The sequence below is a fragment of the Hemitrygon akajei genome, unplaced genomic scaffold, assembly GCF_048418815.1.
Source record: "Hemitrygon akajei unplaced genomic scaffold, sHemAka1.3 Scf000177, whole genome shotgun sequence".
NCBI lineage: Eukaryota > Metazoa > Chordata > Chondrichthyes > Myliobatiformes > Dasyatidae > Hemitrygon > Hemitrygon akajei.
The window spans coordinates 356,097-428,185 of NW_027332063.1; the positions used below are offsets into that span (position 1 = coordinate 356,097).

The 72,089-nt window shown below is 43.4% G+C and overlaps 2 protein-coding genes across 2 annotated transcripts; one reads left to right on the forward strand and one right to left on the reverse strand.

Moving 5' to 3' along the window:
- Positions 1-43,567: 43,567 nt before the first annotated feature.
- Positions 43,568-46,195, reverse strand: LOC140724244 (probable G-protein coupled receptor 139). Its single transcript, XM_073038723.1, has 2 exons — positions 46,141-46,195; positions 43,568-44,475 (listed from the first exon to the last, which is right to left on the reverse strand). Exons 1-2 carry the CDS (start codon positions 46,193-46,195, stop codon positions 43,568-43,570), a joined length of 963 nt encoding a protein of 320 aa, XP_072894824.1.
- A 10,182-nt stretch (positions 46,196-56,377) lies between these two features.
- LOC140724245 (probable G-protein coupled receptor 139) lies at positions 56,378-57,277 on the forward strand. Its single transcript, XM_073038724.1, has one exon. The coding sequence runs from the start codon at positions 56,378-56,380 to the stop codon at positions 57,275-57,277; it is 900 nt and encodes a 299-aa protein (XP_072894825.1).
- Positions 57,278-72,089: the final 14,812 nt, after the last annotated feature.

Genomic DNA, 72,089 nt, shown 5'->3' on the forward strand with positions numbered 1-72,089 from the left:
ACTCGGTATGTTTCAACTATCTGGAAGAACGCGACTTCGAAGATAACCACCATTAGATCGGCCACGGTCATCGCCACCAGATACCGAGTGTTACCTTTGGAGAGACCACACTTTCCTCGGCTGAGTATCACGATCGCCGCCAGCTTAACTGTCGAAAAGAAAAGTAGAGTTACGACAACTGCAACATCCAATCAATCTGCGTTTTCAAAGGTCATTCTTGCACTACAGTACTTCTTGATTAACGCGTGACTAGAGCCACGGAATGTAAGATGTCCATCGGTTGTCCCCGTACCAGTTAGCAAGAAATCATGGAAGTCTGGGTGAAGGCAAAAACATTTGTCGCTTATTTAAAACCGAAAGACGTTCCAAATCAGGCGATACTGCAGATGCTTGAAATCCGGGTTAGTACAAAAAAAAACTGCATTTCAGGCAGCACCTACGGGGGACAATAAAATGTCGAAGTTTTTGGACGAGGAAATCCATCTACCGTCCTCTCCTGCGTTATGCAGGATTCCACAAGCACCAACAGGGTTGAGCCTGTATTGGTTCTTCAGTTTGTGGATACTTGGGGTTTGAAAATAAACAAAAAAATATTGTATCAGCTTGAAATTCCAACCGACCCCTCGGTTAATTGGTCGGGGACCACGACATAAAAATGATCTGTGGTCCGCTTACATAAACCTCCACAACTCCCACCAAGAGTTTGAACTCGTTGCTTGGAACATCCGACTCCAGTTAGCTTTGGTATCAGTCATTACCCCAGAGGTTCGCTTGCTGACTTTTTAAACATCGACTCTGTTGCTCAAATGGAGTGCTCAATATTGGCGTGGGGAAGTATAAGTGTTTGTCTTCTATTAGATTAGGTAGAATGTGCTTGTCTAATATTTTGGCTGACAGGATAAGATCATATTTTATGAGCAACAGCCGAAGGAAATCAGGAAGCTGCCAAGGGTCAAAACTTTTCCCGTCAACTGTATATTTCGCCTTCGACTATCTGAGATGTATTGACCTGCAGGCATTTAAAGGAATACAATCCATAAGTAACCTAATCTGTCTAACTATCAGTGTGAAATAGATGACAAATAGAACAAATCATATGAAAAATGGAAATAAATAATGTTGACGCCCAATGTCCTGGAATATAGATAGATAGATAGATAGATAGATAGATAGATAGATAGATAGATAGATAGATAGATAGATAGATAGATAGATAGATAGATAGATAGATAGATAGATAGATACTTTATTCATGCCCATGGGGAAATTCAACTTTTTTCCAATGTCCCATACACTTGTTGTAGCAAAACTAATTACATACAATACTTAACTCAGTAAAAAATATGATATGCATCTAAGTCACTATCTCAAAAAGCATTAATAATAGCTTTTAAAAAGTTCTTAAGTCCTGGCGGTAGAATTGTAAAGCCTAATGGCATTGGGGAGTATTGACTTCTTCATCCTGTCTGAGGAGCATTGCATCGATAGTAACCTGTCCCTGAAACTGCTTCTCTGTCTCTGGATGGTGCTATGTAGAGGATGTTCAGAGTTATCCATAATTGACCGCAGCCTACTCAACGCCCTTCGCTCAGCTACCGATGTTAAACTCTCCAGTACTTTGCCCACAAGTAATCTGTCTACCTATCGATCTATCTATCTATCTATCTATCTATCTATCTATCTATCTATCTATCTATCTATCTATCTATCTATCTATCTATCTATCTATCTATCTATCTATCTATCCATCTATCTATCTCTCTATCCATCTATCTATCTATCTATCTATCTATCTATCTATCTATCTATCTATCTATCTATCTATCTATCTATCTATCTATCTATCTATCCATCTATCTATCTATCTATCCATCTATCTATCTCTCTATCCATCTATCTATCTCTCTATCTATCTATCCATCTATCTATCTCTCTATCCATCTATCTATCTATCTATCTATCTATCTATCTATCTATCTATCTATCTATCTATCTATCTATCTATCTATCTATCTATCTATATATGTTTGTCTATCTATCTCACTATCTTTTCATCTATCGTTCAATTTCTTTATCAATTAATTTATTTATCAGTTTATTTACTTATTTAGGTACAGCACGTCAGAAGCCCTCCTCGCCCTTCGAGCAGCACCGCAAGGAAAATGGCCGATTTCCTTTTCGTCTTATCACTGGAAAGTTGCTCTGACAGATGAACCTCCTCACCAGGACATCATTGGACAGTGCGAGGAAACGGATTCATGCAGAGGCAAGTTCCACGTGCACGGCGAGAACTACAAACACCTTTCAGAAATAGCGGGAAATAAACATCGATACTGGTATCGTCAATCGCATACTTCTTAAGGTTTTTTAATGAGGATTTTCCATCTTGCCATATGATTTGTCGATTGATCACGTTGATCCCAAAGTATTTTGGTATTTTTCCACCCACCAAACCGAAAGAAGCTGGTCTTTGCAATGTTATTTTATTGAATTTAAAAGAGAAGAAGGAGCCGAAAATAAAAAGTCATAAGAAGATTCACTCTATATATCTGTAGGTTGTTTGTATCACGAAGAAAATACTGCAGTGGTAATTTATTTACTGGATAACAGCATATTGCATTTCATTTCAGTTAGCGAACACGTAACTGGAGGAGAAGTTATTTCTCATCGTTGTGTATCTGGTCACGCAGCTATCCCCAAAAGACAATAGTCCAGGTAGTGGAGACAATGGTCCATTCGTAACAAATGTCATGGGTTTGTGAATAGCTGACACAGCGTTTTGAACATAGAGTATCACACCACGGTACAGACCCCTCAATTGTTCGATCATCCACGTATCTATGTAAGAGTTCTCTTGAATTACCCTAATGTACCAGACTCCACCACCAACCTGACAGGTGGAACACCCCTACCACTACGTGGCTCCAATGTGCAGGTTTGCTGTTAAATCTTGGAGAGAACAACATCCAGCAGTCAGGAGAAATCTACCTATGTATATAAACTCACAGCGAACTTTGTCGCCGCGGCCATTGGGTTTTATAATCAGCCATTAAACTGGTTCGAAGGTGAGCAGTGATTCAAGTGGATAACCGCCACCAAACAGAACCAGATTCAAGTCGTGACTCCCTCCTGGAGCAGATGGAGTTTTTAAGAGGAGCGTAATCATCGTCCCTGTGACGTGAAGTAGTAATTTAGGAGTGGAAACACGTCAGGAATATTTTCTGGATGAGTTCCTGCACAGATCAATGCAAACGATAAGGGGCAGGATGAGGAGGTATGTGCGAATGATGTTCACGTCCTCCGTTCTGAGGGTGTCGTGATTTCAATATTGTTCAGAAAGTGATCACTTATCGTTGGGGAAAATGACATTGAGGTTCTTGAGTTCGGCAGAATCGGCCTCGGGAGCTCAGCACAAGGTAGCTCCTGAAACTACACTGGGCAAGCTTATTGCATTTCAAACAGTACACTTATCACGGCGTTATTTTCAGTTAGACATGAACACGTAGGAGCGGAAACGGTCCATTCGGCCCATCAACACTGATCCGCCACTCCATTAACCTCAATCTTTAAAACACTCAAACAACTGGCCACCACAGCTGCCTGTGGAAACAAATTCCACAAGTTCACCACACACTGGCTAAAGAAATGCCTCCGCATCTCTGTGTTAAATGAACGATACTGTATCCCGAGCTGTAGCCTCTTGTCCTAGACTGCTGCAGCATAGGGAACATCCTATCTGCATATACTCACTGTAGGCCTTTCAGCATTCCAAAGGTTTCAATGAGATCCCTCATCATTTTTTCTGAATTCCATCGAGGACAGACCCGCAACCCTCAAACATTCGTCGTATAACAACAGTTTAATATCCGGAATCATCGTTGTAAACAGGCTCTTGGACTTTTCCGATGCCAATACATCTTTTTATAGATGAGCACCCCAAAAATGTTCTCGACAGTCAATGTGAGGCCCCACCAGTGCCTTCCAAATCCTCAGCATCACCTCCCTGCTCTTCTATTCAAGACCGCTTTAAATAATTGCAAACATTGCATTTGCCTTCATCCCCACTGACTGAATCTGCAGGTTAACCTTTAGTGTGTTCTGCACAAGAACTCCCGAGCCCCTCTTCATCTCAGATCTTGGGCTTTCTCCCCTCAGGAATTCAAACAGGTTCGTCAGGCATATTTTTCTCTGGAGGAAACCATGCTAACTTCGTTCTTTCTTGTTCTGTGTCACTACCTACAGCATAAACTTATCATTAACAATTATCTCCAACATATTCCCAGCCTCTGAGGCCAGGTTAACTGGTCTGTATTTCTATCTTTACTGCTTGTGTTGCCCGTAAGGCATTTATTTAGCTTTATTACATTTTCGCTTTAGTATTTCGTTTTTTCTAGTTAAAGTTAAGGTTGACGGCTACGTTGCAGCTGTTGGAGGTAAATTCGTTATCTGTGATGCATCACGGCATGCGTTGACGTCACACTCGGTTTTGCCGCATGTTGTGGGAAAATACCGGTTTGGAGAAACGGGCAGGCGGGAGCTTGTGTGTGCAGGATCAGCGCGAGAATAGTTTCACTCTACGCACTAAGAAACATCATAGAAGCATCGCCGGAAGTTCATATGACAATCGACGTGTTGAAGTAAAAATGTTAACGCTGATTCTGTTAAAAGTAATGACGGTTGATAAATTTTATTTCTTGAGCTATTGAAAGCGTTTGCTGGATAGTTTGTGTTGACGTGCATTTGAAGTTGTTGATGGCGTAGGTAGATTCTGAATGTATGTTGTACTTTAATGTAATGTAGTTTATTGTAGTTTTAATTTTACAAGTATTTATGATGTAACTGTGATGCCAAGAAGGAAACAAATACTGTATATATTTTGTATTGTTTTATCAACAGCTTTCACCATACGTTAATGTGGAAGATTGAACAGTGAACGGTTAATCTTTCTGTGATCCTTGTCTTCATTGATTACAGTTTAACTCAGTGTTTAGTTCAGAGTTTCTACACCTGCACGAGAAAACTACACAGCTGCTTCCATCCTTTCTTAAAGAGCGGAGTGACATTTGCAATTTTCCAGTCGCCTGGCACCATGTCAATGTTTTTTGAAGGATCGTTGCTCACGCCTCCAGAATCTCTCGCGCGACGTTTATCAGAACCCGAGGGTGCAGTTCATCTGGTCCGATTGGATTTTGTACCATTTAATATTTCAGATTTTGTGCAGATTCTCGTTGTAATCGTAACTGCACTCCCTTCTTCTCCTTCACACACTACATCACCTGGCACACTGCTAGTAATCTGCACAGAGATGCAACATTCTCATTTCCTTCATATGCCGTTTCGCGGTTCCCCATTATCATTCCTTCCTCTCCTTCATTTTCTAGATGTCTTCTATCCACTTTCATCATTCTTTCATTTTATATGCTTGAAAAAACCGTTCTGTAGGTTTTTAAATGCCTCATAATCCACTGACTTCCCGCTGTGATTTTTTTTGTTATATGACTTCTCCTTTGTTTGTCCAATAGCTCTGATATCTCTTGTCATCCACGGTTGTACTAAATTGATATTTGACTATTCCTTCACTGTTGGAACACATATACCCTGCAGCTTCCTCATTTAACCAGCAACTCATGGCATTGCAGCTCTGCTGTCATCCCCGTTAGCATTTCTTCCCAATTCACTTTGTCCAAACTCTCTCTCACACAACTGTGATTTCCATTATTCCACTGTAATACCACTGCGTCAGACTGTACTTTCTCCCTAACAAATATCAAGTTGAACTGAATCATATTTTGATCACTGTCTCCTGAGGGCTCATTGCTCTTAAGCTCCCAAATCGCCATAACACCCAGTTCAGTATAGCTGATCTCTTAGTAGGCTCGACGATACACTTCTCTCAGAAAGCCAGCTCGGAGGCTTTCAATAAACGCAATCCCTTGAGATACATTACCAACCGAACTTTCCCAGTCGAGTTGAATATTAAAATTTCCCATGTCTATCATAACATTACCGTTTTGACACGCGTTTTCTATTTCCTGTTGCAATTTGTGTCCCACATCTCAGCTACTATCGGGAGGACTGTATATAACTGCCAATACATTCCTTTTACCCGTGCATTTTCTAAACGCAAACCGCAAGGATTCAACATCTTCCGATTCTATACACAAATTTCTACAGATTTGATGCCATTCTTTACCAGCCGAGCCACGCGATCCCCCTCTGTCTACCTTCCTATCCTTCCAATAAAACGTGTAATATTGGACATTCTGTTCCAAAATAAAGCCATAATTCGGTGATAGCCACAACATCATACCTGACAATTTGTAACAGCGCAACAAGATCATCCACCTTAATTGTTATATTCCATGCATTTGAAAGAACACTTTGAGTGCTGCGTTTCCTACCCTTTTTGATTCTGCATTCTGAATGTGGTGATACTCAACTCACCGTGAAGGCTACAATTTTCTCCTATCAACAGCCTGCCCGTCCTGACACCTGAAAGCACGCAATCTTTATTTTATTTTTACATCCGTCCTGTCCTGAATCCCTTCATCCCGCTATCCAGACCGATGCCAAAATCGTTTAAGCACACCCTAACCGCTGTAAATAACGTTCCGCGGCAATAGTGGTCCCTCTAAGGTGCAGGCGCAACTCTATCCCTATTCCACAGATCATTCCGGTACCGAGACCGATGCCAAAATCGTTTAAGCGCTCCCCCAAAGCTATCACTAACGTTCCGCGATAATGTTGCTACCGCTCGGGTTCAAGTGCAACTCATCTCTTTTGCAGGAGTCATAATTCCACCGGAAGAAATCCTAATGAAGCCAGACCCTGAATATCTGTCCCATGTATCAGCTTCTCAGCCACGCATTGATCTGTCAAGTCAACCTGTTTCTACTCTCCTTAGTACGTGGTACAGGTAGCAATCCGAAACTTGCTACCCTGGAGATCCTGCTCTTGGACTTCTGCCCAGCTCTCTAAATTCGCTGTTCAGGACCTCATTGCTTTTCCTTCCTATGCCATTGGTACCGATATGTACCAAACCAGCTGTCTGCTCTCCGTCCCTCTCTGAAATGCTCCGGATATGATTGGAGATGTCCCTGACCCCGGAACCTGGAAGGCAGCATGCCATCGGGCTATCCGTTCACACTCACTGATTCCCCTGTCTGGTGCCCTGACGATCGTTTAACAACCGGATATGAACGTGGCCCCGGACGGTGCCTTCATCAGCACACAGGAAGTTGAGACTGAATGCTTTGCGCAGACCTGTTTCACTTGGAGGCTCTTGGCATCAAAGTCAAGAGAATAAACAGCACAAAAGAGAAAAAGAAAGAATTTGACTCGTCAAGGTTTATGTATTATGGGCGATACTAAATTAAAAGCGGAAACAAAACAACCGATAAAAAGAAATAATTTGATATCCAAAGTTGATTTTCAGTTTCACGCTGATGAGAAAGTTGACGACTATTGCAATCATGACAGTCAGGGCAAACTTCACTCAGCATAGAGCTGCAATCGTTAACCGGATTTTCACCTTCCGAATGTTATATTCATCGGTCTGCTTTACAATATCTCCCGTCTGTAATAATTCAGTCGGGACATTGTTTCCGGTTTTAATTTTAAATGTCATCAAACCCATATTGCCTTAACTACAATTTAAAGCTGTACATTTCCGATTTGGAAAAAGGTACATATCAATGCAAACAATTAGCGTTCTTTACTCCAACGGCGTTCATTTCTCATGCAGGATAGAGTCCATACGTTCAGCTCTGTACCTCTACCGTGGATATCTTTATTTCTCGGGTAATAAACGAGTTATATAATCAGACGTTTTATATAGTCAAACTGCCACTGATCTCATATACGGTCGCAACTCGTTTTGTTTCTTATGAACCCAGAGCGAAGGTTTACGAGAACAGATGCCGTCCTGAAGGAAGAACATCTGGAGCTCGGTTCGAAGCCGAGCAGTAGCTCCTGTGCCTGGTAAACCGATTCAAAGCGAAGGTTGATCGATTCTTGATTAGTAAGGACGTCAAAGAATACAGGGAGAAGAAATGTGATTGGGAATGTGAGGGGTAATAAATCAGACAAGATGAATGGGAATCAATGGCCCTAATACGGCTCTTGTGACCCCGGGTCTAAACGCTGGGGCCAACTGAGTCCTGTTTTTAGTCAATGACATTACAGTTTTTCCGTCTTCCATCACTCCGCCACCCGCCGCTCTGCAGTTTTCAATTGCGAAATAAACAAGGAATATGTTAAAAAAAATGTAATCAAACAAAAGCATCTTCTCACTCCGCAGTTCATAGAGTTCGGTACGCAGCGCCGATCGACGCGCCAGCGCAACGTAATTAATGTCAGCAGACACGGGGCTAACAAAGGCGAGGAGTCGTAGCAATTTGTTACAACAAACCAGCGATCATTCAGTGAGCCGGAACAGTTTCTGAATTAGGGAATATGGTCCTCGAGGCATCAAATGATGAAGTTGTATTGCCGTCAATGACTGTCAGTTGGAACTGATACTGAAAGAGGATGTGTTCATTTACCGACTGACCAAGCAACGGGACAGAGGAGTCAGAGCCAGGAGGCTCCGTAGAAGGTTGGGTACACCGCAAAATATAACTTTCAGTGATATTGCTCGGATAATCCACGGTCGGTTAACAATTACATGGATTTGTTCAAAAGGTTTCAGACATTATTGTTAGGATAAGGAAGAGAAAATACATGAGCAGGAATGTCTCATATACTTCGGCTCATCCCACTTTCACCAGAATCGACGTGTGGCCAAGGCACGCGCATCAGCGCGAGGCATCCCGGCCTCTTTCTTGGTTGTGTTGAGCAGTCCACGATCATAATCCCGAACTCATATTTCTAAGCCGATAATTGGCGTATGTGTCTTGGTCCGTTACCGGACGGGATCAGTAAACCCCTTTGTTTAATGTAACATGTGTTTGTCCGATACGTCGGTGCATACCGAGTTGGGCTGACTCTCGGACTCCCATGCAACATCCCCAAGGACTGTTAAATTCCTCAGTGCCCAACTTCTAGCGCCCATGCAAGGAAATTGTATGCCAACTCACCGCAATCCTGGCCTACGGAGGGAATTAAATTAAGATTCATCCTTGGAGTATTGTGTACAGTTTTGGTCACCGAATTACAGGAAGGATAGTAATAAGGTTGAAAGAGTGCAGTGAAGATTTACGAGGATGTTGCCGGGACTTGAGAAACTTCGTTTTAGGGAAGAGTTAAATAGGTTAGGACTTTACTCCCTGGAGCATAGAAGAATGTGGGGAGACTTGATAGAGATATATAAAAATATGATGGGTATAGATAGAGTCAATGCAAGCAGGCTTTTTCCACTGAGGCTAGGGGAGAAAAAGAAAACAGAGGACATATGTTAAGGGTGAAGGGGGAAAGCTTAAGGGGAGCATGAGGGGTGGCCTCTTCACACAGAGAGTGGTGGGAGTGAGGAATGAGATCAGGAACACACAAACCTGGCCACTGAAACAATGGGACGACACTCGAAGAAGATTATACCCGCAAAGTATCTTTAAATACTTTGCAGAACTGCAGAAAGAATTATGTTTTCGAAGATCCTTGAGATGACATAGAATGCCATTTTTTTAATAATTGGTTAAGAATCATTTTTTTGATCTGCATTTAGCACGCATGTACCACAGTGAAGGTTTACTGATGCTTCGAATTTGGCGAGCAGCTTTTGCCCATTATCTATCAAAGGGTGCACTGGCATTGGAGTCTGTTGGTGTGACGTTAAATGACGAGTTGGGGATGGGGCGTTGATGGTCTCGTTACACGCTGTCCAATGGTAGAAGTCTCAGTCTCCGGGGTCGTGTAGAACCCATTTACAGAATTGTGTGATTCAAGGTCTAAAGACATAGATTCTGAAAAGAAGGGCCTTCCTTCAGAATAAAGGGGAAGTGGAATAATGTGGCATCTGAGAGCATATTGCATCATGAAGTAACTTAACCAATCAATATACTTTGTACTGTCGTTATTTTGTCGTTATTTTGCTCCAGAAATGAAGGTCAGGAAGTACAGATTATGTACCGAGCACAACAGACATATTAAGGAATGCCAATTATAAACTTGCTTCCACGACTGCTGACGAGTCATTTTGGAAACATCATTTCATTCAACACAATTATCTGTGCACTAAGCACTGCCTCACCATCTTAACAAGCAAATTAATAGGGCTGAGCGCGGCAATCTTTAGCTGCTCCCTGAATTTGGTCTGGGTCACACTGTATATGAAGGTGTTTGTGCAGCAGCTGAAAAGCTGAATCATTGTCCCCGCTAGCTGCGTGATCCAAAGTCGGATAGACGTTTCCAGGTCCGTGTAGAGGCACCTCATGAAAATGAAGACCAGGGTGGTTGTCGCCCAGCACAGGAGGAAACTCGCCGACAAGGTAAAGAGCAGAACGATGGACTGTCTCCGGCTCCTCATTTCCGGGTCCTGGTCCTTCTCGCTTTTTTTCTGTCCCCTAAGCCCCCTACGGACTCGGCTGGACGCCAGGATCTGTCTGACTGTCAGAATGTTGAGGGACAAAATGAGGAAGAACGGGAGCAGCGGATTCAAAAGACGGTCTAACCAGTAAAACCACTCAAACTCCGGATCTATGTGAAGAGCCAATTTCTGACCGCATTGATTCCAATAAATAACTGCACGTTCCTTGTGCAGGAAGTAATAAGGGACGTTCTTTAAACAGAACAAAACACATATTGTGCCAATAATCCGTCCCGCAATTCTTGGCGTACAGTACTTGTTCTGAATCTTAGACCAGCAAATGGCCACAAAGCGATCGAAAGTGAACGCTACAGTCAGCCACACGGAACAATCTAAAGACACGTAACACAAGACGTAGTGGACTAAACAGAACGGAAGTGATGGATGAAACCAGTATGCTTTGTACGTTTCAACAATCTGGTAGAACGCGACTTCGATGATAACCACCATTAGATCGGCCACAGCCATCGCCACCAGATACCGAGTGATACCTTTGGAGAGCCCACACTTTCCTCGGCTGAGTATCACGATCGCCGCTAGGTTAACTGTCGAAAAGTAAAGTAGAATTACGACAACAGCAACATCCAATCAAACTGCGTTTCTAAATGTAATTCCTGCACTATAGTACTCCTTGATTAACGCGTGACTAGGTAAGGAAATGCACATCGGTTGTCCTCGTACCCGTTAGCAAGATATCATGGAAGTGTGGGTGAAGAAAAAGATATTTGTCGCTTATTTAATACCGGAAGGAGTTCCAGACCAGGCGATACTGCAGATGCTAGAAATCCAGATTAATACAGACAAAATGCATGTCTGGCAGCACCTACGGGGAGGGGTCAAAGAACAATTGGACGGTTTTGGACGAGCAAATCTATCAAACTTCCCCTCATTCCTTATGCAGGACTCCACAAACACGAACAAGGTTGAGTCTGAACTGGTCCTGCAGTTTAGGAAGATCTCAGGATTGTAAACAAATGAAAATAAAATAATTCTGTGCAATGTTTCAAATTGAAGTTCCCTCCACACCCTCCCTCGGTTATTTGGGTTGTGTTCCATGGTGTAAAAACTCGTCTGTGATCCCCTTGCATGAACGTAAATATCACCAATTGTGAGAGAGATCATGCAGGAAGCAGTTCCAAAAATGGCAAGCAACAACGAGAGAGATAGATGTTTAATATTATTCCGTGAATCTCAAAAGCGTAGAACCATCATGGAATGACTTAAAATAATTATCATAAGATTCCGTCACGGCACACACGCGATACTGGAAAGAGGTCAACAGGGACAAAATACAGAACGAACACGGAGAGGCAGCTTCTCTGAAAACGGTAGAGAGTTGACGTTTTCAGCCCAGACCCGTCATCATTGCTTCTCGGCTCACACTCTCCTGTTATAGCTTCGACCCCCATCCATTCTGGTACTAATGACCTGTCCGCGCACGAAACACCGGCTGTTCACTTCTCTCCATAGATCAGGGATTCTCAACCCGGGATTGCACGGCTTCTGGGTTAATGGTTGGTGTGTTCTCCATAAAGAAAAACGGTCGCCCTGCCACAGTTGCTGCCTGACCTGCGGTGTTACTCAGTCAGTTTTTTAAGTGTGATTCCGGAATACAAGCGTTTGCAGAATCTCTTATGTTAAAAGGGGAAACGAACATAAATGCCCATGGCAATAGTAACGCTGTTCGCGAATGTTTAATTCTGGAAAGACGTTGCGGTAAATCAATTTAACTGCGACCTGACAATGTTCGCCTTCAGCGGATTGTTAAAATGATTTAATGCTATTTATTGCAAAAGTCCAAAAATTACAGTACATTTTACACGCGAGACGAGGAAGTACCATCTATTGATAGATTAAATTGAAGGACCAATGTCGAGCGAGATGCAGAAATAGTAGCTCACAATCTGATCACCGGTAACAGCTTGAAACCGCTAAGCAGTGAAGTCTTACCAGGGATTCCGATGACTACAATGGCTGGGTACCATATTTTCATTGCTGTGTCGAAGGGATTCATGTCTTCGACGGCTGGAAAACTTAGCACTATGTAGAGGTGCAGGAGATATCCGGCTGTAATTCCGCGAACTATTCACAATAATTCGAAACGATTTAGGTGGACGCACACCAGAAATAATACACAATGAATCGCTTGTGGGGAATACCAGCGAAATAAAACGTGCTGCCTTTAATAGAAAGACATTTAAGCTTTCAGTGCGCCCTCATAATTCTTTGTCAAATAAAACAAAGCGATTGAAAGGTCCATGTTTTATAACTCATTCGGTTAGCCGATGATGAAAGCAACTTGCACAACATCTTGTGTAATGATCGTTACATCACTATCAATTCAACATTCTTTGCTTTTGATCCCCAGTGGAGAAGCAAAATTTTCTCGGCCAGAAACGCTGCATTGATAGTAATGATGCCGTTTCGGTTTCATTGCTTCAGAACTTAGAACTTCTTGCAGAAGTCTCGACAAGCCTATTCTGTCATGACTTCAGAATAAATGTCTGAGCAGTGCTAGTTCAATTCTCACTTTGTTACTATCTTCGCCCCAGCTCCAGGTGTCTCAATCCGACAAACACGTTCCAGCTGATTTGATTTTCAGTTGCAATGCCACGTTAATGTGGTCCTCCGTCTGTCATTCTGACACAACATCCCCTTGTGAAGTGCGTGGGGCGCTGATGTTACCAGTAAAACGGGTCACCGAGACCGTAGAAGCTTACGGTCATTGAATACTACAGCTCAGAGACAGACCGTCCGGAACATCAAGGCCGTAGGAACCTATTATGTTGCCTCGGCCCATCCTCCCACAATCACAGAACAGCCTCCAAACTCCACGTATCCATGAGTCAATCCAAGTTTCTCTTACCTTTTAAAATAGAACCTGAAAGGAGCACCTCTACTCTCAGCTGGTTGCTAACTTTTAACACCCTATGTGTGAATATTTCCCCATGTTCCATTTTAATACATCACCCTTCACACTTAATACGTGGCCGCTCGTTCTACGCTCACTCAACGTCAGTGGAAAATGACTGCTTCCTTTTAGCCCACCTGTGCACTTCATAATTCTGAATCAAATCTCCCCTCTTTAGGAATAAGGTCCTACCCTGTCCAGCACTTGCCTAAAAAGCAAGTTATCAAGTCTCGGATTCATCCTTGGACTCTTTCTATACACACTTTCGATTCTATTGAAATCCTTCCTGGGCAACGGGAGCAGAACTGTACCAATACCTAAATCTAGATCTTAACAACGTCCAACCTTTCGGCAGAGTGGGTCTGACTGTTTCGTGTTTGTCGTCGATGAACCGTTCATTCATTATGTTAGCTTCCGGTGCTGTGGGTTCTTCGCGGCGACCGTGCAGAACATGGATTGACATTGATAACAGAGAGAAGGTTATTGACATTCATTTCGAGAGGGCGAGAGGATTAAAGCAAGGATACAATTCTGTGGATTTATAAGGCACTGGTCTGAGCCCAGACAGATTATTGGATATTGTGTAACTTGGGAGCCTTAACGAAAAAACGTATGTTGCGGCAGATGAACCCGTCCACAGGAGGTTCAAGTGAATCATCGAAGGAATGAAAATGAGTGGGCAGGTATTGTTGGCTCTCAGTCTGTACTCGTTAGAACATAAAACAATAAAGTGGGAAAAAATATGATCTGGAATGTTTGCTTCCTTTACACGTGGGGTCTGACCAGTGCACAAATCCAGAGACTTAGTTTGAGACCAGTAGTAAGTCGGCCATGATGGACTGGGAGAACAAACTCAGCAATCACAAAAGGCCTAATTAGGCTCCCTCAGCTTACGTACTTCTGGCATCAGAGAGAAACGGATGTTGTCCAATGTGCGAACGAAGTCGGGTTTCAGTCTTCACAGGAAACAGGTGGCGGGTGTGTGGCTGTGGCTGTTGGAGGATGGGATGAAGATCGTTGGTAAAATGTGAAATTTAAAGGTCTAACGCCGTATGTAAACTGAAGATCGTGTGTAGTTCAGAAAAATGCCGTTGTCCATCATCTGAGCGGAGACGCCAGCAAAGCATGCAGTGTCCCTGTGTTCACTAACGGTGAACGGCGAAAGCGTGGACAGGATGTATGTGGATATCGTATCGTCACGCCATATTAAGTCAGCTGTTACAGGCATTGAAAGATATCAGTGCTCACCAACGGTGCAGAGTGTGAAAAGGGCCACGGATACTCTCCTGGTGCATTACTATGCCCGGCAACATTTCGTTAATCAGTTGCAACATGTAAGGGATTTGGCTGGTCACGAATAAGCACGTGGAAATTAAAAACAGGTAACAGAACTGTTCAGTTCAGTTCCGCACGGCCGCAATTGAATGTGTCTGCAGGTCATCAATAGTCTGCAGGGAGGACTTGACGAAATAGTTGAACTGTCGAGCGATTTAAACAACAGCTTGAATTAGTTGCGCAAGCGTGGACTCAGCTTCTAGCACTCATCGGAAGATGATCTGCGAATCCATCCGTCCATCTATCCATCTTTCTATCTATCCGCCTATCCATCTATCTATAAGACCATAGGACCATAAGACATTGGAGCACAATTAGGTCATTCAGCTTATCGAGTCTGCTCCACTATTCCAGCATGGCTGATCACACTCAAGCCCTTACCACTGCCTTCTCGCCATGTCCTTTGATGCACTGAATCGATCAAGAAACGGTCAACCTCCCCCCTAACTACATATATGGACTCACGTAATCCGCACACCAATCTGTGGCAAAGTATTCCGCAATTTACTATTCTGTGGCTAAAAGGAATGTCACCACTTACCTCTCTGCTGAAGGGACGCCACTCATTTTTCAGTCTGTGCCTTCCAGGTCTTGATACTTCCGCCATAGGAAGCATCCTCTCCATATCCACCCTAACCAGTCCTTCAGCAATCTATAGATTTCATTAAGATTCCCCCGCAATTAGCACAGGCCCAAAGCTGCCAAACGCTGCTCATATATTAACCAGTCATTCCAAAGATCATCCTCGTGAAACCCCTCTGGAATTTCACCAATTCCAATACATCTTTTCTCAGAGAGCGTGTCCCAAATCTGTTGAGAATACTCTGGCTGCTATGACCTGGTTATTGTCAAGTAAACACACAACAGTACCTTCTTCCTTTTTAATATTCTATTCCCGTTGAAATAAATGCCAACATTGTATTTGCATTCTTTACCACAGACTCGACCTGTAAATTAAGCTCCTTGGAGACCTGCCCGAGGACTTCTATGGACCAGTACAGCTCGTTTAGATAATTGTCTGAAATAAAGTTTCGATTACCAAAACTCATTACGATAGGTTTCGCAAAACTGCATTCCATCTGTCACTGTTTTCGCTATTCCAATTTGTCTTAACCTGTGTTTTATTCGTCTCACCGAGCCTCAGTGGAAATAAAGCCTATCGATACATCCCTTGATTGTGTAAACCTCTAACAAATATCACCTCATTCCCCGATGCACTGGGAAGTAAGGTCGCCACCTACTCCCGCTTTCCCTTTAACTCTAGTGTTCAAGTCCTAAAGATTAGGTTTTACTTTCTAATCAAACTTATGTTGACCACCATGTTAGGACGTGACAACTTTTTAATGGATCCACGACGTTTTTTGTTCGGTGTGATTTTTACAGGACCCTCACTGCTGTGGAGAGCAGCAACAGTACTGAATTTCCTCTATTTGGAGACAATTTTTTTTACTGTGGACTGATCAACACTCAGGCCTTTGGAAATTCCACTTCCTTTTCTAACGTCACATGGTCGTGATTTGATACAAGTATGTTGTACATATACGTATCTTCTGGGGGATAAAACAAACAAAAAACAGCAGGATAGTTCAGACAGAGGTACTTTATTTATCCCGAGGTAAATTGGGTTTCGTTACAGTTGCACCAGCCAAGAATAGTGAAGAAATATAGCAATGTAAAAACATAAATAATTAAATATTAATAATTAAATTATGCCAAGTGGAAATAAGTTCAGGTCCAGCCTATTGGCTCAGGGTGTCTGACACTCCGAGGGAGGAGTTTTAAAGTTTGATGGCCACAGGCAGGAATGACTTCCTATGACGCTCAGTGTTGCATCTCGGTGGAATGAGTCTCTGGCTGAATGTACTCCTGTGCCTAACCAGTACATTATGGAGTGGATGGGAGACATTATCCAATATGGCATGCAACCTGGACTGTTCTCTTTTCAGACACCACCGTCAGAGAATCCAATTCCACCCCGACAACATCAGTGGCCTTACGAATGAGTTTGTTTATTCTGTTGCTGTCTGCTTACCTCAGCCTGCTGCCCCAGCACACAACGGCAAACATGATAGCACTGGCCACCACAGACTCGTAGAACATCCTCAGCATCGTCCGGCAGATGTTAAAGGACCTCAGGCTCCTCAGGATGTAGAGACGGCTCTGACCCTTCTTAGAGGCAGCCTCAGTGTTCTTTGACCAGTCCGGTTTATTGTCAATTCGTATCCCCAGGTATTTGCAATCTTCCGCCAGGTCCGCACTGACCCCTTGGACGGAAACAGCGGTCACCGGTGCCTTAGCCGTCCTCAGGACCACCACCAGTTCCTTAGTCTTTTTCACATTAAGCTGCAGATGATTCTGCGCACACCATGTCACAAAGTTTCCCACCATAGTCCTGTACTCCGCCTCTTCTCCATTGCTGATGCATCCCACTATGGCAGAGTCATCAGAAAATTTCTGAAGATGGCAAGACTCTGTGCAGTAGTTGAAGTCCGAGGTGTAGATGGTGAAGAGAAAGGGAGACAGGACAGTCACCTGTGGAGCCCCAGTTTTGCTGACCACTCTGTCTGACACACAGTGTTGCAAGCGCACGTACTGTTGTCTGCCAGTCAGGTAATCAATAATCCATGACACCAGGGAAGCATCCACCAGCATCACTGTCAGCTTCTCACCCAGCAGAGCAGGGCGGGTGGTTTTAAACACACTGTAGAAGTTAAAATCATGACCCTTACAGTGCTCGCCGGCTTGTCCAGATGGGCGTAGACACGGTTCAGCAGGTAGACAATTGCATCCTCAACTCCTAGTCGGGGCTGGTAGGCGAATTGGAGGGGGTCTAAGTGTGGCCTAACCATAGGCCGGAGCTGCTCTAGAACAAGGCTCTCCAGGGTCTTCATGATCTGGGAGGTCGATGCCACCGGTCTGTAGTCATTGGAGCCACTGGGGCGCGGCGTCTTCAGTACAGGAACGAGGCAGGACGTCTTCCACAACAAAGCAACCCTCTGGAGACCCAGGCCCAGGTTGAAGACATGGTGAAGTACTCCACATAGCAGGGGGGGGGAGTGGGCGCAGGCTTTGAGCATCCTGGGGCTGACACCATTCGGGCCTGCAGCCTTGCTTGGGTGGAGACGTTTCATCTGTCTTCTCACCTGTTCAGCTGTGAAGCCCACCGTGGTGGTTTCAGGTGGCGGAGGCGTGTAGTCACCAAAAAGCAGGATGGGGGCTGTCAGGAGGGTTAGGAGGGGAGAGTGGAGTATGTATTGGTTGGGGGCCGTCAACAGATGAATCATGTGCGGGGTGGGCTGGGGCCACAGTATCAAATCTGTTGAAGAACAGCTTAAGTTCAGTAAGCCAACACTATATTTTTTATAGGGCAATGCATCTTTATAACCCCCAAGGTCAATATAAACTCGTTAACTGGAACACATCATTACAATTAGCTTTTGTAGCAGTCATTAGCCAGAAATTCGAATACCTCCTTTTTAAACCGCGACTGTGTTCTTTGAATGGAGTGCGCAAAATGGGCGTGGAGAAGTATAGTTGTTTGTCTGCTATTACTTTAGTCAGAGTGTGCTTGTCTATTATTTAGGCTCTTAAGATGATAACTTCACATTTTATGAGTAATCGTTGCAGGAAGCCAGGAAGTTGCAAAGGGTTCAAAACATTTCCCTTCAACTGTATATTTCACCATCTACTATCTGAGCTGTATTGACCTGCAGGCATTTAAAGGAATACGATCTGTGAAAAACCTAATCTGTCTAACTATCAATGTGAAATAGATGACAAATAGAACATCAAACATGAAAAATAAATTAATAACTAATGCCTGACGTCCAACGCCATGAGATTTGAGAATACTTTGTTCAATTTTGACTGTCTATCTGTCTGTCTGTCTGTCTATCTATCTATCTATCTATCTATCTATCTATCTATCCATATATATAGATATTATGTCCGTATATCTATCTGTCTATCTATTCTTCCCTCTAATTATTTGTTTATCAAATTATTTATTTAACAGTTTATTTAGTTATTGAGATACAGCACGCGATAAGCCCTCCCAGCCCTTCGAGATGCACCACAAGAAAAATGTCCGATTTATTTCTCGTCTTATCACTGGACAATTTGCAATGACAGATGATCCTCCTCACGGGCACGTCATTGGACAGTGCGGGGAAACGGCATCACGCTGAGGAAAGCCACGCGGGCACGGGGAGAACGTGCAGACTCCTTACAAGCAGCAGTGAGAAATAAACACTGTAGCTGGTATGGTAGATCTCATACTTCTCAAGCGTTTTCATAGGATAATCTATCTTGCCATATGATTTGTCGATTAATAATGTTGATCCCAACGTATATTAGTATTCTTCGACCCTCCAAATGGAGAGTAGCTGGTAGTTGCAATGAGATTTTATTGAATTAAAAAGAGAAGGTCAAACCGAAAACTACATTTTCAAAAAAGCTCGGCGTTACGGTGTTAATGTGGGGAGAGAGAACAGTTCTGGTTGTAGGTTGAAAACACCTCCTCAGACCTGAGGAAGATAAATTGAGCTCACCATGGATTTACCTCGAGGGTGGAAGTAGCGGTGAAAAGGTTAAAAAGACATTTCATTTCTTTTGGAGGCTGAACAGTCCTGATGGGTAAACGGAGGACAACACTCCTGAAAATGTTGGTCTACGATCTCACTCAGTCGCGGGGCCGCATCGGAATGGACAACGACCCTCTGTTCCAACAATCAGATATTAAACATTTTCCCTGTGTTGTTCATTATCCTTCCACTCCCCCTCACCACACGTTCGTTGGGTACTAGAATATAAGTAGACGTGCTTGCATCCTATAACACCATTATGAGAGAGATCTTGGGAGCTGAATTCCAATGATCGGCAAGGTGGAACATTTACAAAGGAAATAGTACATACATTGTACAAATGTCAACATTATGCTGATATCCACGGATTGAACTCATTTCGTGCTCTATTTCAAAGTGTATTCATCACCTGGAGAAACCGAAGTCCGAAGCAGTTTGCACGTGATTCACAGTAGAATTTCGCCAGGCATATTAAAGTCACAGATTTACCAAATCTGACGACGGGTGAAGTTGATCGTCTTTAATGCAAAGTCGGACCTTCTTAAATCATGATCAGTTGAGTACAAGTTTTACACAACATGGAAGAATCCTCGTCTCATCAAGTCCTAATCCGAGTTCTCAGTCAAGTACAAGTCGCAAGTCCTGGCCCAGCTGTTCTGATTTGTTAATCTACGTTGACTTCCGGGTTGATATTTTGTCCTCGCTCCTTGACTTCCTAGTATTCTTAATAAACATAGTCCTGTTCATATTACTTCAGTGTCTGTGTCTTGCATTTCGGTTCGCTTCCAACGCGGCCTTGTGACACCCTGAGGGAACAGAGACCGAAACCTACATTATTTTCAGACGTGTGTGCGCAGGGAATCCTGAGAGATGCGCTTAGTAGAGACAGGATTGTTGTGGGGCTGCTACCCCGCAAATTGTTCGAGAAGCTCAGGCTACAGGGAAATCACAAACTGGAGTAAGCTGTTTCAATGGTCTCTTGGAAACGCTGCATCTTCAGCAAGTTCCTTACTCTGCTTTCTGGGGGAAATGATTATGAGTATTCTCATGGTCAAACCCCTCACGCAATTCCTTTCACACATCCACCGCTTTGTCGTTTTGCCGCCTCCTCTGAAATTCACCCATGAACTGCCCCTTGGAAGCTCTTTTGAATTTCCCTAATTAACTTTATCCAAATACTTGTAATCCTGCCTCTATTTTGCAATTGGCAGGATTATTCCAATTAAGTTTCTTCTTGATGCTTATATTTAGAGTGTATATTTAGATATTAACCGCTGTGGTTAACTTCAATTGGGTCAAACGACCAACCAGTGAAGAGTAGGATGAACGATTCCTCAAATCACCGTCATCTCGAGCAGATCGTTCTGTATATAAATCGTTATTTATTGTGTCATCTTTCTAATTATCCTCCAACTCACGTGATTTCAGACGTGACGGAGCCATTGTTCCATTAGTTATCTTGTTTCTGTTCTAACACACAAAATGCTGGAGGAACTCGTCAGCCGTGTCGCACAATTCCCAGCTGCTGCATGGCCTGCTGAGTTCCTCCAGCATTTTGTGTGAGTTGCTCGGATTTATAGCGTCCGTAGATTTTCTCTTGTTTGTGATCACGTTTCTGTTTCTCTTTTTGTTTTTGCTATCTATCAGACAATCTTCTTCAGCGATTACTCACGGGTTCTTTGCATAGGGTGGGAGCAGTGTTGGCACCGCCGAAAATCACGTTGATGCTAATCAGGATAAGATCATATTAGATCCCATTTACCTTCACTGTGTCTTTTGTTGTTGGGTCAAAATATCAATATTTGTCTGTCTATCAGGCTGTCTGTCTGTCCCTCTCTCTCTCTCTCCCTCTCTCTCTCTCTCTCTCTCTCTCTCTCTCTCTCTCTCTCCTCTCTCTCTCTCTCTCTCTCTCTCTCTCTCTCTCTCTCTCTCTCTCTCTCTCTCTCTCTCTCTCTCTCTCTCTCTCTCACACATTCTCTCCCTCCCTCCCTCCTCTCTTTCTCTCTTCTCTCTATTTCTTTCACAATTACAAATAAAGGCAGTGGTACTTTGTTGTCATGTGCAAAAGAGCTGAAATTTTGATGTCTGTGACTGGTTTATACCTCACGTTGACAGAGAGAAGGAGAGCCTACAGGAAGAGGAAGAGGAGAAAGAGGAACAGGAAGGAACTGCCTATGCGGGAGCAGGAGCGCTCGTTACAGACGGAAATAAACTCCAGATAATGCACTTTCATTAGAACCGTGAATTAGCGGTAACAGGTTCGCTTCGAACTTCAATTTAATCGGATCAAAAGGTTGGGAGAGATCGAAGGGTGCAGTGATGCCGGTCGGATCGACTGTAAACAGTTGTTGAAAACTCTAAGGCAACACACACAAAATGCTGGAGAAATTCATCAGGCCACGGAGCAGCTGTTGAAAATAGGAGACTGTCGATGTTTCGTGTCTAGACGCTTCATCAGGACTCTGACTTTGTGTGTGTTCTTTTGTATTTCCAGCATCTGCACGTTTTCGTGTTTGTTTCGTGACTCGGTTCATCTCATTGATTACATTTAGCCACAACTAGGAGGTAAGGGTGAAAAGAGGGAAGATGAAAGCTGCTGAAACATCATAGCCTACAAGATCTGTATCTAAAATTTAATGCATTCGAGATCTGATTTATTGAGTATTTCTCCGCATTCTTTAGTTCCCCTCGGAATTTGCTCTGAGTCAGGGCGTAAATACACGTGTTGGTGCAGCAACTGAGTACCTGCAGTATTAATGATGTCGCTTCTCTGATGTAACGGGGATTGTCCTCATTTTTTTCCCCGTAGAGCCAACAATTCCGTCATGCAAGTACGTGGCATGTAACGGAAACAAATTGTTCCCTACACAGACCCCTGTAAAACAGTACAAGTCACCGGCAACCAATCAGAAAAGATTCCTAAATGCTCTCCTGCCAATCAGCTAATACTTTATACTTTCGATTATATTTCTAGCGATAAAATTGACTGTGAACTTTTTAAACAACCTCAGGTGTCTCAGTTTGTTCAAGGCTTTCTATAAATCCAAACACGCAAGATCAGCAGACACACATTTGAATACAGTGCTCGTTCTTTCTTCAGTGAATTTAAACCGGTTTGTCTGGAACGATTTACCCTTGAGGAAACAACGCTGACTACGGCCCATTATATATTTTTCTCCTTTCAATCCGAAACGACATCGCTAACAATCGATTGCAACATATTTTAAGCCACTGAGGTCAGACGAACTGGAATATTTTTCCGGCCTTTCGCCGTTTTTGTCGAGGACTGTGGCATTTAAGATTTTCCATTACCCTGAAACTATGCCAAAATCAATTGATTCTTGATCGATCATTAATAATGTGCCACAAACTACTCAGACACCGCTTTCCGAATCCTGGAGTCTTAAAACACTATTGTCCAGCCCACCTTTATATTTCAATCTTTTCCTCTCAATGATTTTTTCCCTTACCTCTGTTTGTATTTAAATGATTCCCAATCCACCTCCTTCCCCAACTCTTTGCTCTATTTGATCACACTGTCCTTGGCTTTTATACTGGTGTTGACTTATCGTTTTCGCCATGGTTATGTCTTCATGGCTTTGAAATACTTCTTCCTCCTTGGGATGAAAATATCCTGCGACTTCTGAATCCCTTCCGTAAATTAAATTGATTGTTTGTTGTTCTTTCTGTGTCTACCGTGTGCTTTGTGTTTTGCGGTTTTCACAACAATGTTTCATCTTGGCCGTGGGGTACGATGATCCGTTTGATTGTATTAATCTATGGTGCGCTTGTAATTAACCTTGAAACTTGAAATCGGTCCAGAGATTAATGCACAATTGTGAATACATTATTGCATTGCTACTCCCCGCATCCACGGTGAACGGTTCAGAATAGAAGTGGATGTGTTGGAGATTTAATAAGATTGCCAGATTCATTGCTGGAATAGGAAGGCAGTAACTTTTTCCCATAAGGCATTTCTAATATCAGAGGGCAATTCTTTAAAGGTGATAGATAAGAACTTCGAACGGGATATAAAGAGCAGGTTTTTTACACAGGTGGGGCCAGGAAGGCGCTTCCTGTGGTAGTGGTAAAGTCAAAGTTATCAGTGATTCTAAGAGACGTTTCCATGGGGACATCAATGTGAAATTAATAGAAGGGTGGGGATATTTCGGAGGCAGAGAATGTTAGTATAGCTGAGCATTTTATTACCAATCTTATGGGTGCGGTATATCATTCTGTAACCGAAATGCCGATTCCTGTGATGCACTGTTCTCTGTTCTGTTCTCGAAGTGAAGGAGAAAGAGCACAATGTGCACAGGTTGTGGATATAATCGGACATGACGAGCCTCTGCAGGTCAGAGTGCAGAAGGATATACTTTGAACTGCTGGATAGAAGAGCGAGCAAGACGTGAACATACAGACACAAGAGGCGAGAGATGGGAAGCGAGGCAGCAGTGGCGGAAGACCAAAGGGAGACGGCAATGCTAGTTGAACGTGAACGAGAAGGTAAGGGAAGGTAGGCGGAGTAGTACGATGCCGGTGAACTGGCGGAAAGAGCGTGGAAAGTGCTCGTGATGGAGATGGACAACGGAGAGCGCGAGAATAGGAGGGGAGAGAAAGAAGAGAGAGTGAAAGAGCTAGAAATCAGAGGCATAAGATAATTGTGGAGAGGATACGTGTGAAAACAATACATGCAGGACAGTGACAATAACGGCGGGACCGAAAGGAGTGAGCGAAGGCTTAACAAAGGCGGTATGCTGGTGAGAGTTCAAACACGGTGGGTGATAGCGGGACGGGTAAAGATAGAGTTTTTGGAGGGAGGTGGATATCAAGAAAGAGACATCTCTGCAGAATGGAAAATTGGAATAGGAGTGAGAGAGTAACTTCAGGAAAGGAAACCTGTACCAGAGACGGGAATTACTGACTATACTAGTCGGTGCTGGTATTTGCTTCACGGCCAGGCAGGGAAACTCCAATGCGTGTACAGGTACAAACGGAAAATATAATGAATGTATCCCGGTCACCACAGAATAAGCCCTCCCAAACATTCAGCACATCAACAAAGTGTTCTGCTACAACAGAGCAGTATGTAACTTCTCTCGTTTTTCTACCAACAAGGCCATGCATTCTGCGCACTGCTACCATCGGCATGGAGGTACAGATCCCTTACCAACAGGATCAGAAGCAGGTATAGGCCTTCAAACATCAGGTTCCCAAATCAGCGTGGATAACATCACTCAATACCACTCTGAACTGATCACTGAACGGAACCAATGGAATCATTTTCATGTTCTTATTATTGTTTATGTATTCATTATTGTTGATTCCTTAAACATTTCCACATTTTGTCTACTTTTGAACAAATGCATTGGTTGTCAGTCGTAACGTGTCTACAGTTTTTTTAAAAATTTACTCTCTTGTTATTTATTCCACTGTGAATACCCACATGAAAGTGAATCTAGGTGAGTATTTGGTGACATATGCATAACAGGTACTTTGATATTAAATTAACTTTTAACTGTGAGCCTTGCACTTTCCTTTCGGGTGGGGAGATTGAGAGTGTGGAGGAAAGAGTGAAATTATACTTTGTGTCCTATGACGGGACAGATCTCTAGTCACGTGGTATGCGGCCTCAGTCTGCGGTGTTTCACTTTCGTAACGTTGTAGAGTTTATGCTGAATACCCTTAAAGGAAATTTCCGCGGTCAGTATGACGCAAAGACTGCTATTCCTGCAGACGATGGTGTTGCCGATACGGATGAATATATTACTGCTGCTGGTTTGTGGAATTCTCATGCGGCGCCTCTCCGCCAAGCCTTATGACGATAAAATACGAAAACCTTCATCTGAGGCCAAAGTGTATATTGCCTTTCCCTTTTGGCTCATTGTTTTCCTTGCAGTAAATAACGGAGAATATTCAAATTTCATTCTCATACGAAACGTATCAGAAACACACTATTTAATGTATGTTCATTATCTGTGTAAAACTTGGGAGCGCCAGATCACAGTTTCATATGGTCTCACTTTGGATAAAATACAACAAACGCAATCCCTTGACAGATTTTGTATTGATGTCCCTTTAATCTACCTGCCGAACACTAAATATGAAACAGTTAATAAAATCCTTCCGCCTTTGGTGAGGCTATCTGGTTGTCGAAAACGGTAAGAAACCAAGCACTTAGTGAGTGCAACATTGATCAGTGATAATGCACAACTTATTCGCTATAATATTTACCCTACCTCTTTGCTCGATTTAAAATGAAGCTCAATAATCCCATCGCTAATGGCGCATTGGGTTGGAAATAGGTCTATTTTGATTGCTGCAGCACAGCGAACGCGTGTTGTGGGGCTGTGGCGTGTGTTTGTTGCGGGGGTGGAAATAACATGGAATAAAATGTACATTGACGAATTTTTGATTGTTGCAACAATTCCTCGGAAGGTACGATTTGCAACTGCTTGGAGAGCAGATCAAGGTGCGATGTATGCGGAGAAATTCGTAGTTCTACAACAGAGTTGTAGAAATTGGCGGGTTTAATTGGCCCCCATTGAGGGCATGAGGGTATTCTGAAAATCTAATGAGGAACTAGCTGTCCAAAAAAAGTGTATAACAAGAAACAGTGACACAACTAAGAAATAATTGAATATTAAGGAATGGATGGAAGTATTTTATTTTAGCTTTATTTTGAAATATAACAGAGTAGTAGGCCCTTCCCACCTATGGAGCACACGTGGCCAATTATGTCAAAGTGATCATTTCCCCTCTTAACCAAGGAGTCACAAGAATGATTGAGAAAATTTCAAAATTTAAATTTCATTTCTTTTTCAACTGGAACGACGTTTTAGATCGGCAGATCTTCAGTTGACCTTCCTCAGTCGCTACTTATTAATTAACGCACACTGGTAATAATGCCTTGTTACCGATCAGAGCATCACAGGACCAGCTATTTCACTTTCCTTCCTAGAGATGGCGCCATCGCTGGATGCCTCAATTTTACGACAGCCAGTAATACAGTATCTCCACTTGGGACATGTACGTGTAGACCATGGAACACTCACAAATTTAAATAATAATAATTATTATTATTATTAAATCGCTGATTGGATTTACAGATTGAGTACTGAATGATATGACCTACTAGCAAGTAATTGCACTCGCTGACCATTTATTTGGGTATACAGGGGAATCCAGTGCAGTCCTCACCTGCCGTAACACAACCACGTCAATGCCCGGTGTATTCTGCGAGCAGAGATACGATTCTGTGCGCGGTTGTTCTGACAAATAGGTATCTGAGTTACTATCGCCGTCCTGTCACCTTAAACCGTTCTGACCATTCTTCTCTAACCAAACCCACTTAAGAGGCATTTACGCGTTCAGAACGGCCAGACAGCGGATGTTTCATTTCTGTTTCTCTCGCCATTCTCTGTAATCTCTCAATTAGACTATTGTGCGTGAAAATCGCCGGACGTCAGGCGCTGCTGAGATACTCAAACCACCCAGTCTGGCACCAGCAATCATTCCCTATGATCATTAGACCTCCATCAGTGAAGGTCCTGAAGATAGTAAACACAAAGTACACTGCAGATGCGGTGATCAAATCAACGCGTACAAACAAGCTGGATGAACTCAGTAGGTCGGACAGCATCCGTTGAAATGAATAGTCAATGTTCCGGGCCGAGACCCTTGTCAGGACTGAAGAAGGAGGCGGCAGGGGCCCTAAATATGACCAAAGGTCTCGGCCCGAAACGTTGACTGCACATTTCAACGGATGTTGCCCGACCTGCTGAGTTCATCCAGCTTGTTTGTACGTGTTGAACGTCCTAAAGATTTCTTTTCTCCCACATTTTGACGTTTGATATGATCTGACCAGGGACTGATCACCTTCACCATATCTACATGTTTTAATATACTCAGGTGCAGGCAAGTGATTGACTATATAGATACTTACGGAAAAGGACAGGTGCACAAGTGAGTGTCATAAGCGGCCGCTGAGTGCATATTGTACCGTGAACAACATTGCCACATAATTTCATTGATAGCGGAAAGAGATATTTCAGGAAGGAACGGCAGAGTAGTTTTGGACAAACAGGCAGCACAATAAACATTTTAACGAAGGAAAATTAAAAACGTGCAGGCATCTGCACGCATCCTTTCCGGAACCATCCGACACTCTTCACGGTTACCTGCGCGTTCAACGCTGCCTTCCCATGCTAACAATCATATGAACGGCAGTGAGCGCCGCAATCTTCAGCTGCTCCCTGAATTTGGTCTGGGTCACGCCGTAAATGAAGGTGTTTGTGCAGCAGCTGAAAAGCTGAATCACAGCTCCCGCCCGTTGCGCCATGAAAAGCCGAATAGACGTTTCCAGGTCCGTGTAGAGGCACTGCAGCAAAATGAAGACCAGTGTTGTGGTCGCCCAGCAGATGAGAAAACTCGCCGACAGAGTGAAGAGAAGAACGATGGACTGTCTCCGGCTTTTCATCTCCGTATCCTGCTCCTTCTCGACAATTCTCAGTCCCCGGAGTCCCCTGCGGAGTCGGCTGGACGCCAGGATCTGTCTGACGGTCAGAATGTTGAGCATCAAAATGAGGAAGAAAGGAAGCAGCGGATTTAACAGACGGTCCATCCAGGAAAACCACTCTAACTCTGAATCCAGGAGAAGCGAGCCCTTGGAATGGCACACCAACAATTTCGTTCCCAAATTACTAATTCCAGCCTTTTGATGCAGGAAGTAATAATGGACGTTCTTTAAACAGAACACGACGCATATTGTGCCAATAACCCATATCGCAATTCTTGGATTACAGTACTTTGTCTGAACCTTAGACCAGCAAATGGCTACAAAGCGATCGAAAGTGAACGCCACAGTCAGCCACACGGAACAATCTAATGCCACGTAACAAAAGACGTAGTGGACTAAACAGAACGGAGGGGGAAGCATAAGCCAGTGCGCTCGGTACGCATTAACGATCTGGAAGAACACGACTTCGATGATCACCACCGCAAGATCGGCCACGGCCATCGCCACCAGATACCGAGTGATCCCTTTGGAGAGACCACACTTTCCTCGGCTGAGTACCACGATCGCCACTAGGTTAACTGGTGTAAAGAAAAAGAAGTGTTCTGACATCCATAACTTAAACTCAAGCTGCATTTTAAAAGATAATCGTAACACAATACATCCTGTCATAATACGTATAATCTAACTCGCAACAGCTAGACGGACACATATAGGGAAAATGTCGCCGTTTGAAATTTCAGCACAGAACATGTTTTGATTAAAATTGTCCGTGTATAATGTTTGTGTATGTGGAGATCTGTGACCCTCTGTGAACATTCTGTTAGGTAGTGGAGTGGAACCGTGTGACCCCACGGTTAATAGTAGGAGTCTACGGCGTTGAAATGGGAGGCGATCCCCTGGCGTAGTCATAAAGACACCTAATTGTGAGTGAGATTATGAACATAGTGGAATGACTTAAATAATTCGCATAAGATGCCGCCACTACACTCACACAATACTGGAAACCAAAGAAACATGCAAAAAAGAAAGAACTTGTCCAGCCAGCATCTGTGAAAACACATAAAGTGTTGACGTGTCCGGCCAGACCCTTCATCATTGGTTCACTTCTCCCACCCTGTGATCATGTCCTCTCCAGAATCTCTCATGTTTGCGGTGGCAGCGAACGAGAATGCCCATGGAGCTTGTCGAGCAGCTCGTTCTGAAAACATGCAGAGATAAATCAACTGAAATGCAATTTGCGCACACATTCTTCGACGTTCAGCGACGGAGGAAGACATTGCATTCTCCATATTGTAAAATCCCAATGGCTACAGCAGACTTTACAGCGGGGAACTGGAAATGCATCTATTAATGGATTAAATAGAAGAACAAATGTCGAGCGAGAAAAAATATCACGATCCGTTCACCAGTTTGAACTTGGAAGCCTTACCAGGGACGCCGATGGCTGCAATAACCGGGTAGCATATTCTCCTTGCTGTATCCATGCTGTATCTGTATTTTGCGTTTGGAATAATTGTTATTGTCCTGAGGTGCAAGAGATATCCAGCATATATTATTCACGAGAAATGAAGCACGACGATAACACTATCAAACCTGACTGACGGATCCCACCGAAATAAAACCTGCACCCTTCAATTCAGTTCTCCGATGTCGGTGCGTCTTATTGATTTGTTCTTAAGTGAAGCTAAGAGACTGCAAAGTCGATCTTATATAGCAGATTCGGTTCGTCGATGACGAAACCAACGTCCATACTAGTTGGTTTTAATTATCAATGCCTCACAAGTAATCCAGCATTGTCTGCCTTACGAGACATGGATCCCCAGTGGAAAAAGCGAAATTCATTCGTGCAATAAAGAATAGCAATAACACAAAAGATGGCATTCTTGCTCCAATGCTTCAGAATTTAGGTCTCCATTCAAGAAGAAGTACTGACAAGCCTATTCTCCAAACATAACACTACATATAGTAGCGTTCCTCGTGGATCAGTATTAGAATAGTTCCTTTGTCAATGCTTTAGATCGTGGAATTGATGGCATTTTGCAAAATTTACAGATCGTAAGAAAATAGGTGGAGGGATTGATAGTGCCGAGGAAGCAATGCAATTGCAGCAGGAATTGGACAAATTGGAAGAATGGGTCAAAATAAGACAGCTGGATCACATTGGAAATGTATGATTTCAGTCAGCTGCTTCTTCCATCAACGGATATCAGTGTTCACCAGCAGTAAACAATGTGAAGAGATCCACGGGTACTATGCACGAAACATTGGATTACTCATTTGTATTATTTTACTCCTCGCACGAATATTCAACATTCTATGTCACCTCATTCTCAAGCTGTAATTCCATTCCTTAACAACAAAGCCGCACTGCCGCCTCTGCCTTGCTGACGGTCCTTTCGATTCAAAGAACATCCTTTGATCTTAAGCTCCTGAATATGGCTTTCTTCCAGACACCACGCAGTGATGCCCAGATGCTGACCAATCTCTAATTGCGGAACGAGTTCGTTAACTTTGTTCAGAATGCTCCGCGCATTTCAATCCTGCATTATTCCACCTTTTGAATTTTGCCTTTCTGGTGCAATTTCACTCTTTGCTCGGTCTGCATTTGTGCCCAATCATTGGCTTTTCCTTCCTTACATTCATCAGCTGCTTGTACACCTGGTGGCTCATCCGCAGCTCTATCAGCCTGGCTCCCATCCCCCTGCCATATTCGTTTAAAGTACTGCCAGCAGCTTCAGTAAACATCACCGCAGGAATATGGACCACACTCCGATTCAAGTGCATCCCGTCTTTCTTTCTAAAGGTCCCACCTATCGCATTAGAGGCGGCAATTACCCAGAAATTTGAATGTCTTCCCCCCTACTCCATTACTTCATCATTTACCCTCCTATTCCTACCCTCTTTGTTCCGTGGCAGAAGCAGTAATCCCGAGATTACTCGACTTGATGTCCTGCTTCTCTGCTTTATTCCTAATTTACTATATTCTTCTGTTCAGGTCCTCCTTCCTCTTGCTTCCCATGCCGTTGGCATGAAGATATGTACACTGACTTCTGGCTGCCCGTCCTCCAGTTTCAGGATATTATGGGCACGTCCAGAAAGATGTCGGACCCTGGGACCGGGGAAGCAAACTACCATCCGTACGTCCTGTTTGAGTACACAGATATGCCTAAATTTCACCCTGACGATAGAAGCCCTATAACTGATGACATCAGTGTATGTTTCTTACGCTTCTGAGCCACAGGGCCAGGCTGAGTGGCAGGGGCACAGTCGCTGTTAATGCTCCAGGTAGGGTACCTTGTGAAAGACGGATCGACCCAATTCAATAGAGCAGGGTCCCACGAACTCAATAAGACCAGAAAACAAGCGATACTTCATCAAGCTTTACTCTTTATTCATAGCATGGTATGGGGGAAGTTACAGTCTGATCGAGGAGCCAGACTGGGCATTACCCGACCCGCCCCCTCCCCACCGAATCATAATTCTTCACAATTTATAAATTGAACGCAGGAAATCTTACAATTACGCGAGTTAAGACAATTTTAGAATAGTTTCGATCACATGTTAATATTCAGTTAGATATAAAATCATCATTGGTTAGTTATAATTATTTTCTGACAAAGCTACCCTGGATACAACGTTAATTCCCTATTTTGACACCTCCTCCTTTCTCTCGAACGCCAGTCCCATATTTGGTTATATCTTGAGAATCTCATTCAATCATTTTATACTGATATTTAGTTATGCTTAGTACTTTTGGAGAACAATGTTTAGCACGTCATCTGTTGCTGGGTAGAGTTTCTTTCTGACTGTTCAGCAACAAAAGGTACCTATAAGACAATTGATCATAAGTCAACCATTGTCCCCAATCCATACCCCCACTTACCTATCCTTCCATCTAAGTTTACCTCTCCCTTCACCAATCTCCCCAAACAGTATTCAAAATTGCACACCCCCTATTCTCTCCCACGTTAACCACACCGCAGGGCGTTATCTCTCTTTTATGGAAACCGGTTTTGCTGTCGAAAATATTTGTCGACCTGTGCGGGAACGCCCAGTTTCCTCTGCACAGTACTCCAATCAACGACTCCTGTTGAAAAACTTTTCCTTTTCAAGCTCTTTGTCGTACCTGCGGAGAAACGCTCCCGTTGCGTCTGCACAGTTTTCCTATCAACGTGTATTTCGAGTAATATATCTATCCTTCTATCTATCTATCTATCTATCTATCTATCTATCTATCTATCTATCTATCTATCTATCTATCTATCTATCTATCTATCTATCTATCTATCTATCTATCGATCTATCTATCTATCTATCTATCTATCTATCTATCTATCTATCTATCTATTTATATCTGTATTTATTAAATTATTCTCTTACTTTATTTATTATTCAGATTCAGATTCAGCTTATTGTCATTTAGAAACCACAAATGCAATGCAGTGAAAAAATGAGACAACGTTCCTCCAGAATGATATCACAAAAGCATATGACAAAACAGACGACACCAGAAAATCCACATAACGTTTGGCAATCGCCAATCCGGAGTCCGGAGAGGCTGCTGCGTAATAATATCGTGCTACCGTCTTAGCGCTTTCCCCGGAAAGGAGCTCCAAATCCACCAGACAAACAAGACCAAAAACTAAATCTACAAGAGCTGCACAGAACCACACAGTTACAACTGTTACGTACCCGTGACACGTGACAGTGGTACCCTTGTCACGTGACTGGGGTTGAAGTTATACTGGACATGAGGTAATGGTGGAGTGATGTCATTTTCCCGCCAGTAGAGGTCATGTGACAGGTTTTTTCTACAGGGTATAAAAGGAAGACCCACCCTGTCAGGTGGGGCAGTTCGTGGCAGGATTTGCCAAGATGACTTCATGTTACTGTGTGATTTAATGTGATGACGCAGTTTAGTTAAAAATGAAGTTTTATATAATGCCTAAAGTTTAAAAGGTCAGAGCCAACGGTTTCTTTGCTAAAGGAGAGTGAAGTTTGGAAAATGGAGATCAAGAAAAATCGATTTTCGATGGATTGACTTCGACCTTGTGTGATCCTCATTCGGAAGGATTTCGTTTACTATTCTCATGATAGTCTCCACTGGAAAAAGCGGGAGATTGAGAATATTGTGGAAGGAAGGTCAGTCACTTTAAGTTGTTATATTTAATAAAATTCGACGTGGGAGTTCGACGCTGGGAATCGAAGGACATCGACGTGGAAGAGAATTTACATCGCTTTAAAAAGTCTCTCCTTTTAAAAGTACCGTGAGCTTTTGAACTGTCGGCATATCGTTTTAAAGTCTGTTTTCTTTCGACATACCGTTTTAACGAACTGAGTTCTTTTCAATACCGCTTTGAAGACTGTTTGGGACTGCAACGCTATTAAAGACTGTTTGAGCAGCTGAGCTCGGATCATTGTTTGGGTTTGTTTACATTTGAAGGGGGTTTGTTATCAGTGTTTAATAAACGTGTTATTTGTTATAAAACCCTTCGTCTAACTCATCTATAATTATTGTTGCCTGAATACGTAACATAAATATGAGGGCTACGTCCGGGATTGAATTGTTTGAGTTTAATAAGCTTTTTGAATTTTGAGTCGGTGTTTTGGTAACGGGGATTGCTCAATTTTTTTTTGTTTGATTGGCTTGTGAGTGGTATTCGGCAACGATGAATATTGATGAGTTTCTGGATTCGCCAGACGCGGACTTGTTAGCGAAGGCGAAAAAAACTGAAGTCTCTGAACTTGCTAATCGGTTGCATCTTAAAGGGATTTTGCCAACTACATCAAAAGCTGTAATACAGAGAAAGATCGCATCACATTTTGTGGCTTCGGGTCATTTTGAAGAATCGATTTTAGAATCGTTTCCAATAAGTAATCTGGAGATGCAGTTGCAAATTGAACAAATGAGGTTGGAACAAAGTAAAGCAGAGTTAGAGAGGTGTAAATTGGAATCTGAGCAGAAGAAAAGAGATTTTGAATATGCAATGGTGAATTTAAGGTCTGAGAATCAGTCTTCTGATTCTAGAAAACCGTTTGTTGCTAGCCAAGAAATTAAATTGGTCCCTCCATTTAGTGAAACAGAAGTGGAGAGATATTTTCAACATTTTGAAACTATTGCTCGGATGTCAGAGTGGCCGAAAGATAAATGGTCAGTGTTATTACAGAGTGTAATCAAAGGCAAGGCACAACAGGTTTACACAGCTTTAACTGCTGCGCAAGCATTAGATTATGATATTGTGAAAGAAAATATTCTCAAATCGTATGAATTGGTCCCAGAAGCGTACAGGGAAAGATTCAGGAGTTTGAAAAAGTCTGTGGAAAAGACTTATGTGGAATTTGCCTATGATAAAGCTATGTGTTTTGAGAGATGGGTTTCTTCTAAAAATGTAAATGGGGGACTATGAGACATTGAGAGAGCTGATTTTAATGGAGGAATTTAAAAGAAGCATTCCTGTTGAAGTAAGGACCTACTTAAATGAGAGGGATACTGATAAATTGCGGGACTGTGCTAGATTAGCTGATGAGTATGTTTTAATCCATAAGAATAAATTTCCTCAGGGTAGAATTTTTAAGAGGAAAAATAATATGGAGACTCAAGGTAAATCAGAAATTAAATTAGAGGTTAATGAGAGAGGTAAGGAGGAAGGAAAACCTGTGAAGGAAAGACAGTTTGGTCTTATTTGTAACTATTGTAAGAAGCCTGGCCATGTAATAGCTAACTGTTTCAAATTGAAAAAGAAAGAGAAGGAAGCAGTTCCAGATGCTTGTGTGCAACATACTGAAGCACCTGTAAAGTTACAGGGTTTGGTAAACACAAATGAGGATTTGTTAGAGTCTGACAAAGTTAGAAAGGGATATGATCATTTTATAACTGAAGGGTTTGTATCCTTGAAAGAAGGATCTACTCTGGTGCCAATAAAGATTCTTAGGGATACTGGAGCTTCTCAATCACTGATGTTAGATAGTGTGTTGAAGTTTAATGAAGAGAGTGATACTGGTGAGGTAAATTACATAAGAGGTGTTGGAAGTGATTTTATGCCTGTACGTTTACATGAAGTAAATTTAAAGTCAGGGTTAGTTACAGGATTTGTTAAGGTAGGATTACAGCATAGCTTACCTGTGAAGGGTATTTCTTTATTGTTAGGTAATGACTTGGCAGGTGGACAAGTTTTTCCTGAAGTGCATTTGACAATGGAATCAGAGGAACCAGAGGTGAATTCTAACACAGATTCTTCTTGTGTTGTGACTAGAGCTATGGCTAAAAAGATTGATGTGCAGAATGAGGTTGTTACTAATGACTGTTCAACTCAGGATTTGAGTTTTGAGGATGTGTCAGAGACTTTCTTACCTTCGTTGTTTGAACAAGATTCTGGGAGTAAGTCTGACTATGAAGATTTATCTCTGTCTCGGAAGGAGATGATAGCAGAGCAGAATAGAGATCCTGAGATTATAAAATTAAGGGAACAAGCTTTACTAGGTAGTGAAATTGAGAAGGTGTCAGTAGGATATTACTTGGAAAAAGGAGTGTTGATGAGGAAGTGGAGGTCGCCTACAATTCCTGCAAGTGAGGAATGGAATGTTGTTTATCAGGTAGTTGTTCCTAAAGTTTATCGGAATGAGATTTTGACTTTAGCTCATAGTGTGCCTTTAGGTGGACATCAAGGGGTAAGGAAAACTGTGGACAAGATTTTAAAACATTTTTACTGGCCTGGTTTAAGAAAAGATGTGGCGATGTTTTGTAAGACGTGCCATACTTGTCAAATTGTGGGTAAACCAAATCAGGTTACACCACTAGCTCCATTACAACCTATTCCAGCATTTGGTGAACCGTTTTCTAAAGTTATTTTTAGATTGTGTTGGTCCATTACCAAAGACAAAAACTGGTTATCAGTATTTGTTGACTATCATGTGTACTTCGTCTAGGTTTCCAGAGGCAGTACCACTTAGGAATATAAAAGCTAAAACTGTGACGAAGGCTCTTATAAAATTCTTTACTTATTTTGGATTGCCTAAGGAAATACAAACTGATCAAGGTAGTAATTTTATGTCTGGATTGTTTCAACAGATAGTTTATAAGTTGGGAGCTAAGCAAATTACTTCGTCTGCATACCATCCAGAATCGCAAGGTGCCTTGGAGAGGTTTCATTCTACTCTCAAGAATATGATTAGGACATATTGTGTGGAGAATGAAAGTGACTGGGATGAGAGTATAAACTTACTTTTATTTGCAGTAAGGGAATCGGTACAGGATTCTTTAGGGTTTAGTCCGTTTGAACTTGTGTTTGGACATAGAGTTAGAGGACCTTTAGCTTTATTGAAGGAACAGTGGATTAGTAAGGAAGTGCATACTAATTTGTTGGACTATGTTTTGAAATTTAAGGACAGGTTACATAAAGCTTGTAGCTTAGCCAAGGAAAATTTGAAGTTGGCTCAGGAGAAAATGAAAACTTGATATGATAAGGAAGCTAGGATGAGGATGTTTAAGCCTGGAGATAAGGTGTTGGTTCTTTTCCCAGTGCAGACAAATCCTTTACAAGCTAGATTTCATGGACCTTATGAAATTGTGTCTAGAGTTAATGATGTGGATTACGTAATAAAAACTCCAGATCGTAGAAGGTCAACACAACTTTGCCACATAAATATGATTAAACCATATTTTGAGAAACAATCTGATACTGTGACTGTTGTGGTTAGTGAGAATGAGTTGGATTTAACTGGGAACATGATAGATGATTCATCTGACTTTCATTCTAAATCTAACATTGTTTCTGTTAGGTTACCTAATTCGACTATTTTGGAAAATATGGATGAGAAATTAGCACATTTACAGCTAGAGCAGAAACAACAGATGAAGGAATTGATTTTTAAGTATAAGGATTTGTTTCCAGATGTTCCGAGAAGGACTACTATAGCTTCACATGATGTAGATGTTGGAGATGCCAAACCTATTAAACAACATCCATATAGGATGAACATGGAAAAATGTGAACTTGCTGAGAAAGAAATTGAATACATGTTAGAGAATGATATTATTAGACATTCTAACTCGAATTGGAGTTCGCCATGTGTTATGGTGCCAAAACCTGATGGTAGTATTAGGTTTTGTACGGACTATAGGAAGGTGAATGCTGTAACGAAAACAGATGCATATCCAATTCCTAGAGTAGATGATTGTGTAGATAAGGTTGGAAAAGCAAAGTTCCTTACAAAGATTGATTTATTGAAAGGGTATTGGTGTGTTCCATTAACGGACAGAGGTAGAGAGATTTCTGCATTTGTAACTCCATCTGGGTTATATGAGTATAATGTTCTTCCATTTGGGATGAAGAATGCCTCAGGTACTTTTCAGAGGATGATTAATTCTGTGATTCAGGGATTGAAAGATACTGATGCTTATATTGATGATTTAGTGACAGGAAATGATACTTGGGAAGCACACATTATTGCGGTGGAGAAATTGTTTGAAAAGCTTTCAAAAGCTAACTTGACTATTAATTTAGCCAAGAGTGAATTTGGACATGCTACTGTGACTTACCTTGCTTATGTTGTGGGTCAAGGTAAGGTAGCTCCTGTTCAGGCAAAGGTTCAGGCAATTTTAGAGATTCCCACTCCGACGGGGAAAAAAACTCTCAGAAGGTTTTTGGGAATGGTAGGATATTATCGAAAATTTTGTAAGAATTTTGCTAATGTTGCCCTTCCATTAACTAATCTTCTGCAGAAGAATGTAAAGTTTGTATGGACAGTGTTTTGTCAGAAAGCATTTGAAAAATTGAAAACAATGATATGTGAACAACCTGTGCTTAAGGCACTTGACTTGGAAAAACCTTTCTCATTAGCTGTAGATGCTAGTGATGAAGCTGCGGGAGCAGTATTGATGCAGAGGAATGAGGGTGATGAGGTTGATCATCCAGTAGCTTACTTTTCTAAGAAATTTAATAAGCATCAAAGAAACTATTCAACAATAGAGAAAGAATTGTTATCTCTTGTTTTAGCTTTGGAATATTTTGAGGTATATGTTGGTACAACTCAAAACCCACTTATTGTTTACACTGATCATAATCCGTTAGTTTTTCTGAGTAAGATGAAAAACAAAAACAGAAGATTGTTAAATTGGAGTTTGATGTTACAAGAGTACAATATTGTGATAACTCATATTAAAGGTAGAGATAATGTGGTTGCTGATTGTCTATCTCGATATTGAATGTACAATGTTTTTTTTTGGAGTGGTTTTTTTTTATTGTAACACTCCTACTGTATTGTATATTGTGTATGTTATATGATTTATACATTTGTTTTTTTTCTTGTAAGTAATTGTTAAAATTTTTGTTCTTGTCAGACCAAAAATGTTTTTTTTGGAGGGAGGTGTTACGTACCCGTGACACGTGACAGTGGTACCCTTGTCACGTGACTGGGGTTGAAGTTATACTGGACATGAGGTAATGGTGGAGTGATGTCATTTTCCCGCCAGTAGAGGTCATGTGACAGGTTTTTTCTACAGGGTATAAAAGGAAGACCCACCCTGTCAGGTGGGGCAGTTCGTGGCAGGATTTGCCAAGATGACTTCATGTTACTGTGTGATTTAATGTGATGACGCAATTTAGTTAAAAATGAAGTTTTATATAATGCCTAAAGTTTAAAAGGTCAGAGCCAACGGTTTCTTTGCTAAAGGAGAGTGAAGTTTGGAAAATGGAGATCAAGAAAAATCGATTTTCGATGGATTGACTTCGACCTTGTGTGATCCTCATTCGGAAGGATTTCGTTTACTATTCTCATGATAGTCTCCGCTGGAAAAAGCGGGAGATTGAGAATATTGTGGAAGGAAGGTCAGTCACTTTAAGTTGTTATATTTAATAAAATTCGACGTGGGAGTTCGACGCTGGGAATCGAAGGACATCGACGTGGAAGAGAATTTACATCGCTTTAAAAAGTCTCTCCTTTTAAAAGTACCGTGAGCTTTTGAACTGTCGGCATATCGTTTAAAGTCTGTTTTCTTTCGGCATACCGTTTTAACGAACAGAGTTCTTTTCAATACCGCTTTGAAGACTGTTTGGGACTGCAACGCTATTAAGGACTGTTTGAGCAGCTGAGCTCGGATCATTGTTTGGGTTTGTTTACATTTGAAGGGGGTTTGTTATCAGTGTTTAATAAACGTGTTATTTGTTATAAAACCCTTCGTCTAACTCATCTATAATTATTGTTGCCTGAATACGTAACACAACATATAGTTACAACAGTGCAAACAATAGCATAATTAATAAAAAACAGACTATGGGCACAGTACGAGAAATAGTAACTATAAGTTCAAAGGAAATCACCACACAGTTTCCACAAGTCCACAGGGTCCCGACAGACTTTCCAGTGGATGTTTTTGTTGGAGTTTGGTTTCAGTTGTCACTCTTCTTTTCTGCATATCTATTCACTGAGTATTTCTCCCTTCTGCTGTAAATGCCAGCACGGAAAGGAATTTCAGGATAGTATTTTATGAAACATAAATTATTTGACAGTGTTTTGTTCGTTAAACTTTGAACTTTGAAAATACAAATGGAGAGTTCATCGGAGACCTTGCCGCAGTGACTCTTTGGCTCTCCACTTGCTGTACTACACAGAGAGCTGATGTAGGGATCTGGAGGAAGAGATTGTATTCCTGGTGCCAGGTGGTGGTTAGTCTAAATAGCTCTGTATTGTATACCTTTAAATGGTGTGGGACAAGATGTCATTAGTTATTTTGCTGCCTTAAAGAAATCTCTACAAAGGAAGTGCAATTCCACAACGCCAGGAAATTCCAACAGAACATTGCTGTTCAATCAGTTCTGGTCCAATTTTCTGTCAAATCTTGGTACTTCACTACCTGCCTCCACGTGGCAATGTCCGTTAATTAAAAAAAGCAATATTTGAGCAGAGAAAGGTTTGAGGGCAATTTCAAATCTGAAGGAGTCTGAGGCTCACATTATATGATGACATTTACCGGATCTGAGCTGCGCCGCCAGTCTGTACGGACAGCACAGGATGAGGGCATACCAGACTGTTTTACTGTGTTTCTTGTCGTTTACGCCAAGACCCCAGACATGCATCTTTGTGGCCGATATTTTATTTAGATATTTTGTGCAGAGTGACATGATTTTCCGGCTCAACGAGCCTGCCCCTACTAATTACAACCATATGACCAATTAACCTACTAACTTGGAATCTGGCAGCAAACTGTATCACCCGTGCTGGCGGAGGGACTGTACAAAATTCTTCAGCGAGTAGAGTGAATTGAAGCGGGATCGCTGGTGTTACGCTAACGGCAACGCGTCTTTTATTGAAAAGAAAGCTTTATTAACAAGCAAGCAACAGTCTGACAAACTGTTCTGGCTGCGTCCCCGCTGCATTACAGCTGATATGCGCCAACGGCCGAGAAGGTGTCTGGCAGAGAAAGATAATTCCAAATGGAGACGAGGAACTCGATTTTGAACATCTGCACCCTGTCCACCACAACCCCATAGATTCCTCATTTGCCATTCATATAGAATTTCTTTCCAATTGACACAATAACACTATAATGAAGAGAGCAAACGTTACCCAGAGGAATAGCAGATCCAGTTCAACGTTTGTAGTTTACAGCCCGCGGAATCTAACGGCAAATTCTTCAATTTTAGATAATCTGCTCCCCATACCCCTGCTTATCAATCCGAATTCATCTACTTCAAACCCAGAAGCAAAGTTTCACATCGCCCAGCGACTCAACCAGGCCATTAACCAGGCTCTTCTCCCAGTGTCCTCTCCGCTTGACCCGTCCACCTGTTTTTCCAACATCCCTCATTTGTTTCCCTGATCCGCATCCGCCATTCTTTCTTGTCAAATTCCCAATATCTCCAGCATTGCTTTGACTCCCTCTTTCACTATCTCTGCTCTTCAGTGTTGAGCGAGTGACAGCTCACTCTCCCGTGAGTGTGTGTTTGTGTGTTTGTGTGTGTGTGTGTGTGTGTGTGTGTGGGGAGAGAGAGAGAGAGAGAGAGAGAGAGACGGTGGCATATTGATGTTGCAAGGAGCGAAGAAAGCGAACCAAAATTCAGGACACCGACACGCTGGTAACATTAACAGAAGTTAATAGTTGCAAGGAAGGCCGGGGAGCGAGGAGTAGGTAGAGGGGAGCCAAGGATTGAGCGAAGCTGGACCGGGGATCGAACCGGTCACTGCATCAAGACTCTGGCGTTTAGTGGCGGGACTTAGACAGTGCGCAGATGTGGACCAACAGATGAGAACAGCCGGGAAAGAACAAAGGGCCGAGTGTCCTACTCGTATTTACACAGGGGGGAAGGAAATTAACACAGGGAGGGAACTTCAAATATAGACACTCAGCGGTCAAGAGACAGCGCGGGTGGGTGGACAGAGGAGCAGTCGGCAGGCTAAACCCTTCTTCACACGCAGCATTAACCGGAAAGGTAAATGGCTGGTATTCCTTACTTCGACACAGAATGGCACAGACAAACAGCGGGCGATTCGTATCTTGACACGGAGCAGAACATGAAGCGTCAAACGTCCGGCAATCCGTTAACTGGACCCGAAGAGACAGAACTCCCGAAGCAACTCCAGGCAGAGAAGCAACTTAGAATCCACCCTTCTCGCTCGCGTTCCCTCCCCCCACCCCCCCCCCCCCCGCCTCCCTTTATGTGGAGAAGCTCGGTGTTAAATTATCAAGGGATGAACTTGTATTTGTTGAATGAGTTCACCGCTATGGCCGACCATGGGAACAGAATGCAACGGTGATAACAGTGATCACGAAAGCAGTTATGTGATAACATGCATATGAGTTCAACACAGGGTTGGGAATTTTGTAAGTGAGGTGACAAGTGATGGCTTATTGAGATTTTTCAAAATGTTAAAAGGCTCACTGATTCATTTGTCATCAAAGGGTGCATCCATATAAAATTCTGAGGAACGCCTTCTCTGAATAGCCACGAACCAAGAGGGATCACGAAAGCAGTTCAGTGAGAAAGTTGAAATGCACCTCTTGCACAAAAATAGGTATCTCGATCCTCAACCTCCGAATTCCTCTTCCCCCGCACAAAATGTCTGCAGTATTCCCAAACCCCTCCCCACGCACAAAAATCTATCTGCCAGAATGAAACGAGAGCATCGACCAGCAAACCTCTTCATCAACTAAACGGAAAGGGAACGTGCAAAAAAATAAAAAACACAGATGATAAACACCGTAAATCCACAGTTTATAAACGCGGCAGTCGAATCCATAACGCAGAACAACGGCAATATCCTCCTTCAGCATCGGAGAGAGAGACACCATTCGAGGGCTGAATCCGACCCGCCTGCCGCAGCGAGTCAAACAGTGACCAGCCGCTCACAGACTCCTTCTCAGCACCGACCAAGATGAAGGCCGTCGGCGTTAAAGAAGTGGTTCGCCTTACGCATTCTCCCAGATGTCTCAAATGCTCCTCAACGCTTTAATCGGTGATTCCTGTCACCGGGGAAATGGAACCGAATGTCGTCCCGCGCTGCGTCTCCATGTTTCCTCGCCTCGAGGCTGTCCTATTACAGGATGAGTAGGAGGTGTGCGGCATTGAGAGTGCTCCGCGGAGATGTACCTAATTGTAATAAAGCATGTTACTCTTTTCCAGTAAACGCACGATTTCTACTACTGAGAATGTCATTGTGGTCTGCGTCTTTCTGCCTTACCGAGCGGGATAAGCAAACGTTAAGTTGCTATCATTGTGTCAAACGCCTGGGTGCATATTGTGCCGGGTTGTCTCCCTGTCTCCCTTGATATTTTCCTGGGCACTGTTAAATGTCTGAATGCCTAGGTTCTTTCACAGGCTTCGTAGGCAGACTGTCTGCCGCCTCACTCCTCTCCCGTGGTGCCGCTGGGCCATGGAATAGGGTAGCAAGACGTGAATGCTTCGGCCCGAATCATTCGCTCCTTATTGCTGACGGAGATACCTGCCCTGATGTGCTCGCCGAGCATTTTGCGTGTGTCACATTCTGAGTTATACAGATGAATTCCAGTGCCGCCCTCTGCTACTGTAACCCATCCCCGTCAATACTCGGTGTATTCTGCGCACCATTGTTAAAACACATGACTCTTTGAGATACTTTCGCTGTCTAGTCCTCTTAAACCATTCTGGTCATTCTTCTCTGACCAATCACATTAGAGCGGTTTTTCCGCTTTCAGAACCGCTTGCAACTGGATGCTTTATTTATGCTTCTCTCATCATTATCTGTAATCTCTAAATTAGACTGCTATGCGTGGGAATCTCCGGATGTCAGGCGCTGTGGCGATACCCAAACCACCCACTCTGTCTCCAACAATCATTTCTGCTGACCGTTCGACTTTAATCAGTGAAGGTCCAAAGATAATTTTTGTTCCCCATTCTGACGTTTGAACCGATGTGAGCACGAACTCATCCCCATCTCCATGTCTGCTTGTTTTAACATATTCAGGTGCCGACACATGTTTGACTATATGGATGTTGACGGAAACGAGCAGCTGCTCAAGGGAACGTAATGAGTGTCCAGTGAGTGCACATTGTACTGTGACCATTATAGAGAAATAAGTTGATTTAACCCGGAAAGGGATATTTCAGGAAGGAACGGCGTAATACAATTCTGCATAAACAGGCAGCACAAAGAACATTTTAATAAACGACAATTAAAAACGTGCTGCCAAATGCGGAGGCATCCTTTCTGGAACAACCGTACGGTTAACGCTGCCTTCCCATGCTACAAAGAATATGAACCGGATAGAGCGCCATAGTCTTCAGCTGCTCCCTGAATTTGGTCTGGGTCACGCCGTAAATGAATGTGTTTGTGCAGCAGCTGAAAAGCTGAATCACAGCTCCCGCCCGTTGCGCCATGAAAAGCCGGATGGACGTTTCCAAGTCCGTGTAGAGGCACCGCAGCAAAATGAAGACAAGCGTGGTTGTCGCCCAGCAGATGAGGAAACTCGCCGACAGAGTGAAGAGCAGAACGATGGACTGTCTCCTGCTCTTCATCTCCGGATCCTGCTGTTTTTCGCCATTTCTCTGTCCCCGGAGACCCCTGCGGACTCGGCTGGAGGCCAGGATCCGTCTGACGGTCAGAATGTTGAGGAACAAAATGAGGAAGAAAGGAAGCAGCGGATTTAACAGACGGTCCACCCAGGAAAACCACTCAAACTTTGGATCAAGGAGAAGCCTGTCCTTGAATTTGCACGTCTTCCATTTTGTTCCCGAAGTACTAATTCCAGACTCTTGATGCAGGAAGTAATAAGGGACGTTCTTTATACAGAACACGACGCATATTGTGCCAATAACCCATCCGGCAATTCTTGAATTACAGTACATTGCCTGAATCTTAGACCAGCAAATGGCCACAAAACGATCGAAAGTGAACGCCACAGTAAGCCACACGGAACAATCTAAAGACACGTAACAGAAGACATAGTGGACTAAACAGAACGGAGGGGGAGGCAACAGCCAGTACGCTCGGTAGGCATCAACGATCTGGAAGAACACGACTTCGAAGATCACCACCGCAAGATCGGCCACGGCCATCGCCACCAGATACCGAGTGATACCTTTGGAGAGACCACACTTTCCTCGGCTGAGTACCACGATCGCCACTAGGTTAACTGGAAAAAAGAAAAAAAAAAATGACGAGAAGATTTCTGACAAGCATAACATAGAATCAAACTGCATTTTAAAAGATAATTCTAACACGACAGGACATCTTGTCATAATATTTTTAATCTAAATCAACATCGCTATACGACACATATCCGGAAAATGTCACCGTTTGAAATTTCACTTCAGACCAGGTCTTGATTGAAATTGTTCCTGTGGAATGTTTGCGTCACTTGGAGAGCTGTACCACTTTTGGACAATCTGTTAGAGGAGTGGAACTGAGTGTGGACTTTTGCTGATGTACGCCATGTTTCTCAAGGTCCGACATTGAATGTTGACTTTCCAGGGTAATTCAGAAAAAAATCGAAAGCGTTAGAACATCGTGGAAAAACATAAATTGATCAGCATGAGCTGCCGCCACTACACCCACACAACACGGGACTGGAGGAACTCAGCAGGACAGGCAGCACCTACGGAACGGACTAAACTGTCTGCGGTGTTGGACGGGGAAACCCATCAACTGTATCCGTCTGTCCTATGCAGGACTACACGGGCACAAGATGACTCTGAACTGTTTGTTCAGTTTAAGCAGACGTCTGGAATGAAAATTTAAATAAAAGGCGTATAATCAGACACGTTTTTGAATTTCGCCAATGTATTGCACGAGACAAAATTCCCTTTCGATATGATATAGAAATGAATGCTTCTCAATGAGTGAACTTGGAGTTTCCGAACTGCGGTCTCCGCATCCCTCCGTTAATAGTTGGGGTGAATGTCATACAAAAGGGGCGCGATCCCCTGATGTAAAGTTACCTAATTGTGAGAGAGATTATGAACGAAGTAGCTCCAACAATGGTTGTCAGCAATAAGAGAAAAGACTGTAGTAGGTTACTCCGTGAAATTATAAAGTGTTAATACATCGTGGAAAGACGTCAAATTATCAGCAAGAGATGCCGCCACTACACCCACACAACACTGGACAGCAGAGAAACATTCAAAACAATTCGTTCAGGAAGCATCTATTTAAACAGATAGATGGGTTCACGTGTTTTGCCAGAGTCTTTATTATTGAGCCTCTTCTCCCATCTTGTTATTATGTCCTCTCCACGCATAGTTTCTTGTTCTGATGAAATATCTCGGCCTTAAACGTCCATTATTTCCCTCTACAGAGGAGATTTCCCAATCAGAAGGATCCGTGACATTAAAGCAAACGGTTGGGAAGATCTGCCATAATTGGCAGCTGACCTGGTGAATTATTCAGTCGCTTTTCTGAGTGTGTGTGTGTGTGTGTGTGTGTGTGTGTGTGTGTGTGTGTGTGTGTGTGTGTGTGTTATTTTCGTTTTCTAGAGTTTGCGGTGGCAACAAACCCGAGTGTCCATCGTAATTGTCCAGCAGATCTTGATGATTTACGGATGGAACATGTAGCGAGAAATCGACCTAAATGCGACCTGCACACACAGAATTCTTGGACGTTCAGCAACGGCTAAAGACAAATCATTCGACATATTGCCAAATACAAATGTTTACAGCATTCATTACAGTGGGTATTAGGAAATAAATATATTAATCGATTAATACATATATTAATGGATTAAATGGAAGGACAAATCACGAGCGAGATGTTGAAATAAAATATCACGACCCGATCACCAGTTAGAAATTGGAAGCCTTACCAGGGACGCCGATGGCTGCAATAACCGGGTAGCATATTCTCCTTGCTGTATCCATGCACTATTTGTATTCTACGCTTGGAATAATATTTATCCAGAGATGCAAGATATATCCGGCTAATAACTCTGTAAAATATTCACAAAATATTTAATCCATAAGAGTAAGGTCACGAGAAATGAAGCAGCAAGGTTCACAATGAAACTTGACTGACGAATCGCACAGAAACAAAACGCGCGCCCTTCAGTCGCAACACTTCTACGGTTTCTGTGCGCCCTAATGGTTCATTCACAAGGGAAGCAAAGAGACTGCATGTTGGATCTTATATAGCAGATTCAGTTTGCCGATGATGAAACCAGCTGCGTACCATATGGTGTTAATTATCATAACTCACAAATAATTCTGTTTTGTTTGTCTTACGGGACATGGATCACCAGTGCAAAAACCAAGATCTCTTTTGTGCAGAAAGAAAGCAGTTATTCTAATCATGACGTCTACACCCCCCCCCCCCCCCCCCACACACACCCAACGCTCTGGATGTTAAGGTTCCATTGAAGTAGAACTAGTCACAAGTCTATTCTCTCATCATGACAATAAATCCAGAGGCGTTCCTCAGAGGTCAGTATTAGGACCACTTCTTGTCATATTGTTTCTTAATGATTTAGATAGTGGAATTGATGACATTCTGGCAAATTTTGCAGGACTTTGGAAGTTAGCTGGAGAGGTAGCGAATGCTGAGAAAGCAATCGGATTGAAACACGTCTAAGAAAACTTGGAAGGATGGGTCAAAATGTGTCAGATGGAAAACATTGTTGAGAAATGTATAGATTAAGTCAGCTGCAACTTGCATGGACGGGCATCAGTTTTCACCGACGGTGACCAATGTGAAGACATCCTCAGTTACCATGTCCGAAACATTGGGTTATTGATTTGTGAAGCCTGTGGAATTGCTTTGCTCTTCAATAATCATCGGGAGTTTAAGGCAGGCATCAGCATTGTCAGTCCAAGTTGCCTACGTCATATTTAAATGCTTCTGCAGTTCCTCAGCAATGTGTAGGAAAGTGCTGACGGAACAGTCCGAAAGTCAAGGGTTTTAAGCAACAGCATCATCCATTAACAAAGACCTGCATCATCGAAACCACTGTCACTTTTCGTTGCTGGCGGCGCGAAGGTAACACAGGATAGTCAGCTCACATACTACCACGGTCCAACATATGATCACTGCAGAAGCACGGGTAATTCCATTCGCTCAAGGCTGAACTCATTCCTCAAAAATATGAAACCAGCTTCTCGCACTCTAATCCGCGGTTTTGCATATCTTTCGAGCTGTCGATTTGTCCATCAGTACATAAAACAGAAGAACAGAATTAGGACATACCGCTCAGCGAGTCTGCTCCGCTACTCCATCATGTCTGATTCGGAATCCCAATTCAACCCCAAAACACCTCCCTTCTCGCCACATCCTTTAATGCGCCGACCAATCCGGTAACTGTCAACTTCCACCTTGGTCTCAAGCGCAGTCTGTGGCAGAGTATTCGACAGATTTACTGCTCTCTGGCTAAAATAAAGCATCCTCCATCACTCTGATCAAAAAGGGCGCCACTGAATTTTGAGGCTTTACTCAGTTCTGGTCGCCTCACTACAGGGATGGATGTGAAAGCCATAGAAATGGTGCAGAGGAGAGAAACAAGGATGTTGCCTGGACTGGGGAGCATGCCTTATGAGAATAGGTTGAGTGAACTCGGCCTTTTCTTCTTGCGGCAAAGGAGGATGAGAGGTGATCTGATAGAGGTGTACAAGATGATGAGAGGCACTGATCACCTGGATAGTCAGAGGGTTTTTTTTTTACAGGGGTAAAATGGTTGCCACAAAGGATACAGGTTGACGGTGCTTGGGAGAAGGTATAGAGGATTGGTCAGGGGTAAGTCATTTTACTCAGGGCTGAGTGCTTGGAATGTTTTGCCGTCAACGGTGATGGAGGCGGACACGATAGGGGCTTATAGGAGTCTGTTTTAGATAGGTGCATGGAACTTAGTAACATCGAGGGTTATATGCAATCCTGGTAATTTCTAAAGTAGGGACATGTTCAGCACAACATTGCGGTTCGAAGGGCCTGTATTTTGGTGTAGTTTTTCTATGTGTCTATGTTTCGATCTAGCTCTGGATTCACCACCATAGGATACATGCTCCCCATATCTACCCTATCTACTCTATCTATCTACTTCTGTATTTATTTATTGATTGATTTGTTTATTTAGTTACTGACTTTACTTTTTTGATGTGTTTGCGTGGTTGCAAGTTTTTTTTTCTTGCCACCCTTCGTCTGTGCACAGCTCTTCACTGTGTGTTGTAGTTCTTCGAACTGTTGTGAATGCCCGTATGGAAATTAATTTCAGGGTAGTACTTTATGAACTATAGTCCTTTGATAATATTTTACTCTTCAAAGTTTGAATTTCGAAAATACGAGTGCAGAGTTTATCTGGGGCTTTGCCGTCCTGAGCTTCTGGCTCTACCAGTGGCGGTTCTGTTCTGAGAGCTGATTAAGGAATCTGAGCGAAGAGATCGTGCGCCTTGTGTCAGGTAGAAGTTCGTCTAACCTCCTCTCCATTAGACACCTTTAATTGGTGTGGGACATGATGCCATTATCTATTCTGCTGCATTAAGTAAAGCTGAGCACCAGTGAGCCTCACAGGGTGTTTTGTGAGCAATTATGGGTCCATTATCTGAGCAAATATGTGCTTGAAATAGAGAGGGTTCATATGAAGTTCATGAAAAGGAATCTGGAATTGGATTTCTTGTCATACCCAGAGCTTGTGAAAGCTCTAAACCATTATTCAACAGAATCAGGAAGAATGAGAGGGGATGTTATTGATAACTGCAGAATGTTGAAAGGCCTTAACACAGTGGATGCGGGGAGAATGTTTCCTCAGGTGGGAGTTTCAAATACAGAGGACACACTCAGAATAGAGGGTCTCCTTTTGGAGCCGAGATGCGGAGGAATTTACTCAGCAAGAGGGTGGTGAATCCGTAGAATTCGATTCCACAGGCAACAGCATATTTAAAGCAGAGGTTGATACACCATTATTCTTGATTGGACATGGCATGAAGGGATACGGGGAGAAAGCTGAATAGTGGATCAGACATGCCCTAATTCTGCTCTTATGTCTTATGGCTTTGAGTTCAAAACGCCTCACGATGAAATGGCTTATCGACACGATGGGCCGAATGGCATAATTCTGCTCCGGACTGTTATGGTTTGTGGACTGCGTCGCTCTCAACATCCCCAATTAATAACATTGCCCTCCTACCCATCACTACCACCATCACCCCTTCCAGGCACACACACGTGTTATAACTACCTTTTCCCTCTTCGTCTCTCTCTCTCTCTCTCTTTCTCTCTCTCTCTCTCTCTCTCTCTCTCTCTCTCTCTCTCTCTCTCTCTCTCTCTCTCTCTCTCTCTCTCTTTCATCGCCCTCACTCTCTCCCGCTCTATCAATTTCGCTTTCTTTCCCGATCTACCTTTCTCTCTCTCTGAATCCCTTGTTTCTACTTATTTCTATATCTTCTTCGAACCTCAGTGTTTATCAATCTAATACTCGTTCTCCTATTTGCTGTCACCTCCCCTTTCCCACTTGCTCTCGCCGATAAGGTTGCAAAATATTTTGAACGATGAACTCTGTGAACATCACGGGGTTGCACATCGGCGCTGTGCGTTCGTAATGACGGTGGGAATGTGAGGTAAACAAGAAGGAAAGATGGAGGAAAGAGAGCGCACGGTCGTCCTGTAAGTTATAAAATTAAGCTTTTGTTTTGTTGGAATGCCATGATGGTGTGGAATTGCACGTCCTTTGTATAGTTTCTTTTAAGGCAGCAAACTCTCCAATTCCATTGAGTCCCACACCGATAAAAGGAATCAAAAACTGAGCAAGTTAAACTAACTCCACCTGTTGGTCAAAGGGGGCGCATCTTAGGAGATGATGGCGCCTAACCCCGTGTCCTTCCCTTGCGTCTTCAGAAAAGCTCTATTTCTATCTTTAATCTCTCCATTTTTTTCCCTTTCAGAGTTGCTTTAAAACCTTGACCTTGAGTTAGACGCTGACTTCTGTTATTTGCGGGAATGGGACCCGCTCTCCAGTTCTCACGACTGGCCGCTATTCCATAGACCAAGAAAGTGGCCCAGAAGACTAGCGCCGTTTCAGGTTTCTGCCTTTGCGTCTGTCGAGGCGGGTCGACTAGAGGTCGGTGCCTCTGCAGGAAATCGGCTTGTCGTTGGAGACCGAACGTCAAAAGCAGGGGAGCTGACTACTGGCTGTGCGCCCACAGACCTGAGTTCTTTGGGCACAGAGCTCGGAAAAAGCGACGCAAAGGACTTTTAACATCGTATGTCAGCGAGATTCATTTCATGTCTTCCTTCTCGCTGTGAAATGGAGACACCTCTTTTTCCCTTATTAGGGAGAGAGAGAGCTGTCGTATGTCAAATTACTGGGTGAACGAGAACTCTTTGGGTTTCTGAAGTTCTGTTCTTTGCTGATGCTTGCTGCACGCTTGAGTGCTCGGTGGGGGACGCCGATGCATTATTTTTCTCTGTTAGAGTCTGGAGAACGTTGCTTCGCTGCTGCTTACGCGTGGCAGAAGGGAGATCGGGGGGTGGGTGGGTCCGTGGTTTGGTGGTTCTAACATTTAACTGCCATTCACACTTTGGAGCACTCCTCGGTTTTCATAGATGGTTACGAAGAAAAAGAATTTCAGGATGTATATTGTATACATGTTGCTGCCTCTAAATGTAGCTTTGAAGCCTTTGAACCTGACACAAGACCCACAATCTGTTCCTCCAAATTCACTTATGAGCTCTCAGGACATTGCCGGAACTGGCAGCGGCATCAAAGACACGGCGCCAGTCCAGGAGAAACTTCCATTTGAATTTTCAAAGTTCGAAAGTCAAAAAAGAATTGTTATCAAACTTATATACTTCATAATTTACTGCGCTGAAAATCACTTCCATGCGGGCATTCGGAACAGAACACAGCAATATAATAGAATCAATGAAAAAACGATGCAGAAACCAAGAGTGGCAAGCAGAACCAACTTTCAAAAGAACAAGTGAATGCAACAAGTAAATAAAGTCTGTAAGTTTGTAGACAGAGAGGTCGACAGATAGACAGACAGGTAAGCTTAGAGAGAGATGGGTAGATAGAACGATAGTTTGATATATATAGACAGATAGTTGGATATTTGGAATGATAAATAGATAGATAGAAAGATAAATAGATGGATAGACAGATGGTAGATAGATAGAGAAAGAGATTGGTAGATAGCTAGATGATGCATACATAGACAGACAGATAGATAGATAGATAGATAGATAGTTAGATAGATAGATAGATAGATAGATAGATAGATAGATAGATAGATAGATAGATAGATAGATAGATAGATAGATAGATAGATGGATGATAGATCGATTGATTGATGAGACAGGTGAATAGATTCAGATGGAGATATAGATAGAAGAATGATATTTAGGGCCGCGGGCGTCGAGTTCTTGAAGTTGAGACAATCGGTTGTGAAATTATTCCAGTCGTGAAGTGTGGAATTTTTCTAACCTTCTCCATGCCCGTCACCACCATCACTTGTCATCTGTGAAGTCTTGCGAAAACATTTTATCGTTCTTATCACAGAACACCATATACCATAGGAACCGGATTAGCCCATTCGGCCGCTGAGTTTCCTCCACCACGGCACGATGAACGATTTACCAAACCTGTCAAGCCAATTCTCCTAACTTTGCTCCAGAATCACTGTCACTACTACAAATCAAGAACGTATCAATTTCAGCTTTAACTGCAGAGCACCCTCTTCGCATCCTATCTACCTAACGAGATCTTTTTTAAGGTCAAAGGACTTCACGGTCAGAGACTTCAAACGCTTAGAACTACGTTTCATTTTTTCGATCATTGACTTGAACTTACTTTTTTCCGGCTCAAATGCCCATTATCCTCTCTTGGATGAGGCCCTACATTACACAATACTCAGAATAATGTGTCTGGGGGCTGGCCAGTGCTTTTTGAATCCCTATATAAATGTGTGTGTGTATACCACAAAAAAATAAATAATTTTCCACTCTTTCATAATTGTCAGAACTGAGACAAACAGGTTCTCTCTGTCGATATGCTGGCCGTGGCCAAGGCCTCGATTTAGGTGTTAGGGCATGCCTGCTCTCCTATCCCGAAGCGGAACTTCAATAAGATTGAAACAGTTGTTAGGAAACGTACACGTTTTCCCGGGAATTGAGGACTTGACTTATCGGCAAGGGTTACAGAGATGAGGACTTTATTCTCAAGTAGGGGAGATTTGATAGAGGGATACAAAATCACGAGACGCATAGATGGATGAAACACGATCGGCTATTTTCCAATTTCATAATGTAAGAGGCACTTGGATAGGCTCATGGATAGAAGGGGTTTATTGGCTATCTTCCGGTTGCCGATCGAAAGGATTGGTTAACCTAATAGTTTGGCCCGGACTTGATGCGGCGAATGGTCTGTCTCTGAGCTGCATTATTGAATGACCCCATGTTTCTATGACCCCGTTGAGAGGGTACAATGAAAATATCAGCACCATGATTTATGAATATCATGAATCAGCGAGGTGTTGGCAATCTCTCTCCTCTCGCTGGGAAAGGGCTCTCTCTCCTTTATCCATATTAGGGAGAGAGAGAGGCTGTGGTATTTCAGGTAAACGGGTAGTCATTGGGGTAGTCATTACGGGTAGTCATTACAAACAGTAAGTCTTTGTTGATGCTTTGCTGCACGCTTCAGTATTCGGTGGAGGGTGTTGACGCTTTTTCTTGCTGCTGGGGGGGGAGAGGGAAAATTGCTTTGCTGCTGCGTGTGTGTGATAGGGAGGCTGTGGGGTGGGTGCTTTGGCGTTCGAAAGCTTAAGTGTTATTCATTCTATTGTGTACTCCTCTGTTTCCCTGGAAGTTTGCGAAAAAAATTATAATTTCAGGATGTATATTGTATTCATTTCATTGACATTATATGCACTTGTTGTACATATTTGAACCGTGTATTTCACGAGGAGCACGAGCGGAGAATCATATTCAAGTGACATTCCGCTGAAAACAAGTCGAACATATTTGTCGGATTGAGGTACCTGGAACTGAATAGAAGGGAGTCGCAAAGTCACTACTCAGACATATATTTTTGCTGGATGAGAGAATAGGCTTGTTTCGAATTCGACTGAAATGGAACAATAAATTCTGAAGCAGTGGAACAAAACACGTCATCATTGCTATTACTGAGTGGTTTCTGGACAAGGGAATTTTGCTTCTCCACTCGGATTCCAGGTTTCGAAGGCAGATAATGCTTGATCAGCTCTGATGTAACGATAATTAACACGAAATGTTATGCAAGTTGGTTTCATCATCAGCTAACCGAATGGGCTATAAAATCTGAACCTTTCAACCTCTTTGCCTCACTTGAGAATGAACGATCAAGGCTCACTAACATCACCGGCGCTGCAATTAAAGGGGACACGTTTCATATCGGTGGTGTTCATCGAAGATATTTCATTCTGTTTCTTCGGTGCATCATTTCTCGTGAAGGTTTATGAGAATCAATTCCAAACATTGTTAATAATTAGCGGAATTACAAGCGGGATATCTCTTGCACCTACGGATAGCAATAAGTATTCCAACGGCAGTATACAAATATCGCATGGATACAGCAAGAAAAATATGCTACCCTGCCATTATAGTCATCGGCGTCCCTGGTAAGTATTCCATGTGTGGTGATCTCAACTTGTTCCTGGTAATTAGATTGCAATATATTACTTGTGTATCTCACTCGTCAGTTGTACTTTCATCTAATCCATTAATAGACACATTTGCCGGTCCCAGGTATAAACTGTGCTGTTATTTTTGGGAGTTTATAAGGTACAGAATTAAATTCCTTTTGCCATCCGCTAAACGCCGAAGACTGGTGTGTTACAAGTCGCAGAAAAATTTATTTATCGCAACACCTTTTCAGTCTTAAGCCATGGATCTGCTCGACAATTGCCAAGTACTTTCAGGTTTGTTTCCAGTAAAATAAACATAAGAGATACTGCGGACGCTAGAAAGCCAGAATAACACACACGCAAGGTGACTGAGGAACACCGCAGGCCCGGCAGCAAAGGTGGCAGCGCCTCCCAAACTTTTACTATGAAATAGATCCCTACAATTAACCCAGAAGGTCGTCGACCTCGAGTTGGGATGCCTTGCTCTGTGAAGAGAAATAAGCAGACGATGGTTCAGGCCGAGACATGTCATCAGAATTAGAATGCATGTGGGAGAAGATATGGTAAGTGGGTGGGAGCCGAGGACCAATGATGAAGTTTCTGGGCAGGAAACTACTTGCTCCGTATTCAGAGAGGCTGTTCGGCCTAGCTTCTCCCTTATTTTGTGCAGTTGCGACATTTTCGGCGGGCAGCAATCTTGAGGAACTAAGCAGACCAGTCAGATCTAGGATTCTATGTGATGGGCATCTTATGCTGATTATTTTGTTGTTGCTCGGTGGTTCCACAAGTTCCAATTCACAGAGTAACCTAACACAATCCGTTCTCCTATTCTTGTTTCGCCGTTGTTGAAACTGCATCCTTCAGAACCTCTCTCACGTTTGGCTATATTTACGTTCATATCAGGTGTATCCCACCACTGCTAGAGAACAATATGTCTATTTAATCGCGTTTTTGTATTTATTTTCAATCCCGAAGTGAAGGCGCAGTTCAGAGTCAAATCTGCTGTTGCTTGCGGAGTCCTGCATAAGGCAGAAAGGTGACGTTGATGGATTTCCTCGTCAAAAAAGGCCCACTGTTTTGACACTCTCCATAGCTGCTGCCTGGCCTGCTTAGTACGTCCAGCATTATTTTTTTTTCCTTTTATCCTGGATTTCCAAAATCTGCACTGTTTTGGAGTTTCTTTCAGTCGAGAAGAGGGGAGGAAGAGTTCTGCCTTTACTCACCCCCTCATTTTTTCACTGGCTGCTACGTGGAGAACAGATGCGCAATTTCTTACATTCGTATCACTCCTCTATATCTAATTCTGTGGAAAATGTCGGGACGCAGACATTGTTTAGGCATAATGAATCCGTTTATTTGGCCTTCGGATGGCCAATGCAATTGGTTCGCAAGAGCACTGTAAACAAAAGTGCCTGTTCAAATACCGCACAATTCTATGTTCTCCCTTCTAAATCCCACAGTCGCCGCATTGGCAAACTAAACTTGCTCACCGTACCGACATTTTCAGTTTAAGAAACCCCTGATCGTTTCAGTCTACATTAATCGCTTCTAGACCTAACTGTCTTAAAAAGAACATTTCATGAGGGCATGCAAATATCATTAGTAACAATTTATACATATACTTCATATTTTTTTCTCCTTAATATTGGTAAAATAAGTCGTCCGTTACGTTTTCCATAAATTCTTCGAGCTGCATAGTTTATAATGCATTGCACTAACACTTCACGACATACGTTAGATCATTTTACTTCGTTATCTTCTGCGTGTACAGTTTATGAGGTGCACATATACAAATGTTCATAAATGCAAGTATCTAATCAACCAATCAATGCCAGCAGGTTAATGCTTAGATGCATGGCGGTATGGGCAGGAGGTTCAGTTGTTTTTCAGACCAAACATGAGAGTGGGGAAGAAGGGTGGTTTAATTGACTTTGAACGCGGAGTGATTGCTGGTGCCCGACGATGTGCTTTGCGCTGCTCGGAAACCGCTGATGTTTTGCGATTTACACGCAAAGCCATCGCTAGAGTTTACAGAGATTGCTGCGAAAAACTGAAAACAATCCAGTGAGTGGCAGCTCTCTGGATGAAGGCAGATTGTTAACTGGAGAGATCGGGGAGAACAGACAGATTGGTTCAAGCTGACAGAACAGTGTCAGTAACTCAGCTACCCACGCGTTCCAACGATGCATAAGACCATCTCCAAACGTTAGATCTTGAAAGGAATGGGGTACAGCAGCAGAAGGCCACTTCATTGATCGTTACGTTGCTCCACATTACGCAAACATCCTGCATTAGTAATTTTAATCCAAAGCTGCCCTATCGTGAAATTTCAGGCGGCGACTTTCTCCCCATATCTATAACGGTTTGGATTATGAGTGCAAGAGTGCAAGTTCGAAACGCGGTTTGATTGTTGGTAACGTATGTCATTATTCTACTTTCCTTTTGTTTACGGCAGTTAACCTGATGGCGATCGTGATACTCAGCCGAGGAAAGTGTGGTCTCTCCAAAGGTATCACTTGCTATATGTTGGCGATGGCCGTGGCCGATCTAATGGTGGTGATCATCGAAGTCGCGTTCTACCAGATTATTGAAGCGTACGGAGCATACTGGCTTCAGCCATCAGTTCCGTTCTGTTTAGTCCACTACGTCTTGTGTCACGTGGCTTTAGATTGTTCCGTGTGGCTTACAGTAGCGTTCACTTTCGATCGCTTTGTGGCCATTTGCTGGTTGAAGATTCAGACAAAGTACTGTACTCCACGAGTTGCAGGAATAGTTATCGGCACCATCTGTGTGGCTTTCTGTTTACAGAACGTCCCTTATTACTTCCTGCATCAGCAACGCGTAATTATTTATACGGAACAGTGCGATATCAAGGGAGCTCTTCACATGATCCCAGAGTTTGAGTGGTTTTACTGGGTGGACCGTCTGCTCTATCCGCTGCTCCCTTTCTTCCTCATTTTGTCCCTCAACGTTCTGACCGTCCGACAGATCCTGGCGTCCAGCCGAGTCCGCAGGACACTCAGGGGTCATGGAAATAGCGAAAGGCTGCAGGATCCAGAGATAAAGTGCCGGCGCCAGTCTATCGTTCTGCTCTTCACCTTGTCGGCGAATTTCCTCATCTGCTGGGCGACTGCTACCCTGGTCTTCATTATATTGCTGTGCCTCTCCACGGAACTGGAAACTTCCATCCTACTCTTTTTGTCGCGGCGGGCGGGGACAGTGCTTCAGCTATTCAGCTCCTGCATAAACACATTCATTTACGCTGTGACCCAGACCAAATTCAGGCAGCAGCTGAGGAGTGCGACGCTCTCTCCCGTTCATTTGCTTGTTAAAATAGGAAGGAAGTGCAAAGCGCGCAGTTAACCGGAATACTATGATCAGTTTTGGAAACTTAGTTTTATTTGGCGCTCTTCATAGGCATGCTGTGCTCTCTGAAAAACGTGTTTGTCCAGAACGTTTCTGCTATGTAACCATCAGCACGCAATGTTCGATGTACCTATGAAAAGATTGTGAGCAATCTTGAGTATCCGGGCAAACCCTGACCACCCAGGATCTTCACGCACTTCAGTTATAACGCGAGAAGCAGCGACAAAACATTTATATTCCCCAGGCTGCTCCGTGAGGGATTGCTGAGCCTCTGGCTAGGATCTTTATGTCCTCGTTGTCCACGCGAATGGTACTGGAGGATTGGAGGGAGTTGAATGTTGTCCCCTTGTTCAGAAAAGGTAGTAGGGATGGTCCAGGTAATTATAAACCAGTGAGCCTTACGTCTGTGGTGGGAAAGCTGTTGGAAAAGATTCTTAGAGATAGGATCTATGGGCATTTATAGAATCATGGTCTGATCAGGGTCAGTCAGCATGGCTTCGTGAAGGGCAGATCGTGTCTAACAAACCTGATAGAGTTCTTTGAGGAGGTGACCAGGCATAGAGATGAGGGTAGTGCAGTGGTTGTGATCTGCATGGATTTTAGTAAGGCATTTTTATAAGGTTCCACACGGTAGGCTTATTCAAAAAGTCAGAAGGCATGGGATCCAGGGAAATCTGCCCTGGTGGATTCAGAATTGGCTTAGGGGCAGAAGGCAAAGGTTCGGGGTGGAGGGAGTACATTCAGATTGGAGAGTTGTGACTAGTGGTGTCCTACAAGGATCTGTTCTGGGACGTCTACTTTTCGTGATTTTATTTAACGACCTGGATGTAGGGGTAGAATGGTGGGTTGGCAAGTTTGCAGACGACTCAAAGGTTGGTGGTGTTGTAGATAGTGTAGCGGATTGTCGAAGATTGCAGACAGACATTGATAGGATGAAGAAGTGGGCTGAGAAGTGGCAGATAGAGTTCAACCCGGAGAAGTGTGAGGTGGTACACTTTGGAAGGACAAACTTCAAGGCAGAGTACAAAGTAAATGGCAGGATACTTGGTAGTGTGGAGGAGCAGAGGAATCTGGGGGAACGTGTCCACAGATTCCTGAAAATTGCCTCACAGGTAGATAGGGTAGTTAAGAAAGCTTATGGAGTCCTGACGAAGGGTCTAGGACTAAATCGTCGACAGTGCTTCTCCCTATAGATGCTGCCTGATCTGCTGCGTTCCACCAGTATTTTGTGTGGAAATCCTATGGGGTGTTAGCTTTCATAAGTCAAGGGATAGAGTTGAAGAGACGCGATGTAATAGTGCAGCTCTATAAAACTCTGGTTACGCAGCACTTGGAGTATTGTGTCCATATCTGGTCGCCTCAGTATAGGAAGGATGTGGAAGCATTGTAAAGGGTACAGAGCAGATTTACCAGGATACTACCTGGTTTTGAGAGTATGGATTATGATCAGAGATTAAGGGAGCTAGGGCTTTACTCTTTGGAGAGGAGGATGAGAGGAGACATGATAGAGGTGTACAAGATATTAAGAGGAATAGACAGAGTGGACAGCCAGAGCCTCTTCCACAGGGCACCACTGCTCAGTACAAGAGGACATGGCTTTAAGGTAAGGGGAGGGAAGTTCAAGGGGGATATTAGAGGAAGGATTTTCACTCAGAGAGTGGTTGGTGCGTGGAATTCACTGCCTGAGTCAGTGGTGGAGGCAGATACACTAGTGATGTTTAAGAGACTACGAGACAGGTGTATGGAGGAACTTAAGCTGGGGGTTATATGGAAGGCAGGATTTGAGGGTCGGCACAGCATTGTGGACCGAAGGGCATGTAATGTGCTGTGCTATTCTATTTTTTATCTTCTATGAGCGGCGGTTCCGAAAGCATAAATGCCGCTTAAATTAGAAAGGGCAAAGGAGAATCGCCAGACCCGTTTAAGGTGACAGAACGGTGACGGAAACACAAATAACCACTTGTTATAGAAATGTTGTGCAGCCGTGAATCACTACTTGGACAAAATATAGAAGATTGAAATAGATCGGCTACCGCAGTTGAAGACCATTGGATTCCATACCGAATAAAGTGGACACTGAGTGCAATTATTTGCTTGCACGTTATATCGTTCAATATTCAATCTGCAAAAAAAAAACAAAGTTCTGCTGTTGTGCTTTAAAACTAAAAGCGCCTTGAGGACGAAGCCGAAATCCGACATTTATTATGCACATCCAGAGTAACACGCTCGCAATGCTGGGGGGCTGGGGGGTGCACAGCGGGGCAGGCACCTCCAACGTGATCAAAAAAAGTGCGAACGATTCGTACCGAGTGCCATCTTCAGGACCCAATTGCACACACACACAGTTTTCTAATCAGACCGGTCGATTTATCCTCAGCGCTTTGGAGGACACGTGATCGATTTAATTCCCAACTTTGAACGGAACCTGGGACACCAGATGAGACTTTTCCCAACAATTGTTTTTTTTTTATTTTACTCATCCCATTCGTCAGGTCAGTGCAAATAAATATGGAATCTGTTGAATGTTAATTACCGGCTGTGCCGGCGTGATTCCTAAACTGCATCTTCATCAACCACGCAGGACTCTTGTTTGGCTGTCATGTTTTTTTTTTCACAAATTAAAATTAAATCTACGGCTTCACTTACGAAATGCGATGAAGTTTGAATGTATGTGCATCACGTGTACGTGTAATAAAACATGAAGTAAGGTAACATTTGTCAGCACCGCTCTGTCCTGTCGCAAAGATGCAAGTCATCTACTTAAAGGAAGTCTTCTCTGACCATTGCACGACAGCAGAGGTAGTCTCCATTGTACGCAGCAGTGCGCTGGCTGGGGGTCGGAGACTCGCAAATATGCAGAATACATCGCGTGCCGATTTGCCTTCTGGTTCCCCCTATCCGGTCTTCAGCCCACTGCTCCCAGCGTCACTCGCCAAACCCAGGGCTCCTTTCGTTCCTTCACCAACTCTCCTGTCTTTATTCTTTTGTCCAGGCGCTCTGCTTACTTATTTAAATTCAATTTCAATTTTTTTAACCCTACCAAGTATCAATCTTAAAAGAGTCTCTTAACTATTCATAGGCAGATGTAGTTACATAGTGTAATGGAGTTTGGCCACACCTAAAATCTACCGAGACCCTCACATCAGACCAGGATTTTTCAGGGCCAAGCAACAACATGGGACAGAGGGGAGGTGGCAGACAGTCTGCTTATATGGGCGGTGAACGAACCCAGGATATTTTAAAAAGGCCAAGTAAATTGCCGGGCAGTCAGGGAGACATCCCTGTGAAATATGGACACATCTCTCTGACACACACATTGCGCTTACAGGTCCGCAGATTCAGCCTGTTAAGGCAGAGAGGCAAATACCACCACAGATATCTAGTTAGAACTATAAAAGTTCGTAGTTAAGGGCTGAATAGCAAGCACAAATATACTTATGGAGATTTGTACGGAACTCCCTCACCGCAGTACACCTCCCAGTTTATGCATTCCGAGACACCGTCTGAGATATCGCTCTGAGTTTCCCTAAAATCTATTGAATCCCAAACTTGTCTATGTTATATCCACTCAGCAGATATGACTTGCTGCAGAATGTAGACTAATAGATTAACAGCAGCACAAACAAAAATCTTCCGGTCAAAAACCGCCAACATAAAACGCTCTCTCAGACAAAACCCCCCCGATAGCCCACGGGAATGTCTATTTTACGTCTTTCCGTTTGTCTTTCGTCTTAACTGTGTTTCCGGATCTGTTACAGACGACAATCTGTAAAATCTGGAGATCTTTTGACTGACCCAGCACATCGCTGTCTCACGGACGATTCCGGGAAGCAATTGCGAACACGGACAGCCTCCAGGTGAAGAAACCGTGACGGGGCGCGGGCCGATATTCATTTCCACTTCGCCGACGAAAGCTTCCATTAATCGCCGATTAAAACGCCGAGGTAGATTCAGACATCGAGGCGAATGCGGAAGGTGAACGAGTGCTCACAAGGTTACTACGCCGCGGGCCGCTGCTGTCTGCCTCCTCTGGGCTTTGGCGCTTCACGGAATGTTAAGACGATGGCGGCATGGGGCGGCGCTACTTGAAATGCAAGAACGCCAAAATGCACAATCACAGCGAGGAGGTTCATCTGTCATTGCAAAATTTCCGATAATAAGGCGAAAAGGAAATCGGCCATTTTCCTTGCGGTGCTGCCCGAAGGGCCGGGGGTGCTTTTGCCGTGCGGTACTTAAATAACTACATAAGCTGATAAATAAATAAATTGATTAAAAAATAGACCGATAGAGGAAAAGAGAGAGAGAGAGATAGATAGATAGATAGATAGATAGATAGATAGATAGATAGATAGATAGATAGATAGATAGATAGATAGATAGATAGATAGATGGATGGATAGATAGATAGATATATAGATAGATAGATAGATAGATAGATAGATAGATAGATAGATAGATAGATAGATAGATAGATATATAGATAGATAGATAGATAGATAGATGGATGGATAGATTACTTAACTGATAGACGGACAGATCTATAGATAGAAAGATAGTTAGATAGATAAAATTGAACAAAGCATTGTCTCATATTCCAGGACACTTGGCGTCAACATTATTTATTTCCATTTTTCATATGATTTGTTCTATTTGTCATCTATTTCACATTCATAGTTAGACAGATTAGGTTAATTACGTCTTGTATTCCGTTAAATGCCTGCAGGTCAGTACATCTCAGATAGTCGATGGCTCAATATACAGTTGGTGGGAAGCGTTTTGACCCTTGGCAGCTCTCTGATTCCCTTCAGCTGTTGCTCATAAAATGTGATCTTATCAACCTATCAGCCAAAATAATAGACAAGCACATTCTGCCTAAACTAATAGTTGACAAACACTTATACTTTCCCTCGCCAATATTGAACACTCCATTTCAACCACGGAGTCGAGGTTTAAAGAGTCAGCAGCGAGCCTCTGGGGTAATGACTGATACCAAAGCTATTTGGAATGAGGTGTTCCAATCAACGATTTCAAACTGATGGTGGGGATTGTAGAGGTTTGTGCAAGAGGGCCACAGACCATTTTTACCCCATGATCCCCAACCAATTAACGGGGGAGGTCGGTGGGAACTACAAGTTGATTCATTGCATAGGATTTTTTTTTGTTTATTTTCAAATCCGAGGTGTCCATAAACTGAAGAACTAATTCAGGTTCAACCCTTTTGGTGCTTGTGGAGTCCTGCATAACTCAGAAGGGGACGACTGATGGATTTCCTCGTCCAAAACCGTCGACTTTTTATTGAACCCCCCCCCCCCCCCCCAGGTGCTGCATGACATGCATTTTTTTCTGTATTAACCTGGATTTCCCGTATCTTCAGTATCGCCTGGTTTGGAACTCCTTTCGGTTTTAAACAAGCGACAAATGTCTTTGTCTTCACCCACACTTACATGATTGCTTGCTAACTGCTCCGGGGACAACCGATGCGCATTTCCTTACATTCTACAGCTCTAGTCACGCGTTAATCAAGATGCACTGTGGTGCATGAATTTGGAAACGCGGTTTGATTGGCTGTTACAGATATTACAGATTGCAGATATAGTAATTAAACTTTTCTTTTCGACAGTTAACCTGGTGGCGATCGTGATACTCACCCGAGGAAAGTGTGGTCTCTCCAAAGGGATCACTCGGTATCTGGTGGCGATGGCCGTGGCCGATCTTGCGGTGGTGATAATCGAAGTCGTGTTCTTCCAGATCGTTGATGCCTACCAAGCGTACTGGCTTATGCCTCCACCTCCGTTTTGTTTCGCCCACTTCGCCCTCTGTTACGTGGCTTTAGATTGTTCCGTGTGGCTTATGGTGGCGTTCACTTTCGATCGCTTTGTGGCCATTTGCTGGCCCAAGGTGAAACCAAAATACTGCACACCGAAAATTGCAGGGTGGGTTATTGGCACAATATGTTCGGCCTTCTTTTTTAAGAACGTCCCATATTACTTCCTGCATAGGGAAGAAGGCATTACTCTTCGGGAAGAGAAATGGTGGACGTGCATCTCCAAAGGTGGACTTCAGATGCAGTCAGCGCTTGAGTGGTTTTTCTGGGTGGACCGTCTGTTGAATCCGCTGTTCCCTTTCTTCCTCATTTTGTTCCTCAACATACTGACCGTCAGACGGATCCTGGCGTCCAGCCGAATACGCCAGGGGCTCAAGGGACAGAGAAATAGCGAGAAGCGGCAGGATCCGGAGATGAAGAGCCGGAGACAGTCCATCGTCCTCCTCTTCACCCTGTCGGGGAGCTTCCTCGTCTGCTGGGCGACAACCACGCTGGTCTTCATTTTGCTGCGGTGCCTCTACACGGACCTGGAAACCTCAATCCGACTGTGGCGGGCGCAGCAAGCGGGGGCAGTGATTCAGCTCTTCAGCTGCTGCACAAACACCTTCATTTACACTGTGACCCAGACCAAATTCAGGGAGCAGCTGAGGATTGTGGTGTTCTTTCCCGTTCATATTCTTGTTAAAATGCGAAGGCACTGTTTAACGCGCACTTAATCCTGCGCAATGTGCGATGGCTCGGAATTGACAGAACGGCAGTCGTGGAAGAACGTTTATAATTGGCTTTCTTTAAAAAAAGTTTGTTGAAATGGCAGAATAATGTGTTTGGACAGAACTGTGCTGCCCTTCTTACATGAAGTGAGAAGCATTTCGTTCTGGATTAAATTAAACTGGTTATGTGTTTCACTGTACAATATTCACGCAGTGGACACTTCACTTGTTCTTTTAAGGTGCATGTTCAATGAGATAATTACGTGGCAGCAGCCGAATGCATTAAAACATGCAGACATGGTTTAATTGCTGTTCACATCAGACCAAACATTGGAGTGGGGACTAAATGTGATTCATGTGATCCTGAGTGAGGAATCTCCAATGGTCTTGAGACCTTGACGTGTGTCTCAGAAACTTAATCTCATAGGATTCTCACGCGGAACCGTTTCTAGAGTTAGTGCGAGAAATAAAGAGAGGTTAAACCTCCAGCGAAGGCTGTTTCTCGGGGATATGGTGGAGTTCAGAGGAGAACGGCAATGGCGGTTTAACGTGACAGGATTGTAACAGGAACTTAAATAATTTCGTGTTATAATAAAAGTGTGTCTGAGAACACCCCTGCAGGCACGAAACATAGTACCTTGCCGTGCATGGGCTGCAGGCGCAGAAATCCACACGGGGTTCCGATATTATACCCTGTAAAATGGCCACGGGGGGCAATACGTTGCGTGTACGTTATGTCACTCAATATGCAAACCATATACACCCCTTCTGGGACTGTGCATTTGAGAAGTAACTAGAGTGATAGGAAGGAAGCCTACATTCCCAGCATTCATTGTGCACGCTCGCAGTAACACACGCAAAATGTTGGAGGGACTCAGCAGGTCAGGCGTCTCCATCGTCAGGCGTAAAGTGCGAACACTTGGGAACGATTACCATCATCAGGAGCCAATTGACGGTTGGTGGTCACCGCATTAGAGGACACGTGGTTTGATAAAGTTCTTCGTTTGAAGGACACTGGGGGCACCAGATGAGACCTTGTAAAACGATCGATTCATTCATTCATTTTATCAATCACATTCTTGATCTCAGTTAAAATAAATGAGTAATATTTGATTGTTATCCGAGAGTTCTCGGAGCGGAAGCCGAACACCAAGACTGGCCGTCGATCAATTGCACGAAAATCCTGCTTCTTATCACTGAAATAAAATCGATACTTCAGACACGAAATGCGATGAACTTTGACGTCATACGCAGAAAGCGTAAGTGTTGTTAAACGTAAAATCTGGTAACGTTTTCAGTTCCCCGTCTGCTTTATTGTAAAAATTTAATTCAGTTATTTAAAGAAGAGATTTGTGAACATTTCACAATAGCGTAAGAACATGAGATGATGCGATACAAGAGCGGAATTAGGACATTGGACGTCGAGTCTTCCCGCCTTTCCATTATGGCTGATTTTTTCTCCATCTCGACAGCATTTTCTTGCCTTCTCCCTACAGCATTTCACGTCCTCGTTAATCAAAGCTTATCACCGCCCATTTAAACAACCCAACCTCCTGCCCTCCACAGTGCCCGTAGCAACAAATTCCACAGATTTACCACCTAATATCTTAAGCAATACGTCCTCATCTCTGTTCCAAAGGAATGTACGCCAATTCTGAAGCTTTTCCCTCCGGTCCTAGATTTCCCAACCATCGGAAACATCCTCTCCACAGCAATTAATTCCACACGTTCAGCACACTCCGGCTAAAGAGCTTCTTCCTCATCGTTCTTCACATGCTGCCACGTGTGAAGCACACGTTCTCTTCAGAGGGTCACATTTATGTTGTCGATACGCTGGAGATTGAAAACATCCACTCGTTCCCCGATAACACTAGAAAACTGGAACGCTAGCACAGGATAGGCCCTTCCGCCGTCGATGTTATGCATACCCATATATTCCTTGAAAATACTAAACCCACACTGCCCCGTAACCCTCTATTTTTCTTTCATCCATGTGCCTGTCCGTGAGGCACTTCAACATCTCTAATGTTTTAGCCTCCACCACCATGCCAGTCATTCCAGGCACCCACAACTCTCTGTGTAGATAACTTACCCCTGATGTCTCCCCTAATCTCCCCTCCCTTAGCTTTGTACATATGCCCTCTGGTGTTTGCTATTCGTGCCCTGGGAAAGAGGTACTGACTATCCACCCTATCCATGCCTTTCATAATCTTGTACATCTCTATCAAGTCCCCTCCCATTCTTCTACGCTCCAAAGGGAAAAGTCCCAGCTCTGCTAACCTTGCCTCATATGACTTGTTCTCCAAAACCGGCAACATCCTGGTAAATCTCCTCTGCACCTTCTTCATAGCTTCCACATCCTTCCTATAATGAGGTGACCAGAATCTGAACACAATACTCTAATTGTTGTCTCACCAGAGGTTTGCAGAGCTGCAACATGACCTCTCAATTCTTGAACTCAATCCTCCTATTAATGAAGCCTGGCATCCCATAGGCCTTCTTAACTATCCTGTCAACCTGGGCAGCGACCTTGAGTGATGTATGAATTTGAACCCCAAGGTCCCTCTGTTCATCCACACTCTTAAGTACCTGACCATTAACCCTGTACGCAGCCTTCTGGTTTGTCCTTCCAAAATGCATCACCTCACACTTGCCCGGATGAACTCCATCTTCCCTATTGTCTTGTTTATTATTTATTATAATGCCTGCATTGTTTTGTGCGCTTTATGCAATCTTGTGTCCGTAGTCTAGTGTATTTTTTTTTTACGTAGTTCAGTCTAGTTTTTGTACTGTGTCATGTAACACCATGGTCCTGAAAAAACGCTGTCTCATTTTTACTATGTACTGTACAAGCAGTTATGGTCGAAATGACAATAGAAGTGACTTGACTTGACTTGACGTGACTTGATCTGCCATTTTCCTACCGAAGTCTGCATCCTGTCTATATCCTCTTGTAACCTTCGACAACCTACAACTCCATCCACAGCCCCTCCAATATGCGTGTCATCCGCAAACTTACTCACCCATCTTTCCGCCTGTTCATCCAGATCATTTATAAAAATCACAAACAGCAGGGGTCCCAGGACAGATCCTTGCGGTACTCCACTAGTCACCGACCTCCAGGCAGAATACATTCCTTCCACTACTGCCCTCTGCTTTCTTCCTGTAAGCCATTTTTTTTTATCCAAACAGCAAAAGTTCCACTAATCCCATGCCTCATTACTTTCTGGATGAGTCTCTCGTGTGGGAACTTGTCAAATGCCTTGCTCAAATCCGTGTGTTGACCACGTCTACCGCCCTCCATTCATCAAATTATTTTGTTACCTCTTAAACAAAAAACACACTAAAATTGCTTGGGGACAATGCGAACAACATGGCCCCTGTTTGCAAGCCTGCACGGAGAAACATCATTTTTAATACAGTTTTCCAGCATTCACGGATATTGACTAATTTGTAACATTTGTGTTCAAAGTCTTTATTAGCAAGATCAATCACCAATCATAATGTAGACGTTAGCAGTCAATGGAAACTATAAGCTGATTAGCGATGATACTTTGAAGCTCTATAGGAAACTGGTCAGGCCTGACTTGGAGTACTGTGCTCAGTTCCGGTCACCTCACCACAGGAAGGATGTGGAAACTGCAGAAAGGGTGCAGAGGAGATTTGCAAAGATGTTGCTGGGATTGGGGAATATGCCTTGCGAGAAGACGTTGAGTGAACTTGGCCTTTTCTTCTTGAAGCTCCGGTGGATGAGAGTTAATCTGATAGATGTGTATAAAATGAGGAGAGGCATCGATCCTGTGGGTAGTCAGAGTACGTTTTTTTTTCCAGGGCTGAAATTGCTACCACGAGAGGACACCGATTTAATGTGCTCGGAGCAGGGGCAGAGGAGATGACGGGTGTAGATTTTTTTTAAAGCAGAGAGTGGTGATTGAGTGGAATGGGCTGCCGGCGGCGGTGGTGGAGGCAGATACGATAGGGTCTTTTTTTAGAAACTCTTGCATAAGTACTTGGAGCTTTGAAAAAAAAAAGGCTGTGGGTAACCCTGGGAAATTTCTCAGGTAAGGACATATTTGGTACCGCTTTCTGGGCCGAAGGATCTGTATTGTGCTGCAGTTTTTCTATGTTTCCATGTTTATTCGATCAATTGATCCTCATTTAGGTTTCCATGCCTTCTGTACTTACTCCCGTAAGACATCCGGCCCCAGATTCCTGCTGTGAAATGGTCAGCCTTGCTCTTCAAATACTTGCCGCCTAAGACCTTTTCTTCCCTGGGCTGCTTAAGACTCGTTTGCATGAAAATTCCACAACTGTTCTAGTTACAACGGGTTTTGCCAAGCTATTGGTTATATTCAAAAACCAATTGTGGAAAGTTGTGGAGGTTGTTTGGTTTTTGGTTAATAACGAATTCAGACGGTTATGGGGAGTATGTCAGGAGAATGGAGCTGAGAGGGATAATAAATAAGCCTGAACCGGATGGCGAATCAGACACGATTGGCCGATTTGCATACTCTGCTCCTATATGCCACCTGCGAACGCAGGAATTTCGCAGGAATCAGAAATTTCCTCGGGCGCGCGCGGCTGCTCTCCGGATCCTTTAGGCCTTTAGGGGCTCCACAGAAAGTGAGACAATGGCGGTCACTTGGCTCCTTTCGTCATGCTCTTTGAATTGCAAAGAACGGACATAGACCCATCTTTGAGCCCTTGGCAGCAGAGTGAACAGCTCTTTCAGTACAGTTCTAAGCACCGAGGGATTGTGACGGTAGTTTCAATGTTTAAACCACAGACTGCAATGTAAACTTATTATCAAAGTATGGGTTGATCTCCACATAATATCCTGAGATTCTGGTTCTTGCGGGCGTTGGCAGAAAAAAAATGCCACAACAGCCTCATGGCATTTAATAAGAACCCTTCTTACTGCGGTACTTCCAAGATGCTAACGTTGTCAGTAAATTTGTGAAGCTTTCTTGATCTCGATACGAAACAGACTACGCTTTCCTCTTTTTCCTGCAATTCAGGTGATCCACGGCACAGTTTGAAACATCACCTCCACTCCAGGACGCATGCCCGATTGAGGAAACGGAACAGACGTCGTATAAAGTGAGCAGACTACGCCGAGAGTCCTGGCAAAGGGCATCGTCGAAGAATATTGAGGAGTTGGGTTTTATGTGCGTTGGGTCGATGGGCGCATGCGGATCTGCCGTTTCACCACTCTTGCTGATGTGCGCATGTCACTTGGAAGACTGCGGCTTGGTGCAAAAAACAACGATTTTCAATTTCACCTTCATCAGTGTCTGATCTGACCGTTACGTATGTGTTGGTGGCAGAGTGTCGGAATCTGACAACCCCTGCCCTCAAAAATGGCTGACGGTGTGGACACGGAAGGAGGCTCCGTGACGTCAGCAAAAGGGAAGGACAGGTGAGTTTAGAGTATGTTTTTTTAAAAAGTTGTAAATAGTGCATTATCTGTGAGTCTCGCTTTAATTCATTCTCGGCAAATCGCCAAGGAATGGCGAAGGGACATAGCAAATAGATGAGATGAATTAACAGTTATGAGGGCATTTCAGTCACATGTGGAAAGGATTCAATTACTCTCTGATTCTTGCTCGTTGTAGCGGATTCTGATGCTCATTACAACAGCGGGATGTAATTGGGCCACGTAGGCGAGTTTTACCGGATGGGCCCGTGACTCTGATATATCTCTCAATAAAATTCAAAATAAAATATTACCAACACTTCTTTTAGCATTCAAGTGCTTCTCTGTTGTGTCACTGTCGCTTGTCATACAGTTCCTGCCCAGGCAATTAGTTCCTTCCGAAATTGCAAGAACTGATAGAGTAGTAGCTGATTGGCCTGAGGTAAAGTTTGCAAATATAGGAAATCATATCTTGTTGGTGTAGATGCCCAGTGGAGTTCCAGAGGGGCCTGGTTAGCACCGCATTTTTGTTTTACATTAGATATTAATGATCTCGCTCTCTCTCTCTCTCTCTCTCACTCACTCTCTCTCTCTCTCACAATCACTCACTCTCTCTCACTCTTTCTCTCTCGCTCTCTGTCTCTGTCTCTCTCTCTCTCTCTCTCTCTCTCTCTCTCTCTCTCTCTCTCTCTCTCTCTCTCTCTCGCTCTGGTCTCTCTCCTCTCCCTCGAACTGCCATCCATGTTCAATTCTAAGTTTCTCTCCTTCGAACTGCCATTCATGTTCAATTCTAAGTTTCTCTCCTTCGAACTGCCATTCATGTTCAATTATAGGTGCCGGAAGATGACGAGTCAGTAAATTTCTACAGAGCAGGAAGACTTCGCGGAAATTGTTATTAGCATTATATAATTATATCAAACTAAATTCCACCTCTGTCACAACACAGGCTAGCTGTGCGGCTGCATTTCGGATATAGCGCCGCTGCCAACCCCCCCCCCCCAACCCCCACACCCCACGCGGCTTCGAGGCAACATTACTCAGCCGCTACTGAATGCACCTTCGATCCTACATGAGATTCCCGGTCCTCATACCTTTCCCATGGGCAGACAGTCACCAATAAACCTGGGAAAGTTTCCGGCCCTGGGAAAAGGCTGCTGCTCTGAGGAACGGTTGGTCCATACAGATGGACAAAAATTACAACTGGGATCGATTTCGTGTGGCAGGATGGAGGACGTTAGAAGACGAATTATTGAGATGCGTGAGGCTGGAAAAGGTTACAAAAACACTTTTTAAAGACCCGAGTGATCATCAGTCCACAGTAAGTGAAATTGCCTCCAAGTAACAGAAATTCAGCACTGTTACTACTCTGCCTAGGAATGGACATCTTGCCGAAATCACACCCGGAACCGAAAGTCGTGAGGCCAACAAAATGCTGTCGGATCCTAACTTGGTGACCAACATCTGTCTAATGTGAAAAGAAAGCCAAATGTTTCCAGCATTTGAAGATGGGAGTTAAAGTGAATGCGGAAATAGGTTGTGGCTTTATTCCCTGGAGCGCAGGAGCAAGAGGGGTAACGGATAAATGTTACAAAATCATGAGGTGTATCAACAGCGTAAATGCAAGTAAGGCAAGTCAAGTCAAGTCAAGTCACTTTTATTCTCATTTCGACCGTAACTGCTGGTACAGCACATAGTAAAAATGAGACAACGTTTTTTCAGGACCATGGTGTTACATGAAACAGTACAAAAACTAGACAGATCTTCGTAAAAAAACAACACAGACAAAATAAATACTACACTAGACAACAGACCTACCCAGGACTGCATAAAGTACACAATCCAGTGTAGGCATTACAATAAATAATAAACAATTTATTACCATAAATAATAACACGCTGTAAGGTTTTACTGCGAACGTATTGGCCTCTCTGTAATGTTACTTTGCGAATGTAATGGTTTCTCTGTAGTAGCAATGTTTGGGTTATGACTGGAGGTAAGGGGGCTTTGGAATGTGGAGGCTATCCAATGAGAGAAATGTTGTTCTTTCTTCGGAGTCTGGAAGAGAGATTTTCGCGGTCTTTTGCCGGGGAGAGATGAGGAGAGACGACGCGAATGGAGAGAGTTGGTAGACCGCCGGACGCGGGGGACGTGGAGCGAGGGTCCGAAGGTGAGCGACGATCGGAGGACGAACGGTTTATCAGTGAGCTCCAACTTTTGCATTTAGACTACTTGATGAGAATGGGCCCTTTTTCTTTTGTTTTCTTTACTAACCAGACAGTTAAATGAAGAATTATAGAGCTCAATCGTTTAATCGAATATTGTGTGCTGCTTGTTATTTCGTGATACTGATTTGTGAATGGGGACAGATCGCGGAGCGTCCATCCAAACAAGTTTTCTTGACTTCGGCCGGGCTGGGGGCTATCACCCCCAATATTAAGCCGCTAGCGAAGCGAGAGTTACATAAGCTTTTTTTTTAATTGCTGCTGAAGTTGGGTGAGACTTGAAAAATAAATCACGTCGAACAAGGGAGGAAGGTGAAACGTTCAGGTGGACACAAGAGGGGGAACTTCTTCACTCGGAGGGCGGTGAGAGCGTGGCAGGAGCAGCCGGCCGAGGTTAGGTATGCGGGTTCGAGTTCAACGACCAGGGGAAGGTCTGATATGTGCGGAGGACTGTGCACACATGTGAATGCTGCCGTTTCCTCCGCATCCCAGGGACGTGCAGGTTATGAGGCTCATCGGTCAGAGGCGCGGATTTCGGCAGCGACGGTGGGCGGTCTGTTACCGCTCTGTGTCTCCGTGTCTCTGAATAATCAAAGAAAACAATTTGATAAGGTACAGTATACAGCGAGTGTCACGA

Excerpts from the sequence above, each read along its gene's own strand:
- LOC140724244 (XM_073038723.1), bottom strand. The coding sequence starts at position 46,195 with ATGGATACAGCAAGGAGAATATGCTACCCGGTTATTGCAGCCATCGGC. Across the intron at positions 44,476-46,140 it reads TGCAGCCATCGGCGTCCCTG|TTAACCTAGTGGCGATCGTG; the intron begins GTAAGGCTTCCA and ends TCTTTTTTCCAG.
- LOC140724245 (XM_073038724.1), top strand. The coding sequence starts at position 56,378 with ATGGCGATCGTGATACTCAGCCGAGGAAAGTGTGGTCTCTCCAAAGGT.